General features: G+C 44.9%; 1 protein-coding gene, 1 long non-coding RNA gene and 2 pseudogenes across 4 annotated transcripts; all 4 read right to left on the bottom strand.

The window, feature by feature from the left end:
- Positions 1 to 22,055: 22,055 nt before the first annotated feature.
- Positions 22,056 to 25,820, bottom strand: LOC125509210. 3 transcript variants are annotated; one of them, XR_007284002.1, is made up of 5 exons: positions 25,227 to 25,820; positions 24,866 to 25,067; positions 24,670 to 24,780; positions 22,995 to 24,556; positions 22,056 to 22,915 (listed from the first exon to the last, which is right to left on the bottom strand). It is a non-coding gene; the product is annotated as an uncharacterized LOC125509210 (long non-coding RNA). The 3 variants fall into 3 exon arrangements; XR_007284003.1 differs by having other exon boundaries at positions 22,056 to 22,897; XR_007284001.1 differs by having other exon boundaries at positions 22,056 to 24,556.
- Positions 25,821 to 32,349: 6,529 nt separating this feature from the next.
- On the bottom strand, positions 32,350 to 33,584 carry LOC125507050 (annotated as a pseudogene).
- Positions 33,585 to 34,653: 1,069 nt separating this feature from the next.
- On the bottom strand, positions 34,654 to 35,498 carry LOC125507049 (annotated as a pseudogene).
- A 13,880-nt stretch (positions 35,499 to 49,378) lies between these two features.
- On the bottom strand, positions 49,379 to 51,713 carry LOC125509209. Its single transcript, XM_048674123.1, has 2 exons — positions 51,388 to 51,713; positions 49,379 to 51,096 (listed from the first exon to the last, which is right to left on the bottom strand). The coding sequence occupies exon 2, from the start codon at positions 50,689 to 50,691 to the stop codon at positions 49,651 to 49,653; it is 1,041 nt and encodes a 346-aa protein (XP_048530080.1). The 5' UTR covers positions 50,692 to 51,096; positions 51,388 to 51,713; the 3' UTR covers positions 49,379 to 49,650.
- Between the last annotated feature and the right edge of the window lie 20,376 nt (positions 51,714 to 72,089).

The following is a 72,089-nucleotide window of genomic DNA, read 5'->3' as shown; positions in this document are numbered from 1 at the left end:
GCTCTTAGCAGCAGAGTTCATCCAGGAAATCTACCACTCCGAGTGGCTCGCCAACGTTGTTATGGTCCCAAAGAAGGACAAGTCACTTCGCATGTGCATTGACTTTAAACATATCAATCGGGCCTGCCCGAAAGATCATTTTCCTCTCCCCCGCATCGATCAGATAGTCAACTCGACTGCGGGATGTGAGCGACTGTCTTTTTTAGACGCCTATTTCAGGTACCATCAGATCCGTCTGTATGGACCTGACGAGATCAAAACAGCCTTCATCACTCCATTCGGGTGCTTCTGTTATGTTACCATGCCGTTCGGCCTCAAGAATGCCGGAGCCACATTCATGAGGATGATTCAGAAGTGTTTGCTCACTCAAATCAGTCGGAATGTGGAGGCGTACATGGATGATATTGTGGTCAAGTCACAGAAGGGTTCCGACCTGCTGACTGACCTTGCTGAAACCTTTGCCAACCTCAGGAGGTATGATATCAAGCTCAATCCATCAAAGTGCACATTCGGAGTTCCCGGCGGAAAATTACTCGGTTTTCTTGTTTCTGAACGGGGAATCGACGCCAATCCAGAAAAAGTCGGTACTATACTCCGAATGAAAAGTCATGTGCGAGTGCACGACGTCCAGAAGCTTACTGGTTGCTTGGTCGCTTTAAGTCGATTCATATCTCATCTCGGTGAAAAGGCATTGCCTCTTTACCGATTGATGAAGAAGTCCGACAAGTTCGAGTGGACTCCTGAAGCTGATGCAGCGTTTGCAGAGCTCAAAGCTCTGCTCTCCACCCAGTCGGTGCTTGCTGCCCCAATCAGCAAGGAGCCTTTGCTGCTTTACATTGCAGCCACAGGACAAGTCGTCAGTACGGTACTTATGGTCGAGCGGGAAGAAGAAGGAAAAACCTTCAAAGTTCAGCGCCCAGTATATTGTATTTCTGAAGTTTTGACCCCATCGAAGCAAAGATATCCTCATTATCAGAAGCTTGTATATGGGATTTATATGACCACAAAGAAAGTTGCTCACTACTTCTCTGATCATTCCATTACAGTCATCAGCGACGCTCCATTATCAGAGATCCTGCATAACAGAGATGCAACTGGTCGAGTGGCAAAATGGGCGATTGAAGTCCTTCCTCTAGATATCAAGTTTGAGGCAAAGAAAGCTATCAAGTCCCAGGCAATCGCAGATTTCGTCGCCGAGTGGATTGAACAGCAACTGCCGACTCAGGTTCACTCAGAGCATTGGACCATGTTCTTCGACGGTTCCAAGATGCTGAATGGTTCCTGTGCCGGAGTGGTGTTGGTCTCCCCCAGAGGAGATAAACTCAGATATGTTCTTCAAATCCACTTTGATTCCTCCAATAACGAGGCAGAATACGAAGCACTTTTATATGGGTTGCGCATGGCCATTTCACTCGGCGTCCATCGCCTCATGGTCTATGGCGACTCAGATTTGGTGGTTAATCAGGTGATGAAGGAATGGGACATCAGAAGTCCAGCCATGACTGGTTATTGCAATGCAGTGAGAAAGCTGGAGAAGAAATTCGAGGGGTTAGAGCTTCATCACATACCCCGACTGAAAAATCAAGCAGCTGATGATCTGGAAAAAATAGGTTGCAAAAGAGAAGCCATTCCCAGCAATGTGTTTTTGGAACACATCCACGCACCATCAGTTTAGGAGGATCCCTTCACTGAAGAGGCCCCACAGCCAGAAAGTACCACGGATCCGACTGAAGTTGAAGTTCCAGCTGTGGTCGACCTTATCATGGAAGTCTTAGTCATCACTCCCAACTGGAAAGTACCGTACATCGCGTACATCTTAAGGAAAGAACTCCCAGAGGACGAAGAAGAGGCTCGACAGATCGTCCGTCGATCCAAGGCCTTTACAGTCATTAAAGGACAGTTGTATAGGGAAAGCGCGACTGGAGTCAGTCAGAAATGTATAACACTAGAAGAAGGTCTGATGATCCTTGACGATATCCACTCGGGGACCTGTGGTCATCATGCGTCCTCTCGGACCATTGTGGCTAAAGCATATCGAGCGGGATTCTACTGTCCAAGGGCCAATGAAATGGCAAAGGAGATAGTCGACAAATGTGAAGGATGTCAGTATTACTCCAATATGTCACACAAGCCCGCGTCAGCCCTGAAAACCATTCCACTCGTCTGGCCCTTCGCTGTTTGGGGGCTAGACATGGTTGGACCACTGAGAACGGGCAGGAGCGGCTTCACTCATGTACTGGTAGCAGTCGACAAGTTCACCAAATGGATTGAAGCCAAGCCTATCAAGAATCTTGATGCTTGCACTGCTATCAGTTTCATCAGAGAGTTGATATTCAGATATGGAGTTCCGCACAGCATCATCACTGACAATGGGTCAAACTTCGATCCCGACAAATTCAGGGCCTTTTGCGCCTCTCAGGGCACTCGGGTCGACTATGCTTCGGTCGCTCACCCCCAGTCGAATGGGCAAGCAGAAAGGGCAAACGGACTAATTCTCAAAGGACTGAAACCCCGATTGATGCGCGATCTCAAGCACGCGGCAGGTGCATGAGTCGACGAGCTTCCGTCAGTCCTTTGGGGATTGAGGACAACCCCGAACCGATCGACCGGAAGAACCCCATTCTTTCTGGTCTATGGAGCCGAGGCAGTCCTGCCGAGTGACCTGCTTCACAACGCTCCCCGAGTCGAGCTCTACTCTGAAGATGAAGCAGAACAAGCCCGTCAGGACACAGTCGACCTCCTGGAAGAAGAAAGAGAAATGGCCATGATCCGATCGACCATCTATCAACAAGACTTGCGTCGATTCCATGCCAGAAACATGAAGAGTCGAGCCTTCCAAGAAGGAGACTTAGTCCTCCGAGTGGATCAGCAGAAACCACACAAACTCGCTCCTACTTGGGAAGGCCCCGTCATAGTCACCAGAGTCCTCCACAATGGAGCATACCACCTCTACAATGTCGATCGCCAGATTGATGAGCCGCGAGCCTGGAATGCGGAGCTACTCCGCCCCTTTTATACTTGAATTCTCACTCGGATGAGATGTAATAAGGAAAAACTCTTGTGGTTCATTTATCAAAGACAAGAGTGTTATAATTTTCCCATTGATTGTTATTGTTTTTGTTTGCGAAAGAAATCCCCCAGTGGGTGGCTTAGCTGCGAATCCGCTTCGCCTAAGTTTGTAAAAATCCTACCGAGTGGAGAGCAGTCCTCCCACTCGGGGGCTTAGCTGCAGTCCAGTACTCGCCTAAGTTCTCTCACTTGAGGACTTAGCTGCAGTCAGGCACTCGCCTAAGTTTGAAAAAATCCTGTCGAGTGGAGAGCAGTCCTCCCACACGGGGGCTTACCTGCAGTCTAGTACTCGCCTAAGTTCTCTCACTTGAGGACTTAGCTGCAGTCGGGCACTCGCCTGGGTTTGAAAAAAAATCCTACCGAGTGGAGAGCAGTCCTCCCACTCGGGGGCTTAGCTACAGTCCAGTACTCACCTAAGTTCTCTCACTTGAGGACTTAGCTGCAGTCAGGCACTCGCCTAGGTTTGAAAAAAAATCCTACTGAGTGGAGAGTAGTCCTCCCACTCGGGGGCTTAGCTGCAGTCCAGTACTCACCTAAGTTCTCTCACTTGAGGACTTAGCTGCAGTCAGGCACTTGCCTAAGTTTGAAAAAATCCTACCGAGCGGAGAGCAGTCCTCCCACTCGGGGTCTTAGCTGCAGTCCAGTACTCGCCTAAGTTCTCTCACTTGAGGACTTAGCTGCAGTCAGGCACTCGCCTAAGTTTGAAAAAAAATCCTACCGAGTGGAGAGCAGTCCTCCCACTCGGGGGCTTAGCTGCAGTCTGGTACTCGCCTAAGTTCTCTCACTCGGAGACTTAGCTGCAGTCCAAGTACTCGCCTAAGTACGAAACACATCCCACTCTGCAGTAACGAGGTGCAGGTCGACTGCCACCTCCTCCTTGGGGAGCTTCGCCACAAATACAACATGCGCTCCATCGCCGACCCGCAAGGACGACAAGGCGCGGGTCGACTACTACCTTCTCCTTCGGAGCTGCGCCACAAATACAAAAGTTGTCTTGAATAAAGATCGATTTCCACTCGACGGGGAATTCCTAAAGATATTCAACGATAAACCAAGTTTAGATAAATCCTAAAGGTTCCGGACCATAGATCAAAGTGCTCGGGCATTCAGCCCGAAAGAGTTTAACGGTTACAAAAACCACTCGGCATTCCGAGGCAAATTTAAGGTGAGGCATAAAAAGTTTGTTCACTCCGCAGGAGGAGGGCTAGCAGGCTCGATGAACTCATCCAGGTCAACGCCGTCGGCGATCCGAGTGGCTACAGCGATGAAAGTCTCCATAAAAGTTCGGAAGTCATGCTTCTAGGTGTTGGCGACCTTGATTGCTGCCAGTTTGTCTTGTCGCACCTCCTTGCAGTGGACACGAACCAAAGACAGAGCCACATCAGCGCCGCACTGAGCAGAAGACTTCTTCCACTCCTGCACTCGGTCAGGGATTTCATCAAGTCGAGTCATCAGGGACTCAAGATCATTTTGGAGCATAGCCTCTGGCCAAAGTGCCGGGTCGATCCATGACATGGCGACCTTCAGTCGAGCCAAGTAGTCCACGACACCGTCGATGCGGGATTCCAGTCGGAGCAGATTCATGGCAGTTTCATCTTTCATGGGAGAATTGATTGGATCCAAACCAAGTTCGATCCGCCCAGTCTCCTCCTCAAAGTTCTGGCAAAACTCTGCATTCACGATCCAAGGATAAGTCAATTTTCGTACACTGAGTCGACACAAAAAAAATCAGTCGGAACAAAATGTGCACCTTCAAGCTTGATGAACAACTTCTTGGCAAGGCTTCTCAGATAGCTCTCCAGATCGTCCCTCCTGCGAGCAATGCTTTCCATCTTCTCGCCCAGGATGAGATTCTCCTTCTTCCAGCGCGAGCACTCCTTGTTGGTGTCATTCAGAGCAGATTTCAGCCTGGTATTCTCTTCTTCCAACTGGCCGACCGAAGCCAGCTTCTGTTCAGCCAGAGCGGTTCTGTCGTCAGCTTCCTTTCGAGCAGAAGCCAAATCCTGGTCCTTCTTCGTCAGAGCCTCTCTCAGTTTTCTGCAAAGAAACAATGCTTGGTCCAGAAAGAGCGGAAGGGTACTCAAGCCTAAGACAGACCAGTCGACAAACTCGTCTTACCAGTGGCGCCGTCCTTGACTTTTTGCAGCTCTGTCTTGGCCAGCTCCAAGTCAAGGTTCAGTTGGATCTACTGTCTCTCCAAGTCAGCAAAACGAGCTCCAAGATCACAATATTTCTGAAATCAAAGAGGAGAAATTATTTCACAGCGAAAAACAACAAAGACAATAAGTACTAAGACTACGGTCGACTGCCCGCAGTCCACCATAGTCTCGGGGACTACACCCAGTGGGTGCACTTTGCGTGCCCCCACCGGTTCTGATCCCACTCGACCGGCCCGCCGGAGTCGAGTGCACGGAGTAAAAAAAAGGAGAGAAAGAACTCAGACCACAGTCGACTGCCAGCAATCGACCGTGGTCTCGGGGACTACACCCAGTGGGTGCACGCAGCGTGCCCCCACTAGTTCAAAAATTCAATCGACGCACCCAGTGGGTGTACAGATGCAAAGATTTTAAGAAAGAGTCTTCAGGTAGCATATCCTAACAGAACAAGCAGCGACCAACTAACCTGAACGTTGCTCTGGAGAGCCGAGCTGGCATCGTAGGCGGCTTGGCTGGCGTCCCGCACCATCTTCATCTTCTCCATCATAATGCCCGCCTGGCGTATGGCTTCCTTGGCAGCATTCACTTCGTCCTCTGGGACATGATGGGTCGCAAAAACCGAAGGCGGGTCGACAGGGGCCTGAGCAGTCGACGAAGAAGGCAAGGCGCTCGACAAGGGCACGGCGAAGGTAACAGAACCCCAATTGGCATCACCAGCGTCCTGAACGACTGGCTCCGCCCTCGGCGTCGATTGTGGTACCTTGCTCACAGGAGGTCGCCTATTTGTCCTCATCAAAGGCCTCTCGGGCTCTTCATCATCATCATCAGGGAGGTCAATAATGTTAGGGGCTGTTCAAAGTTCAATCGACAAAATCACATCACCCAATGGTACACATTGCAGTTGAATCGACCAAAATAAAGACAGTATGGCAGGAATCATACCCAGTTTAGACGTGACCGCATCCTCCATCACCTCATCATCGTCCCTGTAAGCTGAGGTCCCAGAAGTGGCAGCACTGACAGTTCCAAAGTTCGTCCGGTTAAAACAAGAAAAACAAATGGCACGGAGCGTCGAGTGTATACAAAGGGAGACACTCACGCGGAAGCGACGGGGATGTCAATCTTAATCTTCGGCAACGCCTTCTGAGTTTTCGGCTCTGCAACTTTGGGGTGCTTTGGCGCTTTCTCGGTCGGGGTTGGTGAAGAGATCCGAGGACGCTTCGAAGATTGACCAGCTTGAGCAGTCGCCTTTTCGCGGGTGCTCGGTCGTTCTTGGGCAAGCTTGGATCGCCTCTCCCTGCGAGGAGGCGACTCGACTTCTTCTCCGTCGCTTGAGTCGTCGCTTTCTCCATACTCTTCACCGTCAGAAGTCCATTCGCCACTGTCGCCGCCGCTCGCCTCGCCTTCCAGATCTTGCTCTTGCTCTCCATTGGGCATCGAGTACATTTCAATGAGGGCCTGAAAGGATAACAATCAAAAGACATTCAGTCGACCACAAACGGGACATCACATGGTGAATCGGAAAGTTACTTGATAAAACAGAAATATACCTGCTCCGGCTGGCGTGAGTTGTCGAATGGAATCACCCTCCTGGATCCTCGAGGGTTGTCTTTGTTGCCAGTGATTCCCCTCAACCAGTTCTCCAAGATATCCTCGCTGACCTCCTCCGGGTGGATCCGAGTGGTATCTTCGAGCCCAGAGTACATCCACATCGGATGATCACGCGCCTGAAGAGGTTGGATGCGTCGACCGAGAAAGACCTCCAGCAGATCCATCCCGGTCACTCCGTCGCGGACGAGCTGGACGACCCGTTCGACCAGCTCCTTGACCTGCGCCTTCTCTTATGGAACTATATTTAGGGGAGCAGGCTTCTCCACTCGAGCCAAGGAGAAAGGAGGAAGTCCAGTCGGTTGGCCAGGGGTTGGCTGATCCTCGTAGTAAAACCAAGTCGACTGTCAGCCCCGGACCGAGTCAGGAAGGATCATTGCTGGGAAAGTACTCTTGCTCCTCGTCTGGATCCCCAGACCACCGCACATCTGGATCACCCGTGTCCTCTTGTCACTCGACTTGGTCTTTTTGACCGACTGGGAACGGCAAGTGAAGATGTGTTTGAAAAGCCCCTAGTGCGGTCGACAGCCCAACAAGTTTTCGCACATGGACACGAAAGCGGCCAGATAGACTATGGTGTTCGGAGTGAAATGGTGGAGCTGAGTCCCAAAGAAGTTCAAAAAACCCTGGAAGAAAGGGTGGGGAGGCAGCGAGAATCCGCGATCTACGTGGGTTGCTAGGAGGACGCACTCACCCTCTCTGGGCCGCGGCTCAGTTTCGTCCCCCGGGAACCGAGCCGACTTGTGGGGGATCAATCCCCCCTCCACCAGGTCATCGAGGTCGTCCTGCGTGATTGCCGAGCAGATCCAGTCGCCCTGGATCCAACCCGCCGGCAGGCCGGACCTCGACGAGGATCCGCCCCGGTTGGTCCGCTTGCCCTTCGCCTTCGTGGTCGCCTTCTTCGCGCGTTCCAGCACCACCGTCTTGTCCTTCCCCATAGTGGCAGATCGAGCTCGAGCGGAGTTCCGGCGACGAGGCGGAAGCAAGAGTGGCAGAGAGATCGGGAGAAAGAGAAGAGAGAATGGTGGCATGCGGAGCAGAGCCCCGGCCCAACGCCTTATATGAGGCTGCTTCTGAGTGGCTGACTGGTAGGCCCGGGAAGCCCTGTCAAATCCCGTGGCAATCGCGCGCGCGATACGTGGCAAAAAAGGTGGCGCGGGGACCGAGGCGGCTCCACACTATCCCATCCGATTACTGCGGCCTCCCCCGTCCAGCGCGCTTCCCAAAATTCGGATCCCACGAAATCTGCGGGCAGCAGAACAACTCGTCAGACCAAAGATCTCCTCCGCACCGTCACTCGGAGCTTTTCAAGTATAAGAACTCACTCGACAAAAACTAAGAATGGATCAAGGCGACTGGAAAGAAAGTTGTTGTCATCACTCTGGTTCATTGATCCGAAACAAGATATGCTCACGACATGAAAAATGAGTCGGAGAGGTGCTCAAACCCTTTCCCACTCAAACCTCGATCCATTCGGGGGCTAATGATGAAGCTATGTACCTAGGGTAGGGTCATGGACCTGTCCAAACAGACCTACCCAAGGACATCTCCAGAAGAAATCACCTTTCAATCGACTTGGAGGTGTTCCACTCGACGGACTCGAAGATACTCGACCAAGAAGCAATCACTCGACCAAGAAGCAACCACTCGACGGTCAGGAGACCTAAGGGCACTCTGCATGCTAACGGTCGGTTATTAAGTAGCTTTTATGGTCATCATAGCACTTTATTAGGGGCGTTATCAGTAACGCCCGACATTAATGTATTTAAACCCTTTGTAACTGAGGGCGGGAGGGGTCTGGCGAACTCTATATAAGCCACCCCCCTCCTCAGGGACAAGGGTTCGCACCCCTGTAATTCATACACGCATAATCCAGTCAACCGCCTCCGGGCTCCGAGACGTAGGGCTATTACTTCCTCTGAGATGGGCCTGAACTCGTAAACCTCGCGTGCTTACAACTTCTCCATAGCTAAGATCTTGCCTCTCCATACTTACCCCCCTACACTACTGTCAGACTTAGAACCACGACATGCTGCTCACCGGTGGTGGGGCGGTGGCGTGGGGATCGCCAGAGAAAAAGCTTGGCGTGGGGGAAGGGCTAGAGGGCTGGCCGGGGCGGCGGCAGACCTACGTCGGGGAGTTGTTTCGGGGCGGCGAGGCGGCGGCGGACCGACGGTGGGAAGTTGTTTCGGGGCAGCGGCGGACCGGCGGTGGGGAGTTGTTTCGGGGCGGCGAGTGATAACCCACAAGTATAGGGGATCGCAACAGTTTTTGAGGGTAGAGTATTCAACCCAAATTTATTGATTCAACACAGGGGGAGCCAAAGAATATTCTCAAGTATTAGCAATTGAGTTTTCAATTCAACCACACCTAGATAACTTAATATCTGCAGCAAAGTATTTAGTAGCAAAGTAGTATGGAAATAACGGTAAAGGTAGCAAAAGTAACAGTGGCAGTTTTCTAGTAACTGTAACAGTGGCAACGGTAAAGTAACTAAGCAAATATCAATATGTGAAAAGCTCGTAGGCATCGGATCAGTGATGGATAATTATATTGGATGCGATTCCTCATGCAATAGTTATAACATAGGGTGACACATAACTAGCTCCAGTTCATCAATGTAATGTAGGCATGTATTCTGAATATAGTCATACGTGCTTATGGAAAAGAACTTGCATGACATCTTTTGTCCTACCCTGCCGTCACAGCGGCGTCCAATTGGAAACTAAGGGATATTAAGGCCTCCTTTTAATAGAGTACCGGACCAAAGCATTAACACTTATTGAATACATGAACTCCTCAAACTACGGTCATCACCGGTAAGTATCTCGATTATTGTCACTTCGGGGTTAACAGATCATAACACATAATAGGTGACTATAGACTTGCAAGATAGGATCAAGAACTCACATATATTCATGAAAACATAATAGGTTCAGATCTGAAATCATGGCACTCGGACCCTAGTGACAAGCATTAAGCATAGCAAAGTCATAGCAACATCAATCTCAGAACATAATGGATACTAGGGATCAAACACTAACAAAACTAACTTGATTACATGGTAAATCTCATCCAACCCATCACCGTCCAGCAAGCCTACGATGGAATTACTCACGCACGACGGTGAGCATCATGAAATTGGTGATGGAGGATGGTTGATGATGATGATGGCGACGGATTCCCCTCTCCAGAGCCCTGAACGGACTCCAGATCAGCCCTCCCGAGAGAGATTAGGGCTTGGCGGTGGCTCTGTATCGTAAAACACGATGAATCCTTCTCTCTGGGTTTTTTCTCCCCGAACGTGAATATATAGAGTTGGAGTTGAGCTCGGTGGAGCTCTAGGGGGCCCACGAGGCAGGGGGCGCGCCCCACCCTCGTGGACAGGGTGTGTTCCCCCTGGTCTTGATTCTTTCGCCGGTATTTTTTATATATTCCAAAAAATATTCTCCGTGAAGTTTCAGGTCATTCCGAGAACTTTTATTTCTGCACAAAAATAACACCATGGGCAATTCTGCTGAAAACAACGTCAGTCCGGGTTAGTTCCATTCAAATCATGCAAGTTAGAGTCTAAAACAAGGGCAAAAGTGTTTGGAAAAGTAGATACGACGGAGACGTATCAACTCCCCCAAGCTTAAACCTTTGCTTGTCCTCAAGCAATTCAGTTGCCAAACTGAAAGTGATAAAGAAAATTTTTTACAAACTCTATTTGCTCTTGTTGTTGTAAATATGTAAAGCCAACATTCAAGTTTTCAGCAAATATTATGAACTAACCATATTCATAATAACACTTAGGTCTCATGTTTACTCATATCAATGGCATAATCAACTAGCGAGCAATAATAATAAATCCCGGATGACAACACTTTCTCAAAACAATCATAATATGATATAACAAGGTGGTATCTCGCTAGCCCTTTCTGAGACCGCAAAACATAAATGCAGAGCACCTCTCAAGATCAAGGACTGACTAAACATTGTAATTCATGGTAAAAGAGATCCAGTCATACTCAATATAAATTAATAGTCATGGATGCAAATGATAGCGGTGCTCTCCAACTCGTGTTTTTTAATAAGAGGATGATGACTCGGCATAAAAGTAAATAGATAGGCCCTTCGCAGAGGGAAGCAGGGATTTGTAGAGGTGCCAGAGCTCGATTTTAAAGTAGAGATAAATAATATTTTGAGCGGCATACTTTCATTGTCAACATAACAACCGAGAGATCTCGATATCTTCCATGCTACACACATTATAGGCGGTTCCCAAGCAGAATGGTAAAGTTTATACTCCCCCACCACCAACAAGCATCAATGCATGGCTTTCCCGAAAAAACGGGTGCCTCCAACTAACAACAGTCCTGGGGGACTTTTGTTTCCAATTATTTTGATTTGGTTTGAGCATGGGACTGGGCATCCCGGTGACCAGCCATTTTCTCGTGAGTGAGGAGCGGGGTCCACTCCTCTTGAGAATGACCCGCCTAGCATGGGAGATACAGACAACCCTAGTTGACACATGAGCTATTTGAGCATGCAAAACAGAATTTCATTTGAAGGTTTAGAGTTTGGCACATACAAATTTACTTGGAACGGCAGGTAGATACCGCATATAGGAAGGTATGGTGGACTCATATGGAATAACTTTGGGGTTTATGGAAGTGGATGCACAAGCAGTATTCCCGCTTAGTACAAGTGAAGGCTAGAAAGAGACTGGGAAGCGACCAACTAGAGAGCGACAACAGTCATGAACATTCATTAAAATTAATAAACATTGAGTGCAAGCATGAGTAGGATATAATCCACCATGAACATAAATATCGTGGAGGCTATGTTGATTTTGTTTCAACTACATGTGTGAACATGTGCCAAGCCAAGTCACTCGAATCATTCAAAGGAGGATACCACCTTATCATACCACATCACAACCATTTTAATAGCATGTTGGCACGCAAGGTAAACCATTATAAACTCCTAGCAAATTAAGCATGGCATAAGCAACTATAATCTCTAATTGTCATTGCAAACATGTTTCATTCATAATAGGCTGAATCAGGAACGATGAACTAATCATATTTACAAAAACAAGAGAGGTCGAGTTCATGCCAGCTTTTCTCATCTCAATCAGTCCATCATATATCGTCATTATTGCCCTTCACTTGCACGACCGAACTGTATGAATAATAATAATAATAATAATAATAATAATAATAATAATAATAATAATAATAATAATAATAGTGCACGTGCATTGGACTAAGCTGGAATCTGCAAGCATTTAACACAAAGGAGAAGATAAGGTAACATGGGCTCTTTGTTAAATCAACAATAATGCATATAAGAGCCACTTCAACATTTTCATTATGGTCTTCTCCTCTCGACCCCCAAAGAAATGAAATAAAACTATTAACACGGGAAAGCTCCCAACAAGCAAAAGAAGAACGAGAATTTTTTTGGATTTTCTTTTTAATTATTACTACTACAAGCATGGAAAGTAAACTAGCTAGAAGCTATAACTATTTTTTTTGGTTTTTCTTAAGGTTATTCAAACACACAAGAAGAAAGCAAGAAAAAGAAAATAAACTAGCATGGATATTACAATGAAAAAGTATGAGCACCGACAACTGGCATGAGTGTGTGAACATGAATGTAATGTCGGTGAGAGATACGTACTCCCCCAAGCTTAGGCTTTTGGCCTAAGTTGGTCTATGCCCATGGATCAAAGTTGTAGCTGGGGTCGTACTGAGATGCAGCAGCTATTGCCTCGTGAGCTGCAGCTTGGAGGCGAGTTGCCTCCGTCCTCCTCTCATACTCGTTCGCCTCCTCCGTGGTTATAATATATCTCCTTTTTTCCTGAAAGTCAAAGAAAGTAGGAGCAGGGAGAGCAACATGGACAGTGCGGCGCCTGTCAAACATTAGTCGGTACTGGAGAGGCTGTTCATTCCTCTCAATAAACTGATGGCGAACCATAGCGTTATAATCTAAATAAGCAGGAGGCAATTCCATATCATTTTCATGTATGGGTATCTCAAGGAAATTAGCTACACGGCTTGCATAAATTCCACCGAACAAATCCCCACTAATATTGTTATTATGCAACCTACGTGCAACAACGGCCCCCAAGTTATATTGTTTATCTCCTAACACAGCACTCTTGAGAACACTAAGATCTGGAACACACATGTGACATGCCTCGTCCTTGTCGTTAATGCATCTACCTATAAAGAGAGCAAAATAATGTATAGCAGCAAAATGAATGCTCCCTATGGTAAGAAAATCTTTAAACTCAGGTTTGTGAGGTTCACTGGCACTACCCCATTGCGGGAGCTTACAAGCAGTATTAAAATCTTCTAAGTCCATGGTATAAGATTTATTATAAAGATCAAATAGGACAGTGTGAATTGCGTGAAGATGTAAATTTAAACCTTCTCACGAAGGAATCAGTTAGGTGATAATATTGAGGGCACTTATCTAGCATGAAGCCCTCGAGTTTAGCATTACGCACATATGCGTCAAATTCCTCCTTAATTCCTGCTTGGACCATGAAATCTTCTGACAGCCATTCACAAGGCCGCACTTGAGCTTCTCTTGGTAGGTCATGGTCCGGCTAGCGTATTGTGGGCCTGTGTCCTTGCTTCCTTGAAGAACCACCTTGGTACATTTTCCTAAACATATTTATTCCTCTGAAAAATTTCTGAATTTTTTAGTAACTCGAAATAAAAGTGAACCAAACTCAACAAAATTGATAGCAACTACTCCCACAAGTGCCTAGAGACTATATCATGCATTAGAACTACTTGGGACCAAATAAATTTGACATGCAAGCTCAAGAAAAGGGTCACCTAGGCAGCAAAAATTTGCAATGAATAAAGCACTAGAACAAAAACTAATTGGACCATTGGAGGAGTCACATACCTAAGAACAATCCCCCAAAGCAGTTTTGTGAGTGGAGCTTTGAGCAAGGAAATCGAAAATGGCAGCAAGATGAGCTAGAACTCGTGCTTGAGCTGGTTGGTGATTTTTTCTGGAGGAAGAAGGAGTGTGTGGGTGCAGGAATAAGTGGAGGGGGCCACCAGGGGCCCACGAGGCAGGGGCATGTCCTAGACCCTCGTGGCCAGGTGATGGCTCCCCCTGATGTGTTCTCAGTGCCAAATATTCTTAAATATTCTAGAAAAAAGATCATATTTCATTTTTGGGGCATTTGGAGAATTTTTATTTTTGGGTATCTTTTATTGCAAGGATAAATTAGAAAATTGATAGAAAATACTATTTTTTTGCTTTATTTAGTCTAAATAACAGAAAGTAAAAGGAGGGTACAGAAGGTTGTGCTTTCTAACTTCATCCATCTCATGTTCATGTAAAGGAATCCACTAACAAGGTTGATCAAGTCTTGTTAACAAACTCATTCTGAATCGCATGAAACCGGAGAATTTTTGAATAACACTAGGTTACCTCAACGGGGATATGCATGTCCCCAATAATAAGAATGTCATATTTCTTCTTGACAGTAGGAAGAGGAAATTCAAAACCTCCAATAGTAACGGATGGAATTTTTCCAATATAATTGATATTGTGGACTTGAGGTTGTTTCCTCGAAAAGTGTATCGTATGCTCATTACCGTGAACATGAAAAGTGACATTGCCTTTGTTGCAATCAATAACGGTCCCTGCAGTATTCAAAAAGGGTCTACCTAGGATAATCAACATACTATCGCCCTCGGGAATATCAAGAATAACAAAATCCGTTAAGATAGTAACGTTTGCAACCACAACAGGCACATCCTCACAAATACCGACAGGTATGACGGTTGATTTATCGGTCATTTGCAAAGATATTTCAGTATGTGTCAACTTGTTCAAATCAAGTCTACGATATAAAAAGAGAGGCATAACACTAACACCGGCTCCAAGATCACATAAAGCAGTTTTAACATAGTTTCTTTTAATGGAGCATGGTATAGTTTGTACTCCTGTATCTCCAAGTTTCTTTGGTATTCCACCCTTAAAAGTATAATTAGCAAGCATGGTGGAAATTTCAGCTTCTGGTATCTTTCTTTTATTAGTAAAAATTTCTTTCATATACTTAGCATAAGGATTCATTTTAAGCATATCAGTCAAACGCATACACAAAAAGATAGGTCTAATCATTTCAGCAAAGCGCTCAAAATCCTCATCATCCTTTTTCTTGGATGGTTTAGGAGGAAAAGGCATGGGTTTCTGAACCCATGGTTCTCTTTCTTTACCGTGCTTCCTAGAAAAATAGTCTCTCTTATCATAACGTTGATTCTTTGATTGTGGGTTATCAAGATCAACAGCAGGTTCAATTTCTACATCATTGTTATTGCTAGGCTGAGCATCAACATGAACATCATTATTAACATTATCACTAGGTTTATGTTCATCACCTGATTGTGTTTCAGCATCAGAAATAGAAATATCATTGGGATTCTCAGGTGTGTCTACAACAAGTTCACTAGAAGCATGCAAAGTCCTATCATTTTTATTTTTCTTTCTCTTAGAAGGACTGGGTGCATCAAAATTAGTTCTATGAGAATCTTTCTCAATTCTCTTGGGATGGCCTTCAGGATACAAAGGTTCCTGAGTCATTTTACCCCCTCTAGTCACAAATCTAATAGCATTATCAATTTTATTATTATTTAATTCATTGAGCAAATCATTTTGAGCTTTAAAGACTTATTCTACTTGAGTGGCAACCATAGAAGCATGTTTACTAATGAGTTTAAGTTCACCTTTAACTCTAGACATATAATCACTCAAGTGTTCAATCATATAAGCATTGCGTTTCAACTGCCTACCAACATAAGCATTGAAGTTTTCTTGTTTAACAATAAAATTATCAAACTCATCTAAGCATTGGCTAGCAGACTTATAACAAGGAATATTTTCATCAAATCTATAGAGAGAATTTACCTTTACTACCTATGTCGGGTTATCAAGGCCATGTATTTCTTCAATAGGTGGTAAATTCTTAACATCTTCAGCTTTAATACCTTTTTCTTTCATAGATTTCTTTGCCTCTTGCATATCTTTAGGACTGAGAAATAGAATACCCCTTTTCTTTGGAGTTGGCTTAGGAGTTGGTTCAGGAAGTGTCCAATTATTTTCATTAGTCAACATATTATTCAATAGCAATTCAACTTGATCAACTGTTCTTTCCCTGAAAACACAACCAGCACAACTATCCAGGTGGTCTCTGGAAGCATCGGTTAGTCCATTATAAAAGATCTTAAGTATTTCATTTTTCTTGAGAGGATGATCAGGCAAAGCATTAAGTAATCGGAGAAGCCTCCCCCAAGCTTGTGGGAGACTCTCTTCTTCAATTTGCACAAAATTATATATTTCCCTTAAGGCGGCTTGTTTCTTATGAGCGGGGGAATATTTAGCAGAGAAGTAATAAATCATATCCTGGGGACTATGCACACAACCAGGATCAAGAGAATTAAACCATGTTTTAGCATCACCCTTTAATGAGAACGGAAATAATTTAAGGATATAGTAGTAACGAGTTTTCTCATCATTAGTGAACAGGGTGGCTATATCATTTAATTTAGTAAGATGTGCCACAACAATTTCAGATTCATAGCCATAGAAAGGATCAGATTCAACCAAAGTAATTATCTCAGGATCGACAGAGAAATCATAATCCTTATCTGAAATACAGATAGGTGAAGTAGCAAAGTCAGGGTCATATTTCATTCTAGTATTCAAAGATTTTTCTTTAAGCTTAGCTAATAATTTCTTAAGATCATATCTATCATTGCAAGCAAGAACGTCTCTAGCAGTTTATTCATCCATAACATAGCCCTCAAGCACAACAGGCAATTCATATCTAGGGGGAGAATCTTCATCATCACTTTCATCAATATTATCAGTTTCAATAATTTCATTCTCTCTAGCCCTAGCAAGTTGTTCATCAAGAAATTCACCTAGTGGCACAATAATATCAAGCATAGAAGTGGTTTCATCATAAGTGTCATGCAAAGCAGAAGTGGCATCATCAATAACATGCGACATATCAGAATTAATAGCAGAAGCAGGTTTAGGTGTCGCAAGTTTACTCAAAACAGAAGGTGAATCAACTGCAGAGCTAGATGGCAGTTCCTTACCTCCCCACGTAGTTGAGGGAAAAAAATTAGTTCTTTCGTCTTTCAAGTTCCTCATAGTGACCAGAAGATATAAATCCCAAGTGACACAAAGAATAGAGCTATGCTCCCTGGCAACAGCGCTAGAAAATAGTCTTGATAACCCACAAGTATAGGGGATCGCAACAATTTTCGAGGGTAGAGTATTCAACCCAAATTTATTGATTCGACAAAAGGGGAGCCAAAGAATATTCTCAAGTATTAGCAGTTGAGTTGTCAATTCAACCACACCTGGATAACTTAATATCTGCAGCAAAGTATTTAGTAGCAAAGTAGTATGGAAGTAACGGTAACGGTAGCAAAAGTAACAGTAGCAGTTTTGTAGTAATTGTAACAGTGGCAACGGTAAAGTAACTAAGCAAAGATCAATATGTGAAAAGCTCGTAGGCATTGGATCAGTGATGGATAATTATGTCGGATGCGATTCCTCATGCAATAGTTATAACATAGGGTGACACAGAACTAGCTTCAGTTCATCAATGTAATGTAGGCATGTATTCCGAATATAGTCATACATGCTTATGGAAAAGAACTTGCATGACATTTTTTGTCCTGCCCTCCTGTGGCAGCGGGGTCCTATTGGAAACTAAGGGATATTAAGGCCTCCTTTTAATAGAGTACCGGACCAAAGCATTAACACTTATTGAATACATGAACTCCTCAAACTACGGTCATCACCGGTAAGTATCCCGATTATTGTCACTTCGGGGTTAACGGATCATAACACATAATAAGGGACTATAGACTTGCAAGATAGGATCAAGAACTCACATATATTCACGAAAATATAATAGGTTCAGATCTTAAATCATGGCACTCAGGACCTAGTGACAAGCATTAAGCATAGCAAAGTCATAGCAACATCAATCTCAGAACATAATGGATACTAGGGATCAAACCCTAACAAAACTAACTCGATTACATGGTAAATCTCATCCAACCCATCACCATCCAGCAAGCCTACGATGGAATTACTCACACGCGGTGGTGAGCATCATGAAATTGGTGACGGAGGATGGTTGATGATGACGATGGCGATGGATTCCCCTATCCGAGCCCTGAACGGACTCCAGATCAGCCCTCCCGAGAGAGATTAGGGCTTGGCAGCGGCTCCGTATCGTAAAACATGATGAATCCTTCTTTCTGATTTTTTTCACCCCGAACGTGAATATATAGAGTTGGAGTTGAGGTCAGTGGAGCTCCAGGGGGCCACGAGGCAGGGGGCGCGCCCAGGGGATAGGCGCGCCCCCACCCTCGTGGACAGGGTGTGGGCCCCTGGTCTTGATTCTTTCGCCAGTATTTTTTATATATTCCAAAAATATTCTCCGTGAAGTTTCAAGTCATTCCGAGAACTTTTATTTCTGCACAAAAATAACACCATGGCAATTCTGCTAAAAACAGCGTCAGTCTGGGTTAGTTCCATTCAAATCATGCAAGTTAGAGTCCAAAACAAGGGCAAAAGTGTTTGGAAAAGTAGATACAATGGAGACGTATCAGCGAGGCGGCGAGGCGGCGCGGGGTTCGGCCGGTGGTGGCTGGCGGTTCAGGGGGGTGCAGATTGAAGATGAACTGCAGGCCCTTCCTAAACTATCCCATGTGAAGTGCCTCTCTGCTACCATTGCATTCAGTTTCGACAATAACATTCAGATTCCACAGTAAATTTCAGTTTCGAAAGTTAAGTTCAGAGTCAACAGTTTTTACCTCATCTGTTGTAGTTAGGTGGTTTTTGGTGATGTAGATTTTACATCTGTCACTTTTTGCTAATGCATTTTACATCATCTATTGGAGATGCTATTAGAATCCCACTTGAGATTAACGATGTCTGTGTTGTGCTGCTTCAGCCTTGACGTCTTGTGACTCACCGGAGCTGCTCCAAGGACGGAATGATCCATCACAACAGAGCAGTGCCCTGGACGCCGTCTACAGATTCCTCAGATCTTCCTCCACACCTCCGATAGCCACCTCTGCCTCAACTTCTTCAGCGACCAACCCAATGATGCTGAGGTCGACACGGCTACGGCAAAGAGGTTGTACACTTGTCGCATCACTTATTACTCTACATTCATATCGATCCATTAGGGCTATTATGGTTCAACGGAAAAACATAGCAATAGGAAATTTTCCTGTTCACCTCTTAGACTCCAAGTCAGGTCCAAATTGATGTTCAAACTTGAGTTCTAATTAGTTGTGGGGCACATATCGAGGCAGCAATGAATAGTATCTCTGTCTAATATCTGGTTCACCTAGGGTATGCCTATGTTGTTCATCTTGGGTGGGAAACAAATAGTAAAGCAATCATCATCTGTTTTTTATTAAATTAAAGCAATCATCAGCCTGCTATCATTATTTTTGGATCCATCCACTGGTTGTTACCATTACTCTAGATTTCTGCATGCTCTCCTTACAGAATCTCACTATATTTTTTTGTATGCATGTGAGATATTGTACACAGTCATGTTGAACATGTAGATAAAAGAAAAGAGAAGAGTTTTGCGCGGCAATACAATGCAGACATCGCCATGGTTGGTTCAATGGCAAACCCTCCCCCCTCCCCTCTCCAGATTGTAATCCATAGGAAGATATTTGTTCTGAGTCGGATTCAGACGCAGCTGACCACTCCTATTTACCCCCAAGGTGTTTGTTCTAACTTGGCATGATGATGTTAGTCATATCATGCACATGTTGCCTTGCAGTGCCTACTTTCGACATCATATATGTCATCTGCTTAGTTTAGACATGTTCTGTAATGCCACCTGTTTAGTTTCAATATCATATATGGGAATTATGTAGTCTCATGTCTTTTAGCCAGCCATAATATATGTGAAATGTGCAATGCCATCTTGTTTAACCAGGCATCATATATTTGAATCATATCTAGCCCATCCTTTTCTTCATTAAATTTCCATTTGTTGACAATGTTTGTACATTAAACTACTCTTCCTATGAATCAGCCATTTGAGTGGGTGATGGGAAAATATAGAGTGAAAACAAGGCCTTCGGAGCAGACAGTGCTACCTGTCGAAGCAGATCTCTTGCTGGGTCCCGATAGCTCCTCAGAGATGGATTTAGAGACAGATGACCAGTCATATTCCCCCACCGAGGTGTATGCTCTAACTTGGCACGGTTCTACTGCTCATATCATGCATATGGTGTCTTGCATTGCATAGTTTAGACATCATATACAGAATATTCAACACCATGTTCTTAGTTCAGACATCATATATGTGAATGCCCTCCGCTTAGCATATAAATCACATATGTGAATTCAATCATGCGATCCTAGTTACTTAGATAACATGTATGTGAATTATGTCATGCGATCTTGTTTAGTTAGTCATCATATCTTTGAATTATGTTATGCTATGCTATCCAGTTTAGATAGACATCATATATGTGAAATTATGTCATGCTATCTGTTGTAGTTAAACAATATACATGTCAATTATTTAATGCCTTCTTTTTTCCACACTATCTATTGCATTTGTCTCTCATACAATGTCTATACATTAAATTATGTTTTCTATTTATCAGCCATTTGAATTGGAGCGGGTGATGCCAGTATCTAGCAGAGTAAAAACATGGTCTTCAAATAAAACAATGCTGCCTCTTGATGGAGATAGCACCCCGGTTGTACATGCACGAGAACCAGCCTTACCACACATAACCCAGACTCTCGCGGATTTTACCCCTACTGTGATGGTGAAAGGATCGAGATGGACCTAGAGGGGGGTGAATAGGTACAATTACAGATTTTAATAGTTACTACTACAATTGCCCGTGCGTTGCATCGGGCGAAAAATTAAAACCCGCTCCACTTGCCATTATGCAGCACTTCTTTAATCCATTTTTTGCAAAACATCAAAAATAAGACTACATTGAGTATTTCTTTTTTGACCATGAAATTTTGGCGTACCCTAACAATGTTCGTCATGATCTATTTCAGTTCTCATGTGTTGCAACGAGAGTAAAATATTACCACCTGCCCCTAACCCAATATATAAGCCGAATATAATCGCACATATATGTTGTTCAAACAAACCATTGATCACCGATGCACTTGCTAGGTTGCTTGCTCGGAAAAGCACTGCCTTGTGCTATGGACGTCGGCATTTGATGTTGTGGACCAGATTGACCAGTGATCTCGCACATGATTCCTTCTCCGCACTATTTGTATCGCCCATGCACACATAGATGGACTTCTTGGGGTCGATGTGAGTAGCGGCAAAATAAATAAACATGTGCTTGGAAACCTATAAAACTAATTAACACTCGAACAAATATGTTTATGCATACAACTCAAACAACTTTGCAAATAGCAAAACAATAGTATAAAATTGTTCAAAAGTACCAAGATCCATTCTTCGAAACAATCCATTATCAGATAGAAGAGTGTCCAATCCTCTCCTATTACAACATCACATATGATATAAAATCAGAATTTTCAAGTTGTAGGTTTAATAAAAATTTAATTCATAATTTTGCATGTCTAGAACTAACTCATTGTCTTGATTATAGATTCAATTTTCAGTAAATTAATCAATGGCAGTGAGCTACATATGCACATGTTTTTTATTCCCCTCATCCAATATCATTAATGAAACGATGTACTAACAAAAAATACATCATAAAACTCCCACACAAAAAAACATCATAAGCCAATGTGCTTTGATTGGATATTTTTTTGTTTACGCAGAAATGTACTGACCAGACCGAATTACTAAATTATCTCATGAAGTTTCAGGTCGTCTTCACTTTTTTTGTGTTGAACGTCTCCACCACGAGCAAGTTCCAAGTGAACATTACACTCTTGCACATATGTACTGGTGGAACTCTAAATTTCAATATGTACATTTGTTCAAACCTTCAAGCTGCTCTTTGTTAGCGGTTGCGTGTTCCAGAGGCGCAGCAAGCCCCATCAAGCTGCGATTCCGCGAGGAAGCATCAGGGGCAGCAGTTTTTTTCTATGGCGTCTTGCATGCAATGCTTCTTCATAAAGTAACAAAAAACACCATCTATTTAGTAACAGAGATCAATAACACACCTCAAGATCAATAATACCTGGTCATTAAAACATCAGAAAGTACTCTCCTGTTGAAAACTTGAAATGCATTAGTACATTGATCTTTTGAATTCTGATTCTGTAATGAGAACAGAAGAGTCAGGATACTCATAAAATCCTGGCATTCAAGGCCACACCTATGTCAAGCTTCTATCCTGAGGCACCTTTTCTCGCAAGGCTGAATACTGAAAGGTAGACATGGAAACAAATCAAGTATCCTTATAGTTTTTAGCCCATTGGCTTTAACATTCACGTTTCTACTACCGATTCTTTCAAACTGCTGTTGCCCACAACCCGTCCCAAGTCACCAAAGTGGGGAGAAAAAATTCACCAAAATATGGATTGTTGTGTGCTTTGGCCGTTGCAAAGAGAGGCGGGCATCGTAGCAGATAGCTTAGCCAGCAATGGTAGCTGTCGCTGCTTCTTGTCTTGCTCCTCCTAGTCGATGCTATTACTGTTTCTGCCTGAAACACCTGTGCATGCAGCAAAAAAAATCAGAGTATAAAATGACAGTAGAGGGATTGTACGCCGTCCCACCCTTAGGCCGCCTCCTGCGCAACTTTCAAACCTCCGCATGCCTTAACTGCTTTGGCAACTCCCTCCCAGAGGGAGGAAAAATAGAGAGAGGTCATTTGAACTCCTTTCCTGCTCTGTTTCCGGTCTTAGCGGACGTACGCGGGCAGGGCCAACACAGGGTCGCAGCTATAGGAGGCGCGCTTCAGTTCGACGGCAGTTCACTCAACATTGATGTAGTCATGTAGATAACAAGCTCTTCTCCCCCTCCGACGATGCGCCTGACCCGCTGCTCCAGGGAGGTCGCATCCCGCTGTGGAGGAGGACCGAAGTCTCTGAACAATATTGCTGGTCTATTAAAATAGTTTGGCAAACCGGAATATTTATAGTTCCCTAGGTTGGTAGTCCATGAATTTACAGCGGGATACATACCAGTCATCTCAACAAAAAGATCGTGATCACATATAAGTTGCAGGAACGACAATTTGCAATCATGGAAGTCCGACTGACAAACCCCTGCAGACTTGTCCATATACAATGACACCTGATGAACAGATGCTTAATTATGCACATCAGTACTTGGAGTTCATAAATCAACAGTAAAAGAAATAGTTCAATCTTCAGGCAAAGCAAACAAAATCAACAGTCAAAAGAGTAAATAAAGTTCAAACGAACACACATATGAGATTAGATGATCGTAGCTGAAAAGAAACAGTTCAATCTTCTGGTAAAGCAAGACTTATTTTGGAGAGAAATTTCAGGAATTCAAAAGAATAAATAACAAAGAACCAAGGGGAGGGACAAATTTAATGTGGCAGGCTTCATTACCATCTCAAAAACTTGGCGTGGCTCAATGGTTGATAAAGGGTCCTAACAGAAGAAAGCAAGAGTGTTGTTCAATGGCTTCACCAAGTTTAAACCTATTTTACACGGACCAGCGATGCCACCTGGCTTCCGTTGTCCTGGTTCTCGCGATAACCACCACCAGGCTCAGGGATTCTCAACAAAAAGAACGCCAGGCTCAGGCAGCGGCCATCGCCGCTCCTCGTGTTGCTTGCCTTCTTGCGCACAAGGGTGGTGCAGACATTCTCGACTTCCTGCAGCTCCCAGTGCATCAACGGGCCGACATCTAGCAGTAGAACCAGCCCTTCCTAGATGGCACGGGCAAATCAAATGCGTCAGCGTACCGCAAGAACAATGTACTGCCTTCCTGTCTGCGCCTGTAAAATAGTACTGTATCTACACATGGCGAGAGGAGCTGCGTGCCCTCCTCCGCTCGTGGCCGCCGGCAGTGCCACCTCTTCCCATCCTCAACCTCCAGCTCGCCGACCCCTGCCCTCTCCATCCCCGGCTCGATCTTGCTGGCACCCGCCCTCTCCATCCCCGTCCGCGAGCCCGCCGGCGCCACCCTCCAATCCCCTTAATCGAGCCATCTCGTCTCGAGCGCAGCACACCATCCCATCCTCTGCCTCTGCGCAAATCGGCCCGCTCGAGCTCCGGATGCGTTGCAACGGGAGGAGAAGAAGTATCACCACACCTTCTTTCTTTACCTTCTGAAACAAGATGATGCTTCTAATTTCTAAAGCTTCATGAACCAAGGTTGGCTAGGCATACGTAAACACACAATCTGGAACTGCCATACAATAGTTGAACAACATCATCACAAGTGTTTTGTCATGAACCACAATCTAAGTGTTCCACCATTATCATACACATTATGGTAATATTCAGAAATTCATTCACAGATGGATGCTTTATAAATCTTTATAAATGACCATTAGCAACAAATATATCCCATTGAAAGAGTGACAAATTATTCAGGCACCAATGGGAACACATAGAAAACAGTATTTCCAGAGACCCCATTGAAAGAAATTTATGATAGTAAATATGACAAAGCAAGTATGTCAACCATGCTTAGAGGATTACATCATACTATTTGGACTCATAATGAGCGAGCGTGACATTGGAGTCGAAACTCTGACCGAGATCACCTAAACACAATAGTAAAATTCTCAGTAATATCACTCATAAACTACAATAGTAAAATTATGTTGGAATTCAGACGTGACCATGCAAGTTATATCCTGAGCAAATTTGACAATACCTATCAGACCAAATGTATATGGAACATCTGGGCCACTTTTCGGAGGGGTCCTAACCAAATCTTTTTCAGCGTCTCTTCAGTTCCAACGGCTTAGTAATACTTTGTGTCAAACTGCAAGAAAAGTCATAATTAAGCCTTCAATCAAGATTCCAGCCTTCATAAAACATAAGCATCAAATGTTTGACGTGCCGGTAACCTTCAGGTTCTTGATTGTACAATGATGAATGTATCCCGAGGTATATTTGTAGAACGTGTACCGCGAATGCTTTCCCTTTGTAGAACAATTGAGATTATCTTCTGAAGTCCCGTAAAACACAGTGCTCGATCCAGGTTCTGACTGTTGTCACCCATGAGATTATCATGGCTGTACTGTTGTGGTTGCCTTGTCTGATATGAACCTGTTAGAGCACCTAATCAATCAGTATGAGAGTGGAAGCCACAAACAACACCATGATTGAGCTGCAGAAAAGGGTAGACACTGATCCTACAGCTCCCTCTTTGCCGATTGCTGATTTACGATTGTATTAGAAGATGGAAGAAAAGCAACATGGTCAGACCTTTAGATCGTATGGCATGCGCCGAGGAGGCCAGCCATCCTTCTTCCACCGTTCTTCTTCTTCCTGAATCCCCGTTCTTCTTTTCCCTGAATCCTCTTCTGTTTCTCTTTTCTATACCAGGGAAAACCGAAGCCCCGCCATGGCCTTGGAGCCCCCCTGCCAGCCATGGAGGTCCGCCTTTGCCTGCAAGGACTTCGAACCGCCGCATCGGATCCCTCTGCCTCGCGCGCCCGCCCGCCATCGCCCGGCTCCGGCGAGCTCCTGCCTAGGTCGCCGGATCCCTCGCTCCGGCCTTCCTCACCGTTCCCCCGCCTCGCCGCCCGCCTTCGAATCAGCCTCCCCAGCCCCTGCAAGCTCCAGCCGCCGCTGCCGCCGTTCCGCATCGAGCCGCCGTGCTGCCCCCAACCGCTCGAGCCGTCGCGTTGCCTTGATCAAGAAGGTGCACTCGAGCGTCGTCGGCGTGTAGCCGGTCGTGCAGGGGTAGACGTGCCGGCGTGGTGGGCGGTGTCGGCGCACGGCGGTGCGCGAGGCAGGAGGTGGAGATGGGGATTGGGAGGCAGGGTCGTGCGAGGGTTGATTTTCTTTCTTTTTTCTCGGCTGTACCGGTTCGGGCTAACTTATTCCGAGTACTGTGCGTTGAATAATCAAAACAGTAGGACTTTTCTGAAAAACGCTGCGACGGTGAATTATTATTATATAATTATAATATATAATAATTATCCGTGTTTTATTATTATTATATAATTATAATATATATATATATAATTAATTAATTAACTAGCAAAAGAGCCCGTGCGTTGCAACGGGAGAAGAAAATACCGCACGGCCCTAACTCAATAACCATGACTATGAAGATTTTCATAAAATCATTTGAGCTTTCCTTGTATTTTATTTAATTGCATTTCTAATTTCCATTCCAACCTTCTCCAAAATGCCTTGTAGTTTGGCCCCCAAAACTTTGTCCAAAATTATTTTATCACACTCCACCAAAAATCTCATGTTTTTTGCACAATCCTAAAGCCTAGACCTAATTCAAACCCATTTGATATAAATCCTAATGAGTTTGAATTTAACTTACCAATTTATGTGAAACTTCTTGTCTGGGGCTAAGTATAAATCATGGACACCGCAGGAAAATTTTCATATATTTCCACGCACCTTAGCCATTTCGTTTCCCATCATTATTACTAATTTCTGTAAATGGCAAAAGAGAGAAAATGGGAAAGAGAGAGCGAGCCAGCTGGGCCAACCGGTCCACAGTTTGCTGAATTTGTTTGATGAGCTGAGGCCCATGCGAACTGGTTGATACGTACCGGGTTTGGTTGGCACATCAGCGGAAGGCGACGTACGAATTCGTGGATGGTGGTCATGTAGCTCAAAAAAAAAGCCTACCGGCACATCGGTCTTGCCACTTCTCCCATTCGTGGATGGTGGTCATGTGTTCCACCTAATCACGGTAAACACTTCTCCCGTTCATCGATGGTGGTCATTTATTATATTCCACCTAATCACGGTAAACATGATCAATTCCAGGGCGATGGGCTTGGCCATCAGCAAAAGTTTCAAATTTTTCCTAAAAATATCAATAGTCATGTTGCAAATATGTCCGTGCATTGCAACCGGTGAAAAACTATTATCCCCACATGACCGCATCCTCCTACTAAATGAACACGTTGTGCAAGACTCAAGAATCAGGCTATGGTGATGTGATGGAGATATTTTTTTATGAGATAAGGACATTTAAAAGGCAACTGAGACTAAAAGGGATACGATGTTATCATCGCCTAAGTTCATATTAGCATCCACATTTTTGGTCCTATAAAGACAGCCTCCATACACTTCAAGCAGAGTGGTTGTCTCTAAGCTTGACCTCCCTCCGGCCTTAAAGTACATCTCCAACAAATGAACAAAATTTGATTAATTGGTATCACTTATGAGCAAGCGTTGTAGCTAGTGATGTTTATTAATGGACCGATAGTGCGCAAACCGATCCAACACAGTCGAACCAAAAAAATGATGAGTCAAAAAAAATCAAAACCTTGTTTGGAAGTTAATTAAAATGAAAAACTAAGAACAATCCAATACTTGAGAAAGAATTGTAACGCAATTGAGGGTTCGTCTCAGGTAAACCTTTTTCTTTTTTGCGGTCAGGTAAAACCTTTTTTACACCATCCCAGATAAGCCTACTGGTTGAGAGCTACCAACGTGTGATATGTGATGAGGCTTTACGCGAGCTCATAGGGATTGATTATTGAACGACAGCCAGTTTTTTTGTGTTTCGGATCAGCCATGAGAAAATACATGTATGTGTTGTTCAGATCGGAGCCCCCTACCGACGAGCATATGCTTCACCGTCCCTTCCTCCAACCTCCTCCACGGCCCTGCTGCAACGTGGCCATGGGCCGACCCTTTTTCCCACGCTTCCCTCTCCATCTTGCTCCTCTAACCCCCCGCTGCAGCCAATCCTTTTGTTTTCTCTCTGCTTTCTTGATTTCTATGGTGGCTTGTTGATTTTCGAAGCAACTCGTATATAAACTGGTGTAATTCGGTGTAAAAGCGAGGTGGGACTATTTGAAGGATGAACGTTTTTGGAAGGACTGATCAAACTTTTGCAACCAGGATATAGACGAACTAATCTAGCATGATGAGTTGATCGAGGCTGGTTGCTCTCCACCAATCGATATATAAAAGAGAGCGCGATGCAGGCCCAGCGGGCCCATGGAGAGGACAAAAAATATGGTTAACTCAAATAGAAGAAATTGTTTCCGAACCAATTAAAAATACACATGCGAACACAGCCAAGCTGGTTGGGTGCGAGCCACCACCCAGGCGAGCAGGGATCGCGCGATGCAGGCCCAGCGGGCCCATGGAACAAAAAATATGGTCAACTCAAATAGAAGAAATTGTTTTTGGACCAATTAAAAATACACATGCGAACACAGCCAAGCTGGTCACCATGGCGAGCCTCCACCCAGGCGAGCAGGGATCGAACTTCCATTAATTTTTTTCCTGATTTGTTTATTTATTGATTATCCAGTCACAGGAAGAAGCGCATTATGACACGGAAAGAAGCGTATTACGACGGTAAACCCACGGAGTCAATCCGTGTTTTATTATTAGGGATAGACTAAAAAAATTGCCCGTGCGTTGCATCGAGTATAAAAATAATGAATATGTATTTAAAAAGCTTGAAAAAACTCAAGCAACTTTACAAATGGAAAAACAATATTAAAAGTACTCAAAAGTACCAATGACGTTCTTAAAAAGAAAATCTATCATTGTCTTGATTATATATTTAACTTCAAATAAATTGATCAATGCAAGTGAGCTACATATACGTAACGAGATTAAATTTCATCCGCAACAGACATGTGTAAAGCTCATGTATGTTTGCGGATTCAGACAAAACTAAATGTATCATTATGAAATAGTATTACCGAAAGTAACAACTTGAACATAACATAGCCCATATGACCAAGCTGTTCCAATTCAGGAGCTCACTCTGTATTCAATTATTTTCTATGACTAAACATATACTTGTATCTCCAACCAATCCTAGCTGGGCTTGGTGGGCTTAACCTATGCATCTGCATTGGATTTATAAAAATAATAAATATACATTTAGAAAACTTGAAAGAAAAAACTCAAACAACTTCACAAATGGAAAAGGCAATATTAAAAGTACTCAAAAGATGACCATTCTTGAAAAGAAAATCCATCATCATCTTGATTATATATTTAGCTTCCAATAAATTGATCCACGCAAGTGAGCTACACATACATAATCAGATTAAATTTCATCCACAATAGATATGAGCGCGGATTCAAACAAAACTAAATGTATCATTATGCAATATTATTACGAAAGTAACAACTTGAACGTCACATAGCCCATATGACCAAGCTTTTCCAATTTGGGAGCTCACTCTCTATAAAATTATTTTATATGAATAAACATATACTTGTATCGCCAGGCTTGGCGGGCTCAACTTATGCATCTGCATTGGATAGCACTTTATATATTTATAATGTATATACAAAAGTTTGTATGAATAAGAAATATCAGACAAAAATAATATGTGTGTATGAATGACTATTGAACATAATATGCAACCATTTTAAATTGTTAGTCACTGAGACAAAAGGAGGCATATGTCATGGATGAATTTGTGATTATATTGTTTCTGATGTGCATTAAGCTTTTCCAAAAAAAAATCACAACACTACGAGTATATATTGTCTACCCACAAAGGAAAAAAACATTAGAAGTATTGTCCTCAGAACCGGCACCATCAACCACGAAGCAGCCTGTGATCCTGGCAACAAGCTGCCCACCAAGCTGTCCTTCGGCGCCTGATCCTGCCGAGAAAAAGACATTGTCGCCTCTTTCTTCCTTTTTTTGGTTTGGCCACATCAAAAAAAAAATCAAACATATGTAATAAAGCTAGACATACATAAATTATGAAGTTTCCAGGGTATAAAGTTTATATACTAGGAAGACACAAGAACTGGTAGACCATGAGGACACAAGAACTGGTAACATTGGTAAGATGGATTCATGCCTACGGAGGGCCCAAAATTGTCAACGTTCTGGTGGTGGAAAATCAGAATGAATAAATAAATACGGAATCGATTTGCAGAACTGCGGATCATAATTGTTCTTTTAAGCGGAGTCAAGTTTGATATATAGATTGTTCGTCAGGTAGTACATGTACCACCGCTTGGACGAAGTCCCTCGTACGTACGTAGCTGGGCGCCTGGGCTCTTGGTGCCTGGCCATCCGGCTGGAGCGTGACCACTAGTGCGACCGATCCGGGCGGCACGGCCAGGCATGACGTCGCTGTAACGAGCTCCATGTCGTCCTCTGTTCGGAACCCTATCAAGCCTCCACGCGCGGCCACTCTAGACTTGATCCTTGCCCATGCACTCGTCGTAGCTCCAGAGCACCCACGAGGAAGTCACATCCGGACGGCACCGAAGCCCCTGGCCTCAATCTGAGGGAGAATCCGTTGAAGCTGGAACACGTCCAAAGGGGCGGACAACGCCAAAGTCGCTGGCTTCTTTCCCGGTGAGCTGGGTGAGGATTCGCTCAAACCTTGAAGCCCGCCGTCCTCGATCCAGGTGAGCAAGGCGAGCATCCGTGCTCCTCCTCCGCTGTTGTCTATTTTTTCCTGTTCGTGATGAGCTCCTCTCTCTTTCCCCATCTCTTTCTGAGCTCTATCGTGGTCAAACTGCTCCTGCCTCGATCGTCGAGCAGGCAGAAGCCCTGCGCCTCCACCACGGCGGGCATGGCGGGCCGGCGCCGAGTTGACTGAATACTGAATACACTGATGGCGTAGAGATAGTATTGCCGTCGAAGATGGACGGTAAGGAGAACAACCGCCACTGCTCCGGTGAGGCGAACGCTGTGTCGATGGCCTGCTATCTCTTCAGCGCGCTCACGTGCTTCCGCCGAGTCTCCTCGCCGCTTGTGGAGGCACCGCCAAAGATTGATCGGACAGGTAGGGCGTTGTATATGTAATACGTTGCGGTCGAGTCTGTACGATTCATCCAACGATCAGGTTTTCTTTTTTGAGGGAAATTGATCGATCAGGTAGGATCCATCACGTCCAGCCCAAGATCGACTACGCTGGAAAACAATTGTCACCAGCAAACGAAACGGTTTTTTAGTATCACCTCGTAGACATATTTTGTTATGAAGAGGTACAGTAGAAAGAAAAAAAAATCCTAGGAAGAATCAAGCCGTCACTAAGAAGAACATCACCTCACGTCACAGCAGGATGGATTCCCATTGCTCAGTTGCTCTATTGGTTGGGCCATATGTTCTAGATATGGAATAGACAGACAACTCCTGTATAGTAGTAGTACGAAGAAGATCCTCAACACATCATTGCCAGTTTTCCATCAAGACAAGATTTCAGATATGCTCGCGACCAATCTCTAGTTCATACAGCTGGGAAAGGTAACAAATGTTCCTTAATAATAGAAACAAGTGGGGGATCATGGAGCCCCATTAAGCATAATTTTCTGTTTGTTTTAACTATTTCGACAGCTAAGCTGTCGATTTCTTTTGGAAATCCTGAATCACAGCTCCATTGACCTGATGCTCTGGCATACATAAAAGATAGTGTTTGACTATATTCTGAACAGTATTTAAACCTGGGTTTAGACCAAAATTAGACACTGCGTGATTATGCATCTCTGACATGTATTTAAACATGGGCCAGTTCTTTTCGGCGATTCTCCCAGAATCACCCCCCTCCCCAGCTTCTTCCAGAATCGCCACTCCATATTTTTTTTACAATCCTATTTAGTTAAGGTCTAATTAGCTAGGATTGTAAAAAACATATGGAGTGATGATTCTGGGAGAAGCTAGGGAGGGGGTGATTCTGGTAGAATCGCCCAAAAGAACTGGCCCTAGTCTAGTATCTTAGTACTCTAAATTTTATGATTAAACTATAAACTTCCTAAAATAATTTAATTATCCAGGTAAACATCAGAATGAAAATTCGAGCACACACCTTCAGCTAAGCAGCACGCAGAGCATATTTAACTCAGACCTGAATACTGAACATCACCATCAAGTGCAGTAAAATTTATAACACCTGAACAATATTGCTCCGATGATCCATTTCCATGTCCTATGCGCGTCTCAAATACGATAAACAATGGATACTTTGCAGAATAACATCGCTAAAAGGAACTGCAAAACTATCATCTTCACCAAACGAAGCTGCAGTGGCTAACAAGCTCCAGTAAAGAATCCAACTCCATAGGTGCAGTGCAAAGTAATCTACACCACAATATCTCAAAATATGCCCAAGTTTACATCGTCCGATGTTCAAACTACATACTTTTGGAATGTAACCATACTAAGGATCGATAAATCATATCTCTTGGGGTAAATTAACACAGAAACATCCATAAAAGCACAATTATCTTAATCCATACCAAATAGTTCAATGTCTCCTGAGAGCTCAAATAGATAGTTCATAAATAAGAGTAATGCCGTAATGGTGAGTAATACAACACAAATTTTACAGGTGTAGCCACTTGATCACGCGATAATTCAAACACACAAATTCAATAGCTGTAGGCAGCTACCAAATGCAAACGCAATGGATCAATCAAGCAGGCCGGTCTTCCACCACACGACATTGCGTACCTGGCGGAGGTGCCTCCCCTTGAGCGTGTGTCCAGCGCCCTCCAGCAACCAGAAGGTCGTCATGGGAGCGTGTGTCCAGCGCCCTCCAGCACCCAGAAGGTCGTCATGGGCGACTCCCACGCCGGCGAGCGCGCCACCATCTCGTGCGGCGACAACATCTCCACGTCGTAGTCGTCCTCATCTGCTTCACTCGTGAAGTTGCGAACGCCTCGACCGTCGGTCGCCGCATCCGCGCCGCTGGCACATTCATCGGCGCGCATTGCGGCATGTGCATCGCCGGCGACGGCACCGGGCGGGGGATGGCGGGGATCATGTGTGGAAGGGCCATCGCCGGAGATGCGGGGGATGTCGAGACGAATGAAGCAGACGGGGGCGGCGAGAGAGGCCCGAGGCGCTCGGGGAGGGCCTCGAGGATGGCCCCCGGCGGGCGGCGCGGGGGGCTAGGGGTTGCGGCGCAGATGGAGGAGATGAGCAAGGGCCGGCGTCGCGGCTGCGGTCGCGGCCGCTCGGGAGAACCGAAGAGGTCGTCCACGTCGAGCTCGAAGGCCGCCGAGGCGGGTTGGTCGCCGGCGGCCGCGCGGGGGAGGAATGCGCCGAGGAAGCGCTCGGAGCTGGGCGAGCTCTTATGGCGCGCACGATCTATGGCGAGGCTCCGCTGCGCAGGCGGGTGGCTGGTTTTTTCTTTTCACACACGTACCGGCGGTTCGGGTTTGCTGGGCTGTATGTAAAACAACGACAACCTATGGAAGTTTTGACGGACGGACGGAAATTAGTACCACCTCGTTTATATTACGATTTTGTCTATACAAATTGTAAAAGCGTATTATAATATGAGAAGAAAGCGTATTATATATATAAATATAAATATAAATATAAATATAATATATATATATAATATATAATAGGAAGAGATAGGGAAAGAGCCCGTGCGTTGCAACGGGTATACATATTCTATGCTCGTGCTTTTCTACGGAGCGAACACAAATTTCATGAACCACAACTGGCCGATTTGCTCTCCTAGCTAGCAATTCAGCAACCAGTCACATCTTCCATCACCGATGCATCCCTCCCCCACTCATCGGTTCCCTCCCATTTACTTTGGTCAGTTCCATGCCATCTCTCCTCAATCCCCCCTCCCCCTGACCACTTACACTTTTAGCCGTAACCGTATGATCAATTTTATTGTCGTCCATCTTCGCGTGCCTGTGCTTGAGGGGCACATGATCAGAGCGAAACTCTTGCTACCCACTGATCTACATGACAATCTTCTCTTTCCTCCTCACAAGGCTGACCACTGCCACCATGGTACACAACAAGCGGCTACACGGCCGGCCTTCCGATTCACCACTGCGAGCAACATCGGCACATAACTACGCAACAGACGGCTACATGACCGGCTTTCCATTCACCACCGCAAGCAACATCAACACACAAACTGCAAACTCTCACAATGGGGCCTCCCTCTCAATTTCTCTACCACAAATTACAAGCAGTGGGAAATAAATCACCCCAGACAAATAAAACAAAATTGTGATAGACCCTTGTAGAAACCAACAAAATAAGGAGAGTTGCATACACATATCAGCATAGATGTCATTGTTCTACATATATACACTAAATATGCACTCGGAGAAGAAGCTGTAGAAAGTAAATGAAAATACGATGAAATTGCACCTGATTCTTAAGTATACGTAACTCTGCATATGTGGCGCAACTCTGCATATGAGGCATGATCCCTCTACCTTTGCAAGCATAGCAAGAAGAGTAATTAAGTGCTAATTAAAGCTTCATACTATAGCTTGAGCACAATAGTAATAAAATCCAATATAAGCTAGCTTTGTTGGCATATATATGTGCACTTGCAGAACTATGTAATCCATATAAAAAATACAACATGCAGTGGGAGGGACTTGCGTTGTTATCAGATGCATTGGCACTGTGCATATCCATACATTGCTATATGTACGATGAAATTAAAAAATTGTGAAGAGAAATAAATAAAATACGTGTGTAATATATGTAGAAATATTACTGTTTGGGAGCTGCCTCGAGTGTTAGCCAGCGTGCAGCCGTTCCCGAACAGGTTGCACTCGCCGCCGTGCTTTGGCTCCGCAGCAGTGCATGCTCGGGCTGTTAGGCAACTGCTGGAATGCTGGTTTTCGCATCACGGCTCGATGCAACCGCTCGCTGCGTTGCTGGCTGCCGCTGGTGTGCCGGTGCCGAGCCTCAATGCCATTTCCATCTGATGCGCATCGCCGGCTCTCACTCGCATGCCTCCGCCTCCCGTGCGCTGTCGCGAGCATCACACGTCTGCCTGCAGGAGTCGCTGCACCGCTCCTGGCCGTCACCACCATGCATCAACGGCAACCGCGTTCCCAAACAGCCCACGCGCCTTGGCCTACCTGGCCGCGAGCATCGCGTTCTTGGCACCACTGCGATGGGCCAAGGCCGCGTCGCACACACCATCGTGCCGCCGTGCCACCACGAGCCGTTTTGCCGCCCAAGTGCCCAGGGCACGCCGGCCAGCAAGAACTTGGGCGGGAAACCATGGCCGTCGGGACGCGCGAGGGCCGGCGTGGCCAAGCGCCCGACAGCTTGGTGAGCCCCAGCCATCTTGCCACCACGGAGTTGATCCCGTTGCAGCCGACCAGCACCTTTACCCGGAGAGTCGAGCCGTCAGCGAGGTGGAGCATCTTGGCGCCGTCGTCGTCGCCGTCGTCGATGGACACGATCCTGGAGGAGTAGCGGATGGTGCCCGTCGGCAACTTCGCCGCCAGGACCTACAGCAGCATGTCCCGCCTGACGCAGCGGAACTCGTCCCTGAAGTCCACTTCCTTCGCTATCTCACCCGTGGACGCTGACATGACGCGCAACCCTTGGATGTGCAGGTGGAGCTTCCTGATCTAGTCGCCGACGCCGAGGGCGTCGAGCGTGCGGAAGGCGTTGGGCCAGGTGGCGAAGGCGAACCCCGAGGCCCGGAGCACCGGGGACGACTCCAGCACCACGCTCCTCACCCCTTTCCCGTGCAGCCCGAGCGCGGCGGCGAGCCCGGTGAGCCTGGCTCCCACGATCACGATGTCCTCGCCGGACTCCCCTTGCCGCTGCATGCTTGCTGCCACTGCTGATAGCAACGAGGTCGAGGCCACGTAATCGGTGGACTTTCGGAAGAGAGCGCCTGCTGACACGAATCAACCAACCAATCTAGCTAGAGCTAATTAGTACCACCTCGTTTATATTACGATTTTGTCTACACGAATCGTAAAAACGTATTATGACTGGGCGAAAGCGTATTGTGACAGTGAACCCACGGAGTCAATCCGTGCTTTATTATTAGGGATAGACTAGTACAAATGCCCGTGCGTTGCACCGGGCAAAAAAATGAGGCACAACCTACTTAAGATCGCCAATATGATGTTAATATGCCGGCAGTTTATTGTGCCTCTGTTGCGATCCTCTTTCCAACCAACATAAATCAGTATTGTAGAACACTGATTTTGATGTATAAAAGGGATGCAGCAACCAGATAAATAAATCATATACTCCCTCCATTCGGAAATAAGTGATGTTGTTTTAGTTCAATTTTGAATTAAAACAGCGTCACTTATTTCCGGAAGGAGGGAGTAATAATTAATGGTCTGTACATTATTGCACCTTGAATCGAATGGAACAGAGGTGCATTATGGTATTTAAGGTTATTTTCATCCTTGTACTCATAAACCAGAGTCTGCAATCTTATGTATTGAAAGGAGAATCAAAAGAGGAGAACAATGTATTTCGAGAGCTCTTAGATCCTTGATGACAAATTCTTATTGTTTCTGATAAACTTGTGTTCTCCAATTTTAGTCCAACACTCTGAACTATCTCATCATACAGTTTTGATAAACAATACAAAGTGTTTTCGCTTTCGAATATGCTTGGAGATGAAAACTGTTTGTTGCTATTTATAAAGAATGTTAGTTGGTTATGTACTGCTAAAGCGGTAGCGCATAATACCTCAACCACAAGAATTTTAGTTGGTTTTGTACATATGCCCGTGCGTTGCAAAGGGAGATAAAAAAATATTTTGGAATGGATCTACGCTCAAACACGTACTATTATCATACTGAGGTTCATTGATCCGAACTCATAAGGAAGAGCCTAACAAAATGAATTGGAAAGTTCATGTCAGAAGGACATTGTGATGGCCGCATCAAACATTGATCGAGATGCATGTGCTTCATTGAAGAACGAATGTCAGTTTTCATGAAGCAAGCCGGATCATGGAGATATGCACGCGTCATAGCTCGGGGGCTGACTGCTTTTGGACTGGGCGAACGAACTGGTGTCGGTTGAGGTCACGACCATCGCCTTTACCATCTGTTTTTTTGGATCTTTTGCGACCTTGAGGCGGATGAATATGGTAGCTGAGGCAGTAGAGATAATCTTATATCGTGCATGATAAAGTTGTTGCTAAGCTCGTCCTTGTCGAGGTAGAAGGTGAGGTTATATAATTTATACTTGATGTCCACCTCACGGTCACTATCATGCGCGAGCCAGGGCGATGGTCGCAAAGTAGGCCTTCTGCCCGTGCCAGTCGCCACCTTCCACTATGCAATTTTTATGGTGTCCCAAGGAAGAATGCTTCGTCAATCAGTATGTTTCTCGAGTCGTGTACAATGACACGTGAGCATGTGGTTCGGAGATAAAAAGATTAAGGCAATTTGAAGTATTTATTGACCTTTGACAAATTAGTTATATTATAAATAAAAAATTATCTAACAATTCGTCTCTCTTTTGCTTGGAGATGTTTTTGATTCCTATAGTGTAGAGTTGTACGATGCATCAATCATGATAGAAAATAGAAACTGAAAGGCAAACTCTGTCGAAAAGAAATGGACGGCTGTTTGTTTGGATAACTCACAACAAAATGAAAAAGTCACATGCATGTTTATCTCTCACAGAGCACGTGGCACAACCTGGCGTCGCCTCGATTGCCTCGCCTGCAAGCTTTCAACACATGTCCCTACTCCCTACTACGTGTTGCATAGTACACCATCTCATGACGGCGGATTCACACAAACTCCATATCTCCACAGCACAATACAGCATGACCGCACGGACATGCCAGTGACAAGCGAAAGGAGGACACATGCATGCGCATGGAAAAGAGCGGCCGGCACCGAGGAGTGACGTCGCGCCAGCCAGCCGCGGTGGCGTCCCACGGAAGGTCTTGCACCAGCAAGGTGACCGCCTGATGTACAGGCTCGGGACGATGACGCTGATGGGGTTCGGCATGCATTATCGGTGTCATCGGCTATCTAGTGCTCTATAAGAATCCAGAAGGCAAGGCCCAGCACTTCAGCCACATAGGTCGCTGACGTGGACATCGGACACGGCAGCGACCCAGTGGAGGTCGCGAGGTGGCCGACTGCCGCACAGGGCTGGGACGATGGCGTTGATGGGGTTCGGCATCATCGTCGTCATCGGCTATTTGGTGATGTACAAGAAGGCGCGAGGCCCAGCCGCCAGCCCTGTGCCATGGAGGTTGCCAAGGTCGCTGTCGGGCACGGCGACCCTGCCGTCGGCCTCCTGGCCGTCTACCTGAAAGGGCCTTGCTACCAAGTGCCCTCCTGTAACCGCACGCGCTCCTACCATGATTAGATGATCCAATCTATGTCTCAGGTTTTTGTATGGACGCAAGTAGTACGATGTAATTCTGAATTTCCTTGCAGGGACCTTATACAACCCCAGCCTCCCGCCTCTCGATGGCACACCCTCGCCTTCTTCGCCGGCAAGGTTAGGCATGTTCTCCTCCAGCACTCTGGTCACGGGCAGGACAACGATATGAGGGTGTAGACCCCGAAGCTTGTCCGTTGGAGAACCAAGTGCCAATATTGGCTGGGGCGACCAGTCCATCCTGCTACTGCACAGTATTCTTGCCTGCACTCTCCCACGGCGGCGCCCTACTCACGCCCGCCCTCAGGAATTTTGCAACGGCATCAGAGGTAAGCAAAATGAAAACACCTTCCTCCGCATGTTAATTGGTCTCTGGTGAGTCATTGTCGCCACCGATGATGATTTCTTGTGAAGTGGGATGCAAAATTAAGCAGGCGAATATGTATATCATGGTGCAGGAGGAGGGCTCGTCACCCGTTGATGCTGGCGGTCGGCCAACTCTGTGCCTCCATGCTCATCGCCGAGCTCCACGGTATATTCTCGTGTGCCTATTCATGTTAGGTCGCCGAGACGGTACGCTGGAATGAGCGGCTTGGTGTGTCTAGTGCTCGCCGTCTGGCAGCATGACACGATGTGTCATGGGTCGATGGAAGTCAATCCCACCCAGATCGACGGCATAGGCTTACGGGCTTGGAAGAAGTAGAAGAGGAGGCTTTGGTTGCGGCTGTATTTATTGGAGGAGGGTTGTGCGTGGCTGGTTGTGTTTGTGTCCTTCACGGCAAGTCATGGCAGCGTATTATATTGGGACTTTCTACAGGTGTGGCTTCGAGCGCAAGATCGATAATATAAGGTATATACGGACGGACGATGCTTGCTTCTTTCTCTTCGGTACCCTTGTTGATCTGGTTTTGCCTGGGCTGGGTTTGGTGGGCTGAGGCCAGACGGATCAGGAGAAGTCCAACTGACTTAAAACAACAGTGACCTACGGAAATTTTGACGGCGGACGAACCTACAGATGGTTCCCTGAATTAGTACCACCTCGCATATATGTTTTAAATCAAACTGAAAGCGTAAATTCGTGGGAAGAAGCGTATTGTGACGGTGAACCCATGGAGTCAATCCGTGCTTTATTATTAGGGGCATATATGTTTTAAATCAAACTGAAAGCGTAAATTCATGGGAAGAAGCGTATTGTGACGGTGAACCCACGGAGTCAATCCGTACTTTATTATTAGGGAGACTAGCAAAAGGACCCGTGCGTTGCAACGGGAGAAAAAAATCATAAACTTCAATGGGCATGACAACATTTTGCTGCATCACCGATAACATTTTGGCGACCATTTTGTTCAATTTCATTAATAATTCGTAATAAACAAAATTTTAAAAATAATATTTTTTGATTTCCCAAACATTTGTTTTAAAAATTGCAAACATGTTTTGAATATGCGACACAATCATTTTATGCTTTATTCAAAAATTTACTTAAAAGTTCTTTTTAAAAATTTTGGAGGTTTTTTTAAGTATCAAATTATTTAAAGGAGAAAAAATCATAATGGAAAAGAAAAAATAAAAATAAAAAAACGAAATTTAAAAACGGACCGCCCGCACATGGGCCGGCCCTAATTGGAGCGCCGTGTCTTCTCGCTGCGTGCAGAGCGCAGTATAGGAGATCACTACTGCATGGGATGGCCCAGGCAGGGGATTCCCCAGTGTGAAATGTTTTTGTCAACTTATAGATGACATTGGTGGGTCATATTTTATAAGTTTGGAAGCAATTGATGACTTTAATAATAATAATTATTATTATAGTGCATATGCCGTGCATTGCAAGAAGATCAAATAAAAAATAGCATGTCCATCAAAACATCACGATAGCGTTCAGACGCTGCCAACTGGTAGCTACAAGAAGGTCCATGTCCATATCTAGAAGAAATGTATAATCATAAAACGACCTTGCAATGACATGCGTCCGACCTGTAGCATCGCCAGTCATCCTTGCAACTTCCACGTGGTCGCCTTTGCAGTGTTTTTCATCCAACTGGTAGGACAAACGACCGTCCTTCCAGCGTCCATGTAATAATTTTGCAGCACTTTGGTCCGAATTGCCAATAGAAAAAAGGACAGCGGAGACTGATGTTACATTGACGTGTTTCAAGCTAGACACACTGGGCACTCGACCTTACAGCGACGCGTGCCGCTTGCAGTGTAGTGTTTGCCGTTTGAAGCAGTGAAACTTGAGCGAAGTTGCACGTAGATCAAGCAGGTATATTTTCAAAAAAAATTATAGCAGGAAAAATGCCGAGAAATGAAAAGATTTACGTTTGCAGCTCCAAATCAAATGCTTGCAGTTGCAGTACTTAAAGAAGGACGTGCATGCGCGTGCATGAAAAAAAGGAGCTACCCTGAGGAGCATGCCACGCATATCATCATACGCCAGAAGTTGCAATCATTATCAGGGTTAGTTTTTTTAGACAAATAACCTGGGTTTTTTTGGGGAAAGACAAAGAACCTGGGTGAGCTGGTTCGGGGCGTGGAGACCAGAGTACATCCCCACACGCTGCTGATTTTTGGATCGTATCCAATGAAGCCTGGGAAGAGGCCCATCAGCATATATCAGCCCAATATATGGCTAGCGTGCGAAGTTGGAGGTACGACGTAGCACAAAGCAGCGATTGAGTCGTTTTTTTAGCAGAATTAGTACCACCTCGTATATATGTTTTAAATTCAAATGAAAATGTAAATTCACAGGAAAAAAGCGTATTGTGACGGTGAATCCACGAAGTCAATCCGTGCTTTATTATTATTAGGGATAGACTAGCAAAACATGCCCGTGCGTTGCAACGGGAGAAAATGTGTCCTTACACCGTCCTACTTGAATGCAACATGTAAGCATGTTTATGATCGGAGCAAACACGGTTGCGATGAATCAGACGACAATGCGGTTCGAAGATAGTGCCGGCATGGATGAGCGCAGAGTTGAGGTGTTGAAAACGGCATTGCAAAGACGTCCACAACCGTTCGTGATGTTGATCTCTATCTCTGGTGTTGGAGTGAATGAGCGTGGAGCCCGGACGAAAGTTGAAACAGGGCATGTCTTCGGTTGGCATGAACAGTGTAGCATCCGGACTGTCTCATCTGGTGACAGGGGGTTGCACGCCAAATTCTACAGAAAACACATATCAGCTGCATTTTTTTAAAAAATAGAGCGGAGAAGATGAAAAAATGGTGCAAATTTCATGTATCAAGCCGGTGTTGTGGGCAGTTTAGAGATCGCCGACTTTGCACTTTCTCAAGTACCGGACACATCACCCGCAAAAAAAAGTACCGGACACATGCACGAATACTAATATTCGTTATAGCTTCCCTTTTGCACTACTGTGCATGCATATATTGTGTGCACGCAACGATCAAGCACCGCTTCCATCATTTTCAACGAAGCCACAACTTCGTTGAAGTTCCATCATTCCATTTCTCAACAAAGCCACAAATTCTTTGAAGTATCCCAGCCTACTATTGCACGCATGCACACATGAGCCTCTTGCATCAATATTAAGCCCAACCAAAGCACCTCTTGCATCACCTATGAGCCACAACTTCTTAAGAAAATTTTCAGTATATCCCATGTATCATGCAGCCTCCAAGCCTCCAAAGCACTTCCCTCTTCCATGTGAAGGAGTCCTTTTAATTAGCTCACACCATACAATGTTGTTAAACATATATAAATTAGTGAAAATAATGTGATTGGAGCCATGTGGGATTATTCAACATGAAATATCCAAAGACATTAATACTGTAGGTTGGGCTCTATTTTTTGTATGTTGATGAAGCCATGTGCACGTGGCCCAGCCCCTAGAGCAATGGCCCAGGCCCAATCCTGATATAATTACAGGTTGAAGATCATATACAAATAGAGCGCAACTCGAATTTGTAGATAAAAATTACCTGTCGCAGTTGGTCATCACGTTCCTTCCATTGCAGGCTACCAGAGAGAATATCGTTGGTTCGAATCGTAAAATTGTATTACAACGGGGCAGAAGCGTATTGTGACGGTGAACCCACGGAGTCAATTCATGCTTTATTATTAGGGAGAGACTAGCAAACATGTCCGTGCGTTGCAACGGTAGATACAGAAATTACACTCTGGTCAAATAAGTATGACTCAATCAACATCCTTTATTTTAACACGGTAGCTCATCATTTTGCCATTTACCTTTCTTCCGACTCTCGCTGATGATGGACGTGATGTCCACATGATCACAATGCATTCGACATGGTAAATCCCAAGACAATGAGCTTGCCACCGCATGACACACTTGTCATTGTGTAGCGCAAGAAAATGTTTAAAACTTTTAAAATAAATCTCATCTACCACGAACTACTCCCAACGCCTAGACATATAAAGACTTTCCAAAAACTGATCAAAACGTAGACATAAAAGACTTTTGAAACGTCAAAAAGTTTTTGGAATTGACAAACATTTTTTCTAAATAATTGGGCATTTTTAAAATTCGTAAACATTTGTTTTGTTTAGACGAACATTTATTGAACACATGAATATTTTTTAAATTCCTGAACATTTTTTGAATCAATGGTTTTTTAAAATTAGTGAAAAATTCGCAAAAAAGTTGATTTTTTTGAGAATTTTCTAAAATTTCATGGATATTTTTTTAGATTCGTGATCGCGAATATGTTTTGTATACATGATCATTTTTTCAAAATCAAGAACATGGTTTTATTTCCCGACAATTGTTTTCCAAATTGTAATTTTTTTATAATTTTCCAAAATCTTTGTAAAATTACCAACATTTTTTGAAACCACGAAAATTTTATGATTTTTCAAACATTTTTAAGATTCGTAGACATTTTATGATTTCTCGACCATTTTTTCCAAAATCTGCAACTTTTTAAAAAAATTCAATCTTGAATTAACTCAAAAAAGAGAGTAAGAAACAGAAATAAGAAAAGAAAAGACAAAAAAATAAAGAAAAATAGAGATGTCGCGTCCCGCGGGCCGGCCCATGAAGACATTCAGGGGGGATGAGGTGGGTGAAAAAAACGGTGAACACAAGGTTCGAACCCTGGTCTTCCGAGTGGGAGAAACAGGCTGTTGCCACTACGCCACCAGCTCACATGTGCTAAATGATGGGTATCGTACCTATAAAACACTTATAGCGACGGTGTCTTAATAAAAAACGAATCGTTTTCCGTTTAGATGGCATAGCGGGTATGTAATGCCCCGAGACCGATGTGCCAGGTGTTGTCCAGTTATTCGCTATTTTTGCCTTGTCATTGCTTGCGTGTCATGCATTGCATATCATGTCATCATGTGCATTTCATTTGCATACGTATTCGTCTCATGCATCCGAGCATTTTCCCCGTTGTCAGTTTTGCATTCCGGCGCTTCGTTCTTCTCCGGTGGTCATTTCCACCTTTCTTTCATGTGTGGGGGTTAAACATTTCCGGATTGAACCGAGACTTGCCAAGCGGCCTTGGTTTACTACCGGTAGACCGCCTGTCAAGTTTCGTACCATTTGGACTTCGTTTGATGTTCCAACGATTAACCGAGGGACCGAGAAGGCCTCGTGTGTGTTGCAGCCCAACACCCTTCCAAAGTGGCCCAAAACCCACCTAAACCCTCTCCATCATCTCGGTCGTTCGATCACGATCGCGTGGCTAAAAACCGCACCTCATTTGGACTCTCCTAGCTCCCTCTACCTATAAATATGTGCCCCTCCCCGAAATTTCGGATCATTTCGCGGTCAAACCCTAGCGTCTTCATCCTCGCGCCGCCGGACATGTCCAACCACGCCGGACATGTCCGCCGGACACGTCGCATCGACCAACCCCGTCGCGCCATGTCAGCTCCTCCGCCGCCTCGCCCAACCACAGCGCGACACCTCAGCCTCGCCGCCTCTCTCTCTCCACCGCGCGCGCCGCCGGCCCGCGGGGCCCGAGGCCGGCCCGCCCGAGCCGCGACCGGGCCCGAGACCCCGCACGTCGCCCGCCTCCCTGCCTACGTCGCCGGCGCGTTTCCCCGCCGCCACCGCCAACTCCGGCCGCCGCCCGGCCACCGCCCGGCCACCGCCTCCACCGCGCGGCCTCGCCGGTCGCCCTCGCTGCTCCGCCCCGCCGGTCGCCGCCGTACGCCGCCCCGTCGCCGGATCTGCCGACCCTGCCGGATCCGATGCCTAGGCCCTCCTCTCCGGCCTCCTTGCTCCTCTCCAGCCAAGTCCGGCGACTCTCCGGCGAGCTCCCGACCATCCTCGGTTTCCGTGCCAAACCCTAGATCTGTTTTCAGAGGGTATATTTTTCCTAAGTCCCCGAAATTCCCAGATTCATGTGTCCATGTTCTTCATGCCGTAACTTTGCATCCGTAGCTCCGATTCATGCATATAGCATATCAAAATGTTCGTCTCAGAGAGTACATCATTTCATCTCATTGCATAATTTTCATTTGAGTTCATCTTGATGCCCGAAATGCTGTTAGAAGAGGGCTAGTTGAGATAATTGTCAGATCTGCTGCTCCATTTAGATATTTGTCATTTTTGCCATGATTATTGTGTGCATGATATGCCCCTGAGCTCTATATATGTTTTGTTAAGGGTTTTGCCATCTTTCCAGAGGTTCAACCCATGTATTTTTGTTATGTGTGTGGTGACTAGCACAAGCTTGCCAAGTGAGGCACTTGGTAATGCTGATTTCAGGGACCTAGCATTTCCACTAAGTCCTTGATCTGTTTATCTCTTATTGCCATATGTTCATATTGTTTCCTAGTGATCCGTGCCTCTTTTGAGGATGATCAGTAAGGATGTTTTGTTAATCTTGTAGTGCTCTATCCATCCATGTCTTTGTTTGCAATTATGGAGCACCCTAGCTTGAGTCAATCGAGCTCTACTTTTGCTATTTCGTGAATCTGGGCAGATTGTCTACTTATTAGCGATTTTGCCGAGGATGTTGTAGTTGATCCGTGCATGCTATGTTATTGTTCTTGCCATGTCTAGCTTGTATAATGTGTATTCTTGATGGGTGTATGCTTAGATTGTCATGACTTGCTCCGTAGTGAGTGCATCGAGCTCGTTAACATGCCTACTTGATATCTGATTTGCATGTTCCAGTTTTGCACTAAGTCTGTAATCTGATTATGTTTTTGCCATGTTCACATGCTTGCAATTGTGTTTTCTGATCCCTTTTGGCTCAAGGTCACCAAGGGACTTTTGTTAAGCTTTTTGAGTAGCTCCATGCCATGTTTTACTTTGCCATGTTCAGCTCCTGTAGCATGTAGTTTTGTTGCTCCAAAGAGTGCTATCTGATCTGAGATTCCAGACAAGTGTTAATTTCACCAAGTCTGAAATCTGTTTACCATATGCATTTTTGCCATGCTTGTTTGAACCTGTTAATGGATGAATTGGCCGTAGCTCAGTGTTCCTCTTTTGTCAAGCATCATGAATGGATCCCTGCCATGTATTTTGTTGCCATATTTGGGTGCTGTAGCATGTTCATCTTGTTGCATTTAGATGGCTACTTGCTGTATATCGCACACCGGTGCCATATTTGAATTGCTTGCCATTTCCAAACCGTAGCTCCGATTCCGGTGATCTTTATATCATTTTCAAGCGATTTCATCTCACCTTTCCAGTGGCACACTTGGATTTCCAAGTTGAGGCCAGATTCTATCATTCCTTGTCAAATCATGCATATGCATCGCATACCGCATCCCGCATATCATACCATGTTCATGTGTTGGTTGTTTACTATGTTGTGTGCTTCTTTTTCGGTGTTTGCTTCTTCGGGTTGGTTCCGATAACGTCGCGTTGTGAGGACCCGTTCTTCTACGTTCCGTTTGTCTTCTTCATGGACTCGTTCTTCTTCCTTGTGGGATCTCAGGCAAGATGATCATACCCTCGAAATCACTTCTATCTTTGCTTGCTTAGATGCTCGCTCTTTTGCTATGCCTATGCTGCGATACCTACCACTTGCTTATCATGCCTCCTATATTGTTGAACCAAGCCTCTAACCCACCTTGTCCTAGCAAACCGTTGTTTGGCTATGTTACCGCTTTGCTCAGCCCCTCTTATAGCGTTGTTAGTTGCAGGTGAAGATTGAAGTTTGTTCCTTGTTGGAACATGGCGATCGTTCCTTGTTGGAACATTGTTTACTTGTTGAGTTATCACAATATATCTTATTTAATTAATGCATCTATATACTTGGTAAAGGGTGGAAGGCTCGGCCTTATGCCTGGTGTTTTGTTCCACTCTTGTCGCCCTAGTTTCCGTCATATCAGTGTTATGTTCCCGGATTTTGCGTTCCTTACGCGGTTGGGCTATTATGGGAACCCCTTGACAGTTCGCCTTAAGTAAAGCTCTTCCAGCAATGCCCAACATTGGTTTTACCATTTGCCACCTAGCCTTTTCTTTTCCCTTGGGAGTCGCGCTCCTGAGGGTCATCATTATTTTACCCCCCCCTGGGCCAGTGCTCCTCTAAGTGTTGGTCCAACTTGTCAGCCGCCGGTGGCCACCAGGGGCAATTCTGGGCTGGCCTACCGGAAGTTTGGACAATCCGGTGTGCCCTGAGAACGAGATATGTGCAGCTCCTATCGGGATTTGTCGGCACATTCGGGCGGTGTTGCTGGTTTAGTTTTACCCTGTCGAAATGTCTTGTAGAACCGGGATACCGAGTCTGATCGGAATGTCTCGGGAGGAGGTCTATTCCTTCGTTGACCGTGAGAGCTTGTGATGGGCTAAGTTGGGACACCCCTGCAGGGTTTTGAACTTTCGAAAGCCGTGCCCGCGGTTATGGGCAGATGGGAATTTGTTAACGTCTGGTTGTAGAAAACCTGAACTTGACCTTAATTAAAATGAATCAACAGCGTGTGTTACCGTGATGGTCTCTTTCCGGTGGAGTCCGGGAAGTGAACACGGTGTTGGAGTTATGCTTGACGTAGGTTGTTTAGGATCACTTCTTGATCATACTTTCTCGAATGTGCTTTGCCTTCTCTTCTCGCTCTCATTTGCGTATGTTAGCCACCATATATGCTAGTCGCTTGCTGCAGCTCCACCTCATACATTTACCTTACCCATAAGCTTAAATAGTCTTGATCGCGAGGGTGCGAGATTGCTGAGTCCCCGTGGCTCACAGATACTTCCAAACCAGCTTGCAGGTGCCGATGAGTCCGTGCAGATGACGCAACCAGGCTCAGGAGGAGCTCGATGAAGATCTTGTCCTTTGTGTTGTTTCGTTCTAGTTGATCAGTAGTGGAGTCCAGTTGGGGTCAATCGGGGACCTTGTCGCATTTGGGGTTCTTCTTTTAATTTGGTTCCGTAGTCGGACCTTGATTGTATCTGTATGATGTAATGCTTTATTCATGTAATTGGGTGAAGTGGCGATTGTAAGCCAACTATGTATTTTTTCCCCTATTGTATTACTTGGGTTGTGTGAAGGTTACCTCACTTGCGACATTGCTTTCAATGCGATTATGCCTATAAGTCGTGCTTCGACACGTGGGAGATATAGTCGCATCGAGGGGGTTACAGGGTAATATATGGCAACTTCGAGGGTAATGTTTAGACGGACGACCAGAAGCAATACTTGGTTTATTAGTAGGTAGAGATTAAGGGAGACTTAGTAATTTTAGGCAATAATGCAAAATATGAAAGTGAGCCTAACAATTGCAAGTATGATGCTAAGAGCTAAGCAAGGTAAACAAGTAACACAAATAAGTAAGTAAGCAAACACAAAATGATATAAGTAAGTGCTAAGAGACAAGTAACCACAAGTAGAGAGTTAGGGTTAGAAATAACCGCAACTCCGAGAGACGAGGATGTATGCCGATGTTCACTTCCTTGGAGGGAAGCTACGTCACCGTTTAGAGGGGTGGATGTTACCACGAAGGCACACCAACGACACGAAGGCTCACCCTATTCTCTCTTTGAGACAACACCACGAAGGCGTTTCTCAACCACTAGTGGTAGACCTTGGGGTGGTCTCCAAACCCTCACAAACTTTCCGGAGGTAATCACAATGCTCGATTCCTCACCGAAAGAACTCCTACCGCCTAGGAGTCTCCAACCTCCAAGAGTAACAAGGCAAGCACCAAGGATCCAAATCAAGCTCAAACACAAAAGTGATTGGTCAAAGTGTGGGGAAGGAGTGGATCTTGCTTTTGATTGGTTTCCCTTTGAATCTCTCCAACAATCTCTCCAAGAATCAAAGGAATGAAGGTTGAGAGAGTAGGAGGTGTATGTGAGGCGGCTGTGGATGATGTTTTCGCAAAAGGGTAACCCTAGAAGAAAATGACTTGGGGTATATATAGTGAGAGCACAAAATGAACTGTTACAGTCAAAAATGCACTACCAGACAGTCCGGTAGATCTATACAGGACAGTCTAGTCAAAGAACTATTCAAAGCGTTGACTGTACAGAGTGCTAAAAATATGAACTACCGGATAGTCCGGTCCAGGGACCGGATAGTCCGGTGACAACAGACATAAATCAACATCAGAACCAGAGCCATCGGACAGTCTGGTAGAGGGACCGGACAGTCCGGTCAATCTAGAAGAGGTAGACACAAATTTTGTGAGCGGCCGGACAGTCTGGTCCAAAAGACCAGACAGTCCGGTAGTGAAAACTTCAAGACAAATTTAGAGTGACATGTGTGAGCTAAGAATGTTTGGTGGCTATTTTTGTATGTACATGTGAGAGTGTAAATGAGATATGTGAATGTGTATCAGATGTGAGACCGTGTGTGAAATGTGTGTATGAGCTTAATCCATCACCTTGGTACCGTCCCCTCTTAATAGTGCGGGATCCCTAATAACATAATGTAAAGGAGGCTCAAGGACTCTCTAAGTCTTAGGGAATCCACGGCTTGCTCCTTAATGTTTTTGGGGAAGTCGACGAGCATCTATTCATCATCAACCTTTGAACTAATACCTGGGATATACTTGACAAACCGTATTAGTCCAAATAATATGTGTGTCATCAACAACAAAATTATCTTAAGTGTATGAATGCACTTTCAATCTCCCCCTTTTTGGTAGTTGATGACAACACACACATAGCTCTTAAAAAATTATGACATGAATAGATAAGAGCATAATCTGCATGATGTAGACAAGCTCCCCCTATGAATGTGCACAAAAGATCTTGAATGAGAGTAAGATGCACATATATATTTTTGTTGTTTTTGGAGAGCTCCCCCTGGATCATGCAACTAATGCAATGCCAACATAAATAGTATTTAAGACATGACAACATTGCATAGAGTATGTCATGACAACAGAATGTAAGATAACCCATGCACAAATATATATAAACATATGAGAGACATAGTAAAGTAACATCATAAAGAGCAAGTTTCTCTCATAGACATAGATAATAGTCAAAGTGGATCTTACAAATATAATAGAATGGTTCAGAATATCATGACATCCAACACTTAGATAGTAAATGGGCTTAAAGATCCAATTATGCGCTTGCCGTACATAAATCAAAGAACCAAGGCAAAACACATAGAAAATGCGTTAGCAACCTAATATTCTCTTCTCCCCCTTTGGCATCGAAGTACCAAAAAGGGGGGGAAGGAAACTACATGGTCACCAACTGAAGATCACTCCGCCATAGCATCCACGGAATCATCAGACTGTAGAGGCTCAAAGTACTCCTCAAACCCAGTACGAGGGAAAGGGACATCGGACAGACGACCCAGAGCGAGGGCAAGCTCGGAGTCGGGAGAGAGTGTAGCGCCGGTGTCACGAAGCTGGGCCTTGAGCGCGATGTACTTGGAGTTGTGATGGTGATTGAGCTGCTCAATTTCGAGTGCATTGTTGCGGGCACTTGTGAAACAGGCCAAAAATCCTTGAGAAACAAACTTCTGCCACTTGGAGACTTTCTTGGGAGGAGCAGCATGAGAGGAACTGGTGAAAGCGGGCTCCGTCGCCTTGGCGAGCCTGACCTTGTCAACCTCACCGACCCGGGGCTTGTAAGGATTGTGCTTACATTCCATGTGAATCTCTCCCAGGTGGGTTGCAGAGGATACAATGAGAGCCATAATGAACGGGGCATATGGGAGAGAGCGTTTGACAAGTGTAGCCCTGCGAATCTCATTGTAGATATAGTCAAAGATATGGAACTTTTCAGATTGGGCCATGAAATGCATTATATCCAGGGCGTAGTCCCACATCCGGCCTTTGTCTCCTCCTTTACCAATAAAAACCGGCCTCAGAATCTTATGAATGTGAAAGTATTTGGGAAGCATCAGGGAAGCAAGGCCAAACTCAGATGAAGGAGTCTGTGGAGGATAAAGTAATGCAAGACCATCAACCTTCACTGAGGAGCCGGTTTCATGAAGCTTCTTTCTGGGGGCATTAAAACCATCTAGTCCAAGAATCTCAGCCCACTCATCATAGGTGAATTTGTATTGGGTACCATCAGTCATCCAAAACACCGTACGATCGGGATCATTGCCAAAATAGCAAGTTGCATAGAACTGCATGATCAACTCAGCACACCAATCCTGCTTAAAGGAAATGATATCCATGAGTCCCTTGGACTCGAGAAGCTCAAGCACGCCCTCGAAGACATCGGGCCTCTTCCTGACAATAGCAAGATCCACCCATTGAGACTCAAGAACTTTCACATGCATGCACATACTCTCATAGATGTCTTGTTGATAGTGAACATGAAACCGACGATAGATGCGAACAGATTGACACCGGCGATAGGGGTTGGTTTGGTTACGCACAAGCTGAAGAGCATGAGAAGAGTGGTGTGAGTAATCAACGGGCTCATGATTAGGAGAAGCAGCAGGACGAGTGATACAGAATGATTTTGGCTCAGTAGGAGGAGGGGAGGCAACCCTCTTTTTCTTCTTGCTGGGGCCAGTGGAAGGAGCAGGTTTTTTTTACAACACGGCTCCCTTTAGGTTGCTTGGCAAGAGGCACAGCCACTCCTTTAGCCTCAGCAGCAAAATCGGACTCAGAACCATCACTCGCAGGATCATCACTGGGAGCATCACCATCACTCACATAGGCGGCACACCGAGAGAAGCCCACATCTGTGAGAGAGATAAAGTGACAACGGAATGAGATATGGCCATGCCGAAGGTGAGTTAATATGAAAGCTCTGAAATTTTGGGGCCAAAATAGCACTCAAATCCCTTGCAGGATGCCACCATTTTGAGTCCAAAATTACGAGATATGCATACAAAGTCGGATACCGAAGCAGGGGGCAGAGCACAGATAGTGAAAATTATGTTGAAACCCGAAAGATTGGAGTGGAATGAAGATGACTAGAAAGACTAAGTAAGATGAGAAGAGGAATCACAGAGAGAGAGAGAGAGAACTACCACGCGAGCGACCAGCCGGGAGCTTGCGATGACCCAGCGAAGCTTTCTCCCGAGCCATGGCGCCGGAGGAGGAGAGCCACGAGGCGGCCGAGCCCAGCAGGCCGGCGGCGCAGCGACGGCTAGGCCGGATGCTGGGGCGACGGGCCAACGGCGGCTGAGGGCAGCGGCGGAGATCGAGACTGGCGGCGCGGCGGCTGGGCGACGGGGCGGGAGGAGCAGCAGCGGCTGATTTGTGGGGAAGCAGAGACGGGGGCAGCGAGATGTGAGAAGAAAGAAAAAAAGAGAAAAAAGAAAAGAAAAGATGCAGCTAGGTTGACTCGATCTGCACCAGACAGTCCAGACAACTGCACCGGATAGTCTGTTCATAACAGCAGACGTGCAAAGGGAAATCAGTAGCCACCGGACTGTCCGGTCATGCGTATCGGACTGTCAGCTCGTAACAGAGCAATTTTTGAAACAGTAGCAAATATACACCGGACAGTCCATGCAGAATAACTGGACTGTCCGGGGAGATCAGAGAGGATTGAGAAAGTCGCGCGACGGTCCAGACAGCCGCACGAGACAGTCCGGTAAATTCACCAGACTGTCCGGTGGACACAAAAGTTTTGTATCAGAATTTTGATAAAGATGATGATCATGAGGAGATGCATGGAGATGATCTTCATAGGATAGGCAAGATACAGACCAACCAACATACTAAGGCCAATACACTCAATTTAGCAAGGATCAAAAGAGAGTAAATAACAAAATATGAGCGAGACACACATTACCGATTAAGAAGAGCGGTGGCCTAAGCCACCATGTTTGAGTATACATAACTTGGTACTACAAAGATTTGAACTTTGGACCCAAGATTACTACTCCATCATATTAAAGTACTATAGACATAAAAGAACTTGTCATAGTAACTTTGAGAGTGTTGATTTTATTTACGCATTATATAGGGTGAGCGTACTCATGAGTTGAATGTCTCCCCCTAAATATATGCCTACATCAAGACAAGACATGAAGTAAATGCATGCATGGGTACTAGATTTCACATAATGTTATCAAGCTCCAAGATACCAAGTTCACGCCTAAGTTGACAAAACCTTGCTTCATACAATGGCTTGGTGAAAATGTCTGCAAGTTGCATATCTGTGCCAACATGAGCAATATCAATGTCACCCTTTTCCACATGATCTCTCAAGAAATGATACCTAATATCAGTATGCTTGGTACCGGTATGATCTTTGGGATTCTCAGCAATATTGATGGCACTTTCAATATCACATAGAAGAGGCACATGCCTATAGGTGATACCGTAATCCTTCAAAGTTTGCCTCATCCATAGTAGTTGAGTTGCACAATTGGCTGTTGCGATGTATTCAACTTCAGCAGTGGAAAGAGCAACAGAATTTTGTTTCTTCGAGGACCAACTTACCAAGGAGCGTCCAAGAAATTGACATGCACCAGAGGTGGACTTACGATCCACTTTGTCTCCGGCCCAATCCGCATCCGTGTACCCAATGAGATCAAACTTAGCATCCTTGGGGTACCATAGACCCAACTTTGGGGTGTGAACAAGGTATCTAAGAATATGCTTAACCGCCTTATGATGACTTTCCCTAGGGGAAGCTTGAAATCTAGCACACATGCATACACTAAACATGATGTCTGGTCTAGATGCACAAAGATAAAGCAATGAACCAATCATAGAGCACTATTTAGATGGGTCGAAAGGGATACCTTTTGTGTCTTCAGTGAGTACAATTTTGGTTGGCATGGGTGTCTTACATGGACTAACATCAGACATGCCAAACTTCTCTAGGATATCCTTGAGGTATTTTGCTTGAGACAAGAAAATTCCTTCTTGATATTGTTGAATTTGAAATCCGAGGAAGAACTTCAAATCCGCATTGAGTGACATTTCAAAATTCTTGGTCATGGAAGCCGCAAACTTCTTGCACAAATGAATGTTAGGAGAACCAAAAATGATATCATCTACATAGATTTGGCATAAGATCAAATCACCCTTGTCCCTCTTAGTAAAAAGAGTGGGATCGATCACCCCTCTCACAAAGCCATCATCGAGTAAAAACTTCTTAAGATGATCATACCAAGCACGAGGTGCTTGTTTGAGGCCATACAAAGCCTTATGAAGTTTGTACACATAGTCTTTGTGATCGGGGTCAACGAACCCAGGTGGTTGTGATACATATACTTCTTCTTATAGAGGACCGTTAAGGAAAGCACTCTTCACATCCATTTGATGTAATGTAAACCCATTGAAGGTAGCATAAGCAAGTAAGATGTGAATGGATTCAAGACGGGCAACGAGGGCAAAGGTCTCACCAAAGTCCAAACCTTCAACTTGTGAGTACCCTTGTGCCACTAAACTTGCCTTGTTACAGATGATTACACCATTCTCATCTTGCTTGTTCTTGAAAATCCATTTCGTTCCAATGACGTTGTGCTCGGTAGTTGGCCGCTTGACTAATGACCACACTTGGTTGCGTTCAAAACTGTTCAACTCTTCTTGCATAGCAACGAGCCAATTATTGTCCATCAATGCATCTCGTACCTTGAGAGGCTCAACACTAGACACAAACAAGAAGTGAGCACAAAAGTTTGTCAAATGTTTACGAGTGACTCTACCTTCCGATATGTCGGTGAGAATTTTGTCAACATCAACACGACCGGCCACTCGAGGCATGATGGAAGTAAGAGTTTCACGAGGTTCAACTTCATGTCCATCATCCACGTCCTCAACATATGGATCATTAATGTGTGGTGGAAGATCTTCTTCTTCATCTTGCATTTGTTGAGGTTCATCATCAATGATTGCACTTTCTTGTTCTTGCCCTTGAGTATGATCTTGTTCTTGATGATTATCATGAAGAGCAACTTGATCATCATCTTGTACTTGGTCTACGGGCATTGGTTGAGCAGTAGGAGCTTGTGGTGGTATGGGTGTTGAAGTAGTTTGATGATGCGTGAAGCTTCCATCTTCTTCTTCATCATCATGAGGTTCTTGTTCCATCGGAAGAAGTGCACCAACACCCATGGTCAAGATATATTGAGAAGAATCTTCTTCACCTACATCACTTAGATCAACTTGCTCCCCATGGGAGCCATTAAATTCATCAAACACCATGTCACAAGTTTCTACAACACATCCATTGGATTGTTGTAGACTCTATAGGCATGAGAGTTTGATCCATAGCCAACAAATATGCCCTCAATGGTTTTGGATTGAAATTTTCCTAACCGTTCTCTTTTGTTGAGGATGAAACATTTGCACCCAAATACATGAAAGTACTTGACATTTGGCTTGTTCCCAGTTAAGAGCTCATATGGAGTCTTTTCCAATATAGTGTGGAGGAAGAGCCGGTTTGATGCATGGCATGCGGTGTTGACAGCTTCGGCCCAAAAACTATGTGGCGACTTGTATTCATCCAACATGGACCTTGCCATCTCCACAAGTGTGCGGTTCTTCCTTTCTGCTACACCATTTTGTTGGGGAGTGTATGGAGCTGAATATTGATTCTCAATCCCTTCATCACTAAGAAACTCTTCCAAGGTGTAGTTCTTGAACTCGGAGCCATTATCACTTCTTATTGCCAAGATTTCTTTGTCAAACTTGTGTTGTGCTTGCTTGGCAAAATCAATGAAGGTGATCTTCGTCTCGTCCTTGGATTTGAGGAATAAGACCCATGTATATCTTGAGTAATCATCAACAATGACAAGTCCATACTTTTTCCCACCAAGACTATCCCATGAAGGAGGCCCAAAAAGATCCACATGAAGGAGCTCCAAAGGCCTGGAAGTAGACACAATATTCTTGGGTGGGTGCTTTGATTGATGTTGCTTCCCAGCTATGCATGCACTACACACACGATCTTTCTCAAAAGAGACATTGGTTAGTCCAAGGATGTGATTACCCTTTAAGAGGTCTTGAAGATTTCTCATGCCGACATGGGCTAGCCGGCGATGCCATAACCACCCCTTGTCGGCCTTGGCCATTAGACAAGTTGCATGGAATGTGCTCTCTTTCGAGAAATCAACCGTGTTAAGGTTTCCATCCAACTCTCCAACAAAGGCCACTTCGAGAGTATCTCTCTTAAAGACTTTCACATTCGTTAGTCCAAAGAGTGTATCGTAACCAACAGAAGCCAATTGGCGAACAGAAAGCAAATGATATTTAAGGGATTGGACAAGCATGACATTTGCAAGAGACATGTCATTTGTGATAGCCACCTTGCCCAACCCGAGTACCTGTCCTTTTGATCCTCCACCAAACATAATGCTCATAAATGGTTGAATAGCTTCCATGAAATCATAGAGCAATTTGCTATCTCCGGTCATATGATTAGTACATCCACTATCAATCACCCATTTTACTCCACCGGAGAAGGCAACCTACACACAATTATTACTTGGTTAGAGGCACCCATTTTGCAATGGGACCTCTCAGGTTAGTCACAAGGGTCTTAGGGACCCAAATAGCATAAAACCAAAATGCATTTCGAGGACCAACAAACTTTGCATAAACTTCTCCATCCTTAGTCTTACAAAGTACATAGGATGGAGGCATGAACTCTTTTGGCTCGTTGAGAGTGGGCATGCCCCTTATGGCCTTCCCACTAACAACCTTACCTTTCTCCTTGTGCCCTTCTCGTACAAAAGTTTCTTTTAGAAGGGTGGTGCACTTTTGAGAGGACATCTTCTTCTTGCTTGTGCTTGGGTCAAACCCGAGTCCCTCTTTGGCAAAAACTTCATTGTGTTGGCTCAACACCTCATTAAGGTTCTTTTGCCCTTGGGCACATGTCATGAGCCCTTTTTCGATTTGAGCCTTGAGAAAACGATTCTCCTCAAGAATAGAGGCTAGATCACTACTAGAGTTAGTAGAACAAGCATCAACATTGATAATAGGAGAAGAGTAAGCCTTGGCTAGAGTTTCAAGATAAGTAAGCTTGAGTGTCTCAAAAATCTTTGTAAGAAGGGTGAGCTCTTCTTCCTTAGTCTTGAGGGACAAGGATAGGAGCTCACAATCCTTAGAGAGAGAAGCATTAGACTTCTCAAGCTTACTTTTATCATTAATCAACTCTTCGCAAGAGTCAATAGCCTTTTTCAAGGAGGCAAGATATTTAGTATGAACATCAATGTTTGCACCAATTTTTAAGCATAGTTCATCATTTCATGCTTCCTCATATTGGACTTTCCGCTCAAGGATTTCATATTTTTCCTTTTCCTCGGTGACGAGGGTTTCAAGTTCCTTAATGGAAATGGTGTGCTTACTCACCATCTCCATAAGCATACGAAACATAGTGAGCTTCTTTCCTTTAAGGGAGCACATGAACTTATTTAGTTTAGCAAGCATAGGATCATTTATATCATCATCCTCATAACTATCCTCCGCATCAAGATACTCATCACTACGAGTAGGAGGAGTGAAAAGAGGAGGGTTTGATCGTGGGGTTACCTTGACCTTGTCAGGAGAGTGTTGGTCCTCTCCATCTTCCACCACGGCCTTCGCCGTGAGGCACTTGTGAGCATTGCCCTTGTAGTCCTTTATGTAGTTGTAGGTGACAACATCACCACTCTTGTTGACTAGCCTCAATGTGTTTTGAGAATCTTGAGCAACTCCGACAACACCACTAACATCATCCGGATCGGATTCTTCTTGAGCAACCATTTCTTTCCCATCTCTCTTCTTAAGCTTGGAGTTCAAAGGATTTGGCAACTTCTTCTTGGGAAAGGTCTTAGGAAATCTTGGTTTATCCTCTCTCTTCTCATAAGGGCACTCGTTTGAGAAGTGGTTGGTTTCTTCACAGTTGTAGCATTTTCTTACTTTCTTCTTTTGAAATCTTCCCTTGAATTTTCTCGCGCTAAACTTCTTGACAAAGAGAGCCATGTCTTCATATGAAGGGCCCTCATCAGATTCAACCTCATCACCATCTTCATCATCATCTTCTTCTTCTTCACTTTGCTCATCTTCACATACATGCTTGGCCTTCAATGCAAGATTGATCTTTGATGTTGGAGTACCATGCATGGCAAGATGTTTTGTAGCATTTGCCTTCGACTCTTCAAATAGCTGGAAAGTGGATATGATGTCATCTGTAGTCATTTCCTTGAAGGCATGGTGTTGTCTTATGTCCCACACCATTTGATGGTGATATGGGGCAAGAGCATGAAGCATCTTGTCCACAAGGAACCGCTTAGTCATGTTGAATCCATCTTGTGTCTTGTCACACTCACACGACTCAATGTCAGCGGTGAGAGTCATGAGACGCTCAAGGAGTTGATTGGGAGTTTCACATTTCTCCATACAATTTTTTTGCAATTGCCCCTTGGCAATTTCATATTGAGCACTCCGGAGGGTGGAGGTACCAGTCTTGGATCTTATAATACTTTCCCATAGTTCCTTGGCACTTGTGATGTGTATGAAAGGTATCCTTTGCTTTTCAACCATACCTCTCCTTATACACATGGTTGCAGTGTCATTGAGATTCTTGTCATAAATTTCTCTTGGTGTAGGATTCTTTGGATCAACCACATGGTAACCATACTCCAAGATCTCCAGCATCTCATCATTTGCATATCGAAGATGATCCTGCATAGCAACTCTCCACAAGGCAAAATCAGAAGTGGCATCAAGTAAAGGAGGTTTGCCTTGAGGGTTATATTTTGGTTTCTCAAGTTGGGGTCTTGCATAAAGCCAAGGAACACTGGAGTGTTCATTGCTAGGAGGTTTTTGACCAAGTGACGGAGTAGGTACAGTTGGCCTCAAAGCCGCACCACCCGAAAGTGGTGCAAGCACCATGGACAACGTGGCTATCCTCATTTGGACCAAGGCCTCAAGAGAAGCATCATGCTCCTCCTTTTTCTTAGCAAGGGCCCGTTCTAGATCCTCAGAAGTGAAGGTATTTACTTCAGAAGAAGCCTCGCCTTTATCCTTCGGATCTACAACAAGGGGAGTCCCATCGGGGTTCATCTCGCTCTAGGGCGGTTAAGCCACAAGAATAGAGCACGAGGCTCTGATACCAATTGAAAGGATCGAGATGGACCTAGAAGGGGGGGGGCGAATAGGTACAATTAAAAATTTTAATAGTTACTTAGCAATTTTAGGCAATAATGTGAAATATAAAAGTGAGCCTAACAATTGCAAGTATGATGCTAAGAGCTAAGCAAGGTAAACAAGTAACATAAATAAGTGAGTAAGCAAACACAATATGATATAAGTAAGTGCTAAGAGACAAGTAACCACAAGTAGAGAGTTAGGGTTAGTAATAACCGCAACTCCGAGAGACGAGGATGCATGCCGATGTTCACTTCCTTGGAGGGAAGCTACGTCACCATTTAGAGGGGTGGATGTTACCACGAAGGCACACCAACGACACGAAGTCTCACCCTATTCTCTCTTTGAGACAACACCACGAAGGCGTTTCTCAACCACTAGTGGTAGACCTTGGGGTGGTCTCCAAACCCTCACAAACTTTCCAGGGGTAATCACAATGCTCGATTCCTCACCGAAAGAACTCCTACCGCCTAGGAGTCTCCAACCTCCAAGAGTAACAAGACAAGCACCAAGGATCCAAATCAATCTCAAACACAAAAGTGATTGGCCAAAGTGTGGGGAAGGAGTGGATCTTGCTTTTGATTGGTTTCCCTTTGAATCTCTCCAAGAATCTTTCCAAGAATCAAAGGAATGAAGGTTGAGAGAGTAGGAGGTGTATGTTAGGCGGCTGTGGATGATGTTTTCGCAGAAGGGTAACCCTAGAAGAAAGTGACCTGGGGTATATATATAGTGAGAGCACAAAATGAACCGTTACAGTCAAAAATGCACTACCGGACAGTCTGGTAGATCTATACCGGACGGTCCGGTCAAAGAACTATTCAAAGCATTGACTAAACAAAGTGCTGAAAATATGAACTACCGGACAGTCCGGTCCAGGGACCAGACAGTCCGGTGACAACAGACAGAAATCAACATCAGAACTAGAGCCACCGGACAGTCTGGTAGAGGGACCGGATAGTCCGGTCAATCCAGAAGAGGTAGACACAAATTTCGTGAGCGGTCGGACAGTCTGGTCCAAAAGACCAAACAGTCCGGTAGTGAAAACTTCAAGACAAATTTAGAGTGACATGTGTGAGCTAAGAATGTTTGGTGGCTATTTTTATATGGACATGTGAGAGTGTAAATGAGATATGTGAATGTGTATCAGATGTGAGACCGTGTATGAAATGTTTGTATGAGCTTAATCCATCACCTTGGTACCGCCCCCTCTTAATAGTGCGGGATCCCTAATAACATAATGTAAAGGAGGCTCAAGGACTCTCTAAGTCTTCGAGAATCCACGGCTTGCTCCTTAATGTTTTTGGGGAAGTCGACGAGCATCTATTCATCATCATCAACCTTTGAACTAATACCTGGGATATACTTGAAAACCATATTAGTCCAAATAATATGTGTGTCATCAACAACAAAATTATCTTAAGTGTATGAATGCACTTTCAGATGGACAGAGAACCAACTTCATCCAATCTAACCCCAACCCCAGTAGATAGCAACCCAGTTCCTATTGACACAGCACCATCTCCACCACAGATCTCCCAAACAAGAGCAGTTAGTAAGGCAGCTCCAGTGCCCAAAGCGCCAGTACTACCACGGCGAACCCCAACTCCACCAGTTAGTACACCTATTCCTGTGGAGGAAGCACAACCAGCCATTCATAGTTTAGCATCTATCGCATTTGATGTTGTTAAATCCTATGTGCATATCTTCCCATCATGGAAATATTATACTGAAGATGAAGGAAAATGCCAATTGTTGGTGTTTGTCCAGGAGTTATGTGTAAGTAATGTTATTCATGGCAATTACTTTGCTTTGTCCCATACATTCTACCTCCATGATGGTTATAATACAGCAATTTTTCCCATTTTTCTCTATAGAGAAGGACCTATTTGGAAACTCGGGATGAGGTAACCTGTGCTAATACCTCTGCTATCTTCAAGAATGCTTGGTGGCAGTATCGGAATTACCTAAAGAAAACATACTTCACTGGCAAAGAAACTCATCAGATTCCCTTACGTTCTGCTGAGATACATTTACTGGACGATGACTGGGAACGCCTTGTTCTTTACTGGTCCCGAACCAAGAATGTGGTAAGGTCTATGAGCTCATTTTATTTTAAGTACTATATGCTTGCATCTTACTGTACTCTATTCATGTAGAACAAGTTCTTAAACCTGAAGAACAACTGTTCTCATTTAAGATTCCATTGCTATCGTGCATACTGCTTTGCTATTGTATCACTGTATTTACTCATACAAACTTCTTTTTAAATTGAACTATCCAATGGAAACTCCAATGGCACAACAGGTATGTTTATGCATGTTTCTTTAAGAGGGTTGCTCTTATAAATAGCTCTGTTGATTTCAATTTCAATTGTGTATACAGTTGACTTCTCGTATCATGCACATTACTAGCATCATAACAGGGCCAATAGTGTTGTTGTACATGTAGACCCGTGGTACCCATCTGAAATCTTGTTGTGCCGTTTAGTTTCCCAAGCTTTGTATTCTTTTAGTGCTGTTTTCTCTTGAACTGATATGATTTGAACCGCGTCTCTATTTTGATTTGGCAAGACAATGCAGTGACCATAGGACATAAATATATGTTTGTTTGATGCTTTTATAATGTACTGCTTGGCAATAGAAGACTTGGTAGTTTAATCTTGTCCACCTTACTAATGAACTGGTTCACCGAAATGAGTTTCATATACTACTACATGCTAAACCTGTTATGTGTCTGCTTGTTTCTTCGTTTAGAATGCTGACAGAATATTGGGGAAGAGTGCCTTATTAAGCAATGATAAAGGAAGTAATGCAAATAAGGTTCAGGATCGTAAGACATCCTTGTTGGTCTCCAACAAAGCTGATAAAACAGCTAAGGAAAACTATCTTGAAGACAGTGAGGCAACCCCAAAGTCCTGTCTTGGTTTACTGTTCGAGTTACTGGCCACTACCGCTTGCACAAGCTATTCAAACTCACTGTCTGACTCAGTTCGGTTTCTTGACTCTCAACTACAAGCTGAAAGACATCAAATAGATGTGCTGCGACAAGAAGTGGAAGGACTGCGGAAGTCCCCGGAGCATTCATATGCATACTTTCTGGTGCAACAACAAGCGTTGGAGGATTTTAGCGCCAAACAGGACAAAGCTAATAAGCTTGCTAAGCTTATTGCCAGCATGGTGGATACCCAGGATAACGTTTCTTGAGCTCTTCTGAAGTTGTTTCAGTTATGGACTTGTTTTGCTGCTGTGTTTATTTGCACTGGTGGCCAATTTTAACGGCTAGTGTATGTAATATGCTGCTTTGTTCCCTATATTTGCACGGGTGGCGAACTTTGATCCCAGTGGATGTAATATGTGTAATAGCTGTAATAGGCTAGCGTTAGCTGCTTGCTTATTTGTTTCCTTATTGTCTTGTTTAGTTGTTTGCTTGTAGTCACTACAGTTCTTTTTCCGTGTTTTTTAGTGGCCAATAACCTAGTTTTGGTAACTAGGCCACAATAATCATGGCAACACACAGACTGTTGTGACCATGGGCCTCCTGCGGGCCGTAGGATTCGTGCGCCTTCTATGGGTCGTAGGATCCATGGGCCTTTTACGGGCCGTAGGATCCATGGACTTTCTATGGGCCGTATGATCCATGGGCCTTCTACGGGCCGTATGATCCATGGGCCTTCTACGGATCGTAGGATCCATGGGCCTTCTACGGGGCGTATAATCATTTCACCAAACATGGGTCGTGCTATTCGTGGACCATAATGGGCCGTTAATATGACGTATTTGATAACGTTATGAAAACAGCCCAACGGGTTAACGGGCCACAAATGGGCCGAATGTAACCACATGCTATATTTGGCCCACAAACAAAACAGGCCAGTAACGGACCGTATCTAACAGAATTCTAGAAATGAGCCCAAGAATAAATGGGCCCTTAGAAGGCCGAAAGTTAACACAGGCTGGAAACGGCCGACGGAATAATGGGCAGTTAATGGGTATAAAGCGATACACTATTCATTATGGGCCAATTTCATCTCGGGGCTTTAATGGGCCGAGAGTTACAAAGGGCCTCATATGGGCCGAAAGACATCATGGGCCATACATGGGCCGGAAGTTACAACGGGCTGGAATCATATTTGATGGCCCAGATGAAGCTACTGGGCTTAATTCCGATAGGCCGTAACGGGCCGGTAATAAGCGTGCCACAAATGGGCTATACACGAACAGGTCGTTAACAGGCTTTCCGTGTGCCGGCCCGTTATAGTTTGACCAAGTCAAATGGGCCGGCCTTTTCACCAAAATGGGCCTCTGTTGGGCTGTGCCACGTGTTGACGTATCATAGGCGCCTCCTATCCATTGAGTGGATGACATCTGTCCGAACGTTGAGCCGGCACGTGTTTCCTCCGGCCAATGAGAATTTTACACGTGGAAAATCACCATTGGTCCGGGCTGTTAGCGGGTTATCGGATCCAAAACCAGACCCGATAGCTGAACGGCGTCCCGTTACGGTGGATAACACGTGTCGGTCACCCTTGACGAAAGCACTTCTATGAGACGCAATTTATCGTCGTGGAAGTGGACACTTCTATGATGATAATTTTGGTAATGTCATGGAATGCTTCTACAACAACACAGGTATGATTATCTTGATTCTATCATAAATTTGTCATGGATGTAGATGCATGACAGAAAACGTGACCTACTGTGATAAACATGTACCATCACGGAAGTGTATTTTTTTGTAGTGATGCTACTATACCGACGTTTGGTGTAAGTGGTACTATTTTAGAATGATAAAATAGACTCCTCTTGGTTGTTGTCTCACACACTGGAATCGATTACAGTATTGTTGGGGAACATAGTAATTTCAAAAAGTTTCCTACGCACACGCAAGATCATGGTGATGCATAGCAACGAGAGGGGAGAGTGATATCTACGTACCCTCGTAGACCGTAAGAGGAAGCGTTATGACAACGCGGTTGATGTAGTCGTACGTCTTCACGATCGACCGATTCTAGTACCGAAAGTATGGCACCTCCGCGATCTGCACACGTTCGGCTCGGTGACATCCCACGAACGCACGATCCAGCAGAGTGTCGAGGGAGAGCTTCATCAGCATGACGGCGTGATGACAGTGATGATGAAGCTACCAGCGCAGGGCTTCACCTAAGCACTACGATGATATGGCCGAGGTGGATTATGGTGGAGGGGGCACCGCACACGGCTAAGAGATCAATGATCAACTTGTGTGTCTATGGGGTGCCCCCTCCCCCGTATATAAAGGAGTGGAGGAGGGGGTCGGCCCTCTCTATGGCGCGCCCTAGGGGAGTCCTACTCCCACCGGGAGTAGGATTCCCCCCCTTCCAAGTAGGAGTAGGAGAGGAAGGAAGGAGGAGAAAGGGAGGAAGGAAAGTGGGGCCGCCCCCCTCCCAATTCGGATTGGGCTTGGGGGGGCCCTCCTAGGGCGCCTCCTCCTCTCTCCCACTAAGGCCCATACACTCCCCGGGGGGTTCAGGTAACCTCCCGGTACTCCGGTAAATGCCCGAACTCATCTGGAACCATTCCAATGTCCAAACATAGGCTTCCAATATATCGATCTTTATGTCTCGACCATTTCGAGACTCCTGTCATGTCCGTGATCATATCTGGGACACCGAACTACCTTTGGTACATCAAAACACATAAACTCATAATACCGATCGTCACCGAACGTTAAGCGTGCGGACCCTACGGGTTCGAGAACTATGTAGACATGACCGAGACACGTCTCCGGTCAATAACCAATAGTGGAACCTGGATGCTCATATTGGCTCCTACATATTCTACGGAGATCTTTATCGGTCAAACCGCATAACAACATACGTTGTTCCCTTTGTCATCGGTATGTTACTTGCCCGAGATTCGATCGTCGGTATCTCAATACCTAGTTCAATCTCGTTACCGGCAAGTATATTTACTCGTTCCGTAATGCATCATCCTGCAACTAACTCATTAGTCACATTGCTTGCAAGGCTTATAGTGATGTGCATTACCGAGAGGGCCCAGAGATACCTCTCCGACAATCGGAGTGACAAATCATGATCTCGATCTATGCCAACTCAACAAGTACCATCGGAGACACCTGTAGAGCACCTTTATAATCACCCAGTTACGTTGTGACGTTTGGTAGCACACAAAGTGTTCCTCCAGTATTCGGGAGTTGCATAATCTTATAGTCATAGGAACATGTATAAGTCATGAAGAAAGCAATAGCAACATACTAAACGATCAAGTGCTAAGCTAATGGAATGGGTCAAGTCAATCACATCATTCTCTAATGATGTGATCCCGTTAATCAAATGACAACTCATGTCTATGGCTAGGAAACTTAACCATCTTTGATTCAACGAGCTAGTCAAGTACAGGCATACTAGTGACACTCTGTTTGTCTATATATTCACACATGTACTAAGTTTCCGGTTAATACAATTCTAGCATGAATAACAAACATTTATCATGATATAAGGAAATATAAATAACAACTTTATTATTGCCTCTAGGGCATATTTCCTTCAGTCTCCCACTTGCACTAGAGTCAATAATCTAGATTAAATAATAATGATTCTAACACCCATGGAGTCTTGGTGCTTATCATGTTTTTCTCGCGAGAGAGGCTTAGTCAATGGGTCTGCAACATTCAAATCCGTATGTATCTTGCAAATCTCTATGTCTCCCTCCTTGACTTGATCGCGGATGGAATTGAAGCATCTCTTGATGTGCTTGGTTCTCTTGTGAAATCTGGATTCCTTTGCCAAGGCAATTGCACCAGTATTGTCACAAAAGATTTTCATTGGACCCGATGCACTAGGTATGACACCTAGATCGGATATGAACTCCTTCATCCAGACTCCTTCATTTGCTGCTTCCAAAGCAGCTATGTATTCCGCTTCACACGTAGATCCCGCCACAACGCTTTGCTTAGAACTGCACCAACTGACAGCTCCACCGCTCAATATAAATATGTATCCGGTTTGTGACTTAGAGTCATCCGAATCAGTGTCAAAGCTTGCATCGACATTTTTATTTTGTGCTAACATAGAGTGGGACTAATGCCCTTAAGATCATCAAGAGTATATCCAATAGCAGCATGGTTCTTCTTCAGAGTTTTCAATAATTTATTCTCTTCATGCTCTGAAAGGTTAGCACTAATAATAACAGGATATATCTTTTTCTCATCAAGATAAGCATATTTAAGAGTATCAGGTAATGTTTTAAACTCAAACACGGGATCACCCTATTACGCCCTCGATGCGGCTATATCTCCCACGTGTCGAAGCACGACTTAGAGGCATAACCGCATTGAAAGCAATGTCGCAAGTGAGGTAATCTTCACACAACCCATGTAATACATAAGGGAAAAGAGATACATAGTTGGCTTACAATCACCACTTCACACAATACATGAATAAAGCATTACAACATCCAAATACAATCAAGGTCCGACTACGGAACCAAAATAAAAGAAGAACCCCAAATGCGACAAGGTCCCCGATCGACCCCAACTGGGCTCCACTACTGATCAACTAGAACGAAACAACACAAAAGGCAAGATCTTCATCGAGCTCCTCCTTGAGCTTGGTTGCGACATCTGCACGGTCTCATCGGCACCTGCAAGCTGGTTTTGGAAGTATTTGTGAGTCACGGGGACTCAGCAATCTCACACCCTCGCGATCAAGACTATTTAAGCTTATGGGTAAGGTAAAGGTATGAGGTGGAGCTGCAGCAAGCGGCTAGCATATTTGGTGGCTAACATATATGCAAAAGAGAGCGAGAAGAGAAGGCAAAGCACGACCGATAAACTATGATCCAGAAGTGATCCTATAGCAACCTACGTCAAGCATAACTCCAACACCGTGTTCACTTTCCAGACTCCGCCGGAAAGAGACCATCACGGCTACACACGCAGTTGATGTATTTTAATTTAGGTCAACTTCAGGTTTTCTACAACCGGACATTAACAAATTCCCATCTGCCCATAACCGCGGGCACGGCTTTTGAAAGTTCAAATCCCTGCAGGGGTGTCCCAACTTAGCCCATCACAAGCTCTCACGGTCAACGAAGGATATTCCTTCTAGCGGGAAGACCCGATCAGACTCGGAATCCCGGTTACAAGACATCTCGACAATGGTAAAACAAGTCCAGCAACACCGACCGAATGTGCCGACAAATCCCGATAGGAGCTGCACATATCTCGTTCTCAGGGCACACTCAGATAGGTCAAGCTACGAGTAAAACCAGCCCTCGAGTTTCCCCGAGGTGGCCCCGCAGGCTACCCGTTTCGGACCAACACTCAGAGGAGCACTGGCCCGGGGGGGGGGGGTTAAAATAAAGATGACCCTTGAGTCCGCAAAACCCAAGGGAAAAGAGCCTAGGTGGCGAATGGTAAAACCAATGTTGGGCATTGCTGGAGGAGTTTTATTCAAGGCAAACTGTCAAGGGGTTCCCATTATAACCCAACCGCGTAAGGAACGCAAAATCCGGGAACATAACACCGATATGACGGAAACTAGGGCGGCAAGAGTGGAACAAAACACCAGGCATAAGGCCGAGCCTTCCACCCTTTACCAAGTATATAGGTGCATTAATTAAATAAGAGATATTGTGATATCCCAACAAGTAACCATGTTCCAACAAGGAACAACATCTCCGTGTTCCAACAAAGAACAAACTTCAATCTTCACCTGCAACTAACAACGCTATAAGAGGGGCTGAGCAAAGCGGTAACATAGCCAAACAACGGTTTGCTAGGACAAGGTGGGTTAGAGGCTTGGTTCAACAATATGGGAGGCATGATAAGCAAGTGGTAGGTATCGCAGCATAGGCATAGCAAAAGAGCGAGCATCTAGCAAGCAAAGATAGAAGTGATTTCGAGGGTATGATCATCTTGCCTGAAATCCCGCAAGGAAGAAGAACGAGTCCATGAAGAAGACAAACGGACGAAGTTGAACGGGTCCTCACAAACGCGACGTTATCGGAACCAACCCGAAGAAGCAACACCGGAAAGAAAGCAAACAACATAGTAAACAACCACCACATAGACATGGCATGATGCACAACCAAGTATGATGCATGTCCGATTTAATGAGGCATGGCATGGCAACATGCACAAACAATACTACAAGTTAAATGGAGCTCAATATGCATCGGGATGCATATTGACAAAACACCACATGACTTATTTAGTTCTCTCTCGTTTATGTACCCAACAAGGTTAAATGTTGTTAGCATGGCAGAAGGTGAATCATGATGAAACTATCTAAGCTAGGCAAGTTTAAATGAGGCCGGAACAACAGACAACAAGTCCGGAAAACCCTCATATGCATATATTGGGTTTAGTACTGTTCTGCCCTAAACATAATTTTAGAGTTGTTAAACATGCTAGATGAGTGCATCATGTTAAACTAGGAATTTTTCTACCCCATTTACATATAAAGTTTGTTAGGTTTGGAGCTACGGTTAATTAGTTATGAATTAAAGCATTTTAGCAAGTTATTTAAGCAAATTTAAACAAACAGCATTTTAAACATTTTAAACATAGATGAAAATTGGATATTATTAAACTAGATGAAATTCTAAGCAAGTTTCATATTAAGTTTGTTTTAATCCGATGCACGGATGTGAAGTTATTAAATGAATGAAGTATGAGGGTTTTTCTACAAAACTGTTGTCTCTGGAATAAAAGAGAAATTCACCAGACGGAAAAAAAACATGCACTAGGCTGAATCTGGCTGAGCACAGGATATTATTCAGCGCCCAGAGCGTCACATAAACAAGCAGGGATGGGCTGGCTTGTGCTCACCTCGCGGGCCTTGGGCCAGCGGATCTGGTAGGCTAAGGCTGCAGCAAGCACGGGCGACTGGGCCTTGGTGCTTGTTGGTGGAGGCAGCCCAGGGGTGCGGTCGAGTAGGCCGGCTCCGCAGGCGCTGGGCCACGAAGCGAGACGCGGCCAGGAGGGCGCTGGAGGCGGCCCACGCAGCAGGACGCGGTCAACGCGAGCGGGGAAGACCTGTTCGGGGGAGACGCGTCAACGGGGCGATGCAGGCACAGCAACAGGGCACGCTGAACCCGAGCGACGCCGACGACCTTCGACGGGAACGGGGCCGGAGAAGGTCGTGGAGGTCGGAAAAAGGTGCGGCGGCGGTGATGCCCTCCAGATCCGGCACGGCTTGGGGCTTGGAAAGCCCGCACGAGGCTGGAGTTAGGGAGCGGCGACCCCCGTCCATGGCGTCGGGGCAGAACTCCTCTGGTTCCTGCGGAAGCAAGAGAAGTAGAGAGAGAGATGGATTAGAGCAGAGGAGGAAGGAGAAGGCAGGAAAAGAGAAGAAGGGGCGCAAGTGAGGGCGATGGCCTGGTCATGGCAGCTTCGGTGGTGGTAGTTGAGGTCGCTAGCGTCGGCGTGCGAAGGGCAGAGCTACTCCCGATTCCTCCTGGATCGAGGCACGGGACGAGGCACTCGGGCCTTGCGGGCCTGCGGAGAAACAGGGAGGTGGATTGAGTGGATGGATGGATCAAAGGGATGGCTAGGTGCGGAAAGAGAGGAGCAGGTGGATCGGGTGGAGATCCCGAGATTGGAGGGAGACTGTAGGTGGCGGCGGCTAGAGGGGACAAAAGTCCTAGAATTTAGGGTTAGGGGCTATATATAGCAGATGAAATCGGTTTAGGGCGGTTAGGTCCCTCCGATCGTAATCGGACGGACGGGAAAAAAATAGGTTAGGTAGCCCAAAAAGAAAAACGGAGACATTTTGTAGATGTTTGGGGATGTTCCGCACACAACGGTGACGACTGCTCGGGTCGGGTCCGGGACAATTTTCGGACGCGCGCGCGAGGAGGCCGCGGGCTGACGAGAGAGGTTAGGTTGGACCTGGCGGTAGGTAGTGGGCTGTGTAGACGGTCTCGAGCTGAGAGAAGAGAAGAGAGGGAGGCCCGACGACTGTTTCCGGAGACCAAAAACGTCTGACGTTAGACCAGCTATATTGCCGCTATAGTTATCCGTTGGGGCGTCAAACGGACTCCGAACGCGATAAACTTGGCAGGCGACCTACTAACACTATAACCACACCGCTTGCCAACTTTCAACCCAATCCGAGAACATTTTCTGGCCACTTATAAAATAATATTTCGGACATGCCGCGGGCGCGTGCAAGTGTGTCTGGGCTCAGAACGGACCAAGGAAAGAAGGGGGGACCCGGACGGATGCAAGTTTTAAAAACATGATGATGCAATGCACATGATGACATGACAAGATGCAACACGCAAGCAAATGACATGGCAACGATGGCAAATAACTGGAAGACACCTGTCACATCGGTCTCGGGGCGTTACAACACTCCACCACTACGAGAGGATCTCGTCCCGAGATCTAGAATGGCACCGGAGGAACAAACGGAAGAGAAAAGAGGAGAGGTAAAACTAAGTTGCTTCTTTGACCAATGAGTGAAACCAAAGAACCTTACGAGGTTGAACAAATTCGAGAAAAGAATACAACGAAGGTGAACAAATTCGAAAACACCCCGTTAGAAAAGAGGGACAAAGAACATTGCGAAAAACCTTGAGGTTGAAGGGCAAGATATATATTGAAACCACTCCGGTTAAGTCAAGATAGAGAAGGATTAAGAATGATATAATTTGGACAGCACTCCGACTGAAAATGGAAGGAATTAACAAGAACTTGACAAGATGAGAAGATACTTGATGAAATCAACAACACACTACCTCCGGAATTATTGAAAGAATGGCACAAAGGGTAAGAACGATTTTAGACGGCACTCCGGTTGAGAAGGGAGCCAAAACTTGACAGAATGGGAAGAACTTGAAAAGAGGGCATGGCACTCCGGTTAAATGGATAAGCACGACAAGAGCATGGTCCTGACAAATTCGAGATGATGATTGAAAAGAGCAACATCACAATGCCTCCGGGACGAAAGAATGGAAAACTAGATGGTTGGAAAGAAAAAAAACGGAGAAGATGAATGACAACTCTCGCAAATAAAATTGAAAGAGAAAGCTTACGAAGAAAAGGTTGAACGGAGTTGTTGGATTATCAACAACGAAAGCTTAAGCTTGATGTGGACTTATGGAAGACATCCCAAAATTATGAGGTGACAACCTGCCACTCACGGAAGAGATTGGATTGATAAAAACAAGGAGACGAGAAACTATTTCACCGGGAGGATAAAAGAAGAACTTGGGTCATTTATGAGCACCCTAAATAGCAACAATCCTTAGGAAATGCTTTAGGTGAAACATGACACAAGATAACTCCAACGAAGAGGTCGATGGATTTAAAATACCTCATTCTTAACAACATGTGAATCATGAAACATGAACTCAAATTATCAAGAATGACATAATACCACCTTCAAAGATACGGAAGAAAGAATTGCACTCCGGGTAGCAAGATGAAGAATGCTTGAGCTCCTTAGAAAAGAATCTCAATGAACACTTGGAGAAGGGATATAAATCCTCAATGAACCATCATGTAGAACCTTCATGAAGAACTCCGGTAAATAAAAGAATGATCAAACAGAAAGAAAGATGAGAAGAGTAAGGTTGAAGCCTTGCAATGATTAGGTGAAGCTTAGCAACGAGATAAAGAGAAAACTTGGAACTCCGGAAAAGAAAAGGTGAAACAATTGAAACCCAGAATTGATATGATGAGCCACTCCGAAAAACAGGAATTGAATAAGCTCGATGAAACAAGAATAAGAATTACATTATGCTTATCCTTCACCAATTAAATTGATGACCATCAACGGATTTCACAACCTACTTATTCTCGTTGCAAAGGATTGAAAAGAGATATAGCATAAACTTGGGAAGGTCTTCAATGAACCACCGGTAGGATTGAAACAACGAATGAATTGATATGATAAACGAAGGAAGAGGAACTCTTGAACGAACCATCGTAAGAATTGAAAATGAACGAAGAGAAGATAAGAAACACCGGGAAGAATTAGCAAATGAACGAAGATACATGAGAGAGTTTAGATGCAAGTGAACGAAGAGATCGTGAATTGATTAGAGAAAAACTTGAATGAAGCACCGGTAAGATTTTTGAAGAACGAGAGCTGAAAGCTGAAATGGATAATCCCGAAATGATGGCCTTCGTATAAACAAACTGAAAAAACTCTTGAAATGCTCCGGATAGGTGAAAAGAATTCTCACAATCGAAGATAATTATGAGAGGATGGCAAAAGGCTAGAACCATGAATCTTGAGAGAACGGATATGATTTGGAGGGAAAATCTTCTTCTGCCTTCAAAATCTGAGAATTACGACGGGAAACACCACCAAGAATTGTTTAGACACTCCGGAATGAAGAATAGAAAAGGTTGAGCCAATGATGAAAAGAATTTGAAAGATCTTGAAGAAATACGTATGACTGATGACAATTCATTCTTATGTCAAACTTTAGAAGATTTGAGAATAACTCCGGAAAGATTAGAAGAGTCAGGTAAGATCCTGGGAAAATGACCTGTGGGTTAGGGCCCACTCAAGAGAAACACCGTTGAAACGATTGCTTGGAAGAGAGATTGCACCGGTTGAATTAAATGACTTGAATGAGATAACAACGTCGAAAAGGATCTTGGACGAATGCAGAGTGGAAAA

The sequence above is a fragment of the Triticum urartu genome, chromosome 5 (assembly GCF_003073215.2).
Source record: "Triticum urartu cultivar G1812 chromosome 5, Tu2.1, whole genome shotgun sequence".
NCBI classification, from domain to species: Eukaryota; Viridiplantae; Streptophyta; class Magnoliopsida; order Poales; family Poaceae; genus Triticum; species Triticum urartu.
The sequence above is the reverse complement of the archived record's forward strand: the minus strand, read 5'-3'. Positions and strand labels throughout refer to the sequence as shown.

Excerpts from the sequence above, each read along its gene's own strand:
- LOC125509209 (XM_048674123.1), bottom strand. The coding sequence starts at position 50,691 with ATGTGCATGCATGTGAAAGTTCTTGAGTCTCAATGGGTGGATCTTGCT.